This window comes from Astatotilapia calliptera, chromosome 17, assembly GCF_964374335.1.
Source record: "Astatotilapia calliptera chromosome 17, fAstCal68.1, whole genome shotgun sequence".
NCBI lineage: Eukaryota > Metazoa > Chordata > Actinopteri > Cichliformes > Cichlidae > Astatotilapia > Astatotilapia calliptera.
Window position 1 is genome coordinate 10,624,712 of NC_137438.1, and position 72,089 is coordinate 10,696,800.

At 42.1% G+C, this 72,089-nt stretch overlaps 4 long non-coding RNA genes across 5 annotated transcripts; 2 read left to right on the forward strand and 2 right to left on the reverse strand.

The window, feature by feature from the left end:
* The first annotated feature begins 18,705 nt into the window (after positions 1-18,705).
* LOC145421351 (uncharacterized) lies at positions 18,706-21,770 on the forward strand. Of its 2 annotated transcripts, XR_013902686.1 has the most exons (6): positions 18,706-18,747; positions 18,869-19,000; positions 19,443-19,478; positions 19,837-19,989; positions 20,354-20,444; positions 21,029-21,770. It is a non-coding gene; the product is annotated as an uncharacterized LOC145421351 (long non-coding RNA). The 2 variants fall into 2 exon arrangements; XR_013902685.1 differs by lacking the exon at positions 18,706-18,747 and having other exon boundaries at positions 18,754-19,000.
* A 769-nt stretch (positions 21,771-22,539) lies between these two features.
* Positions 22,540-25,325, forward strand: LOC145421352 (uncharacterized). The gene is made up of 2 exons (XR_013902687.1): positions 22,540-24,221; positions 24,386-25,325. It is a non-coding gene; the product is annotated as an uncharacterized LOC145421352 (long non-coding RNA).
* Positions 25,326-53,916: 28,591 nt separating this feature from the next.
* LOC145421397 (uncharacterized) lies at positions 53,917-54,756 on the reverse strand. Its single transcript, XR_013902746.1, has 2 exons — positions 54,616-54,756; positions 53,917-54,091 (listed from the first exon to the last, which is right to left on the reverse strand). It is a non-coding gene; the product is annotated as an uncharacterized LOC145421397 (long non-coding RNA).
* A 16,053-nt stretch (positions 54,757-70,809) lies between these two features.
* On the reverse strand, positions 70,810-71,649 carry LOC145421521 (uncharacterized). Its single transcript, XR_013902903.1, has 2 exons — positions 71,509-71,649; positions 70,810-70,984 (listed from the first exon to the last, which is right to left on the reverse strand). It is a non-coding gene; the product is annotated as an uncharacterized LOC145421521 (long non-coding RNA).
* Positions 71,650-72,089: the final 440 nt, after the last annotated feature.

Sequence of the window (72,089 nt, forward strand, 5' to 3'; positions counted from 1 at the left end):
TCTATCAGATTGTCAATTGTGGCCTGTGGAATGTTGGTCCACTCCACTTCAATGGCTGTGCGAGGTTGTTGGATATTCGTGGGAACTGGTACACGCTGTCGTATACGCCGGTCAAGCACATCCCGAACATGCTCAATGGGTGACATGTCCGGTGAGTATGCTGGCCATGCAAGAACTGGGACATTCTCAGCTGCCATCTGCCCTGAACAATGTGAACCATGATTCATCCGTGAAGCGCACACCTCTCCAACGTGCCAGACGCCGTCGAATGTGAGCATTTGCCCACACAAGTCTGTTACGGCGACGAGCTGGAGTCAGGTCAAGACCCCGATGAGGACGACGGGCATGCAGTTGAGCGTCCCTGAGACAGTTTGTGCAGAAATTGTTTGGTTGTGCAAACCAATTGTTCCAGCAGCTGTCTGGGTGGCTGGTCTCAGACGATCTTGGAGGTGAACCTGCTGGATGTGGAGGTCCTGGGCTGGTGTGGTTACACGAGGTCTGCGGTTGTGAGGCCGGTTGGATGTGCTGCCATATTCTCTGAAACGCCTGTGGAGACGGCTTATGGTTGAGAAATGAACATTCAATGCACGGGCGACAGATCTGGTTGACATTCCTGCTGTCAGCATGCCAATTGCACGCTCCCTCATTGCTTGTGGCATCTGTGGCATTTTGCTGTGAGACAAAACTGCACATTCCAGGGTGGCCTTTTGTTGTGGGCAGTCTGAGGTACACCTGTGCACTACTCATGATGTCAGATCAGCATCCTGATGTGGCACACCTGTGAGGTGGGATGGATTATCTCAATATAGCAGATGTGCCCACTACCACACATTTGGACTGATTTGTGACCACTGTTTGGGAGGGATGGTTATATTGTGTATCTGGAATGAATTTTAGGTCTCTACGTCCATCCCATGGGGAATGGGAGCAAAAACAAAAGTGTTGCGTTTATATTTTTGTTCAGTGTATGTGTGAATGACTAAATATTGTAATGCTCATGATGAGCAGGGGTTCTTAGTGGCTCTATTTGAGGTTGTTGCTGGAGAAGTTTGCATATTAGGATGGGATAATCCCTGCCTGTTTATTCAACAGGATGAGCATGAATGTTTGAGCCCATAGCAAACAAACAGCCAAGCCCTCCCCAAAGATTTCAGCTTAATGCTAATGATATACAGTAAGCAGTTACAATGATTTTGCAGGTTAATGAACTGGCTGTTTCTCAGATAACTGAGACTTTTGCTTTTCCACAATGGAGAGGCTGATGTGTAAAAATGAAAGATTGTCACGATACGCTTAGCCTTAGCTGTCGTTGCCTTTCTGCAGAGTCGATACTCATTTATGTTCCAGTGCTTCTCCTACTTTGATCCTTATGCTTCTTACAGAAGACTGTCAAGAATATAGGCCCTAAAACACATGGCTGACCGACTCAAATTCTAAATATCTTTTTATAAAACAGCTGAGCCTCCTGCAGGTCTTTGCTCACAAAGGAATAATGAATGATTTAGAGTGATGAAACAGAAGGTTGCTGCAGAGTTCAGACCCTTGTTTGAAAAAGCCCAAGTGTGCGCTGACAACATTACACATGGAAAACCTGTGGACAGACAAAGCAGGCTAGCAAGAACTTATTTCAGGAAGGGTGAGGAGACGGAAGATGGCTGCGGTCACTTTGAATTCTGTCAAGTATTGAACTAAATTGCTCAAAACACATTTGTAAACATGTGTGATAAATTCTGAAAGGTAAAAATGATAAATTACAAATAAGAGAAGACCATTTGAAAAGCTTATTTATACATTTGTCCTAATGTGTCAGAGAGATGCCCTTCTTCAAAACAGACATTTACCCAGCTTGTAGGTTTGAGTCCATCTCATTATATTTGCATGTGAGTTACACTTGCATAGCTAGTGAACAGGAAATGACTTTGATTGCTCATTTGTTAGCCAGCGCTCTCAATTTTTAATCTTATTGACCACCTTGAACAGCCACTCTAACCTGCAGTGGAGTAAATTAAACTTTTATCTACTTGATTATCGTAAATATGCCTTAGTGACTAAATATCTTTGAGGCTTTGTGGTGGAGTAAAAATGGTAGAACATTTGCTTTCGATTAAAAAGAGCTTAAAAGTTTTGTAACAAGTAAAAGTACTTGAACCAGCATATTTTCTTTTCAAATCAAATCACATCAAAATGTATTTCTATAGCACATAATAATACAACCAAGTTGACCAAAGTGCTTCACAGTCGGTCAGAGCAATAGCATAAGACAGAATAAAAAGAAACAGTTAAAAGGAGGGCAGGAAACAATATAAACAATATGGGTAAAAAAAAACATAACTTGCCACAAAATAACATACTAGTTTGAATTAAAAGCCAGACTAAAATAATAAGTTTTAAGACGCAATTTAAAAGACTGGATGGACTCGGAGGAACGAATATAAGGAGTCTGGGAACTGCAACAACAAAGGCCCAATCACCTCCGGACTTCAGACGAGACCTCGGTTTTGTCAGGAGCATTTGATTGGAAGATCTAAGTGCCTTATTAGGGATATACTAATGGAGGAGTTTGCATAGATAGCTGGGAGCCAAATTGTTTAAAATTTTAAAGGTAAGCAAGAGAATTTTGAAATTGATACAATATTCAACAGGGAGCCAATGTAGGTTGGCTAAAACTGGTGTGATGTGGGCATAATTTCTAGTACCAGTTAAGAGATGTGCAGCTGCGTTTTGAACTAACTGGAGCCGGTGAATAGAGGAAGATGGGAGGACCAAGGAGAGGGAATTAAAGTAGTCTAAAGTGATAAGAGCATGAATAAGCTTTTCAAAGGTCCTTCAAAGGGAGGTATGGCTTTGGTTTAGATATCTGACGTAGCTGGTAGAAATTGTTTTTTACCACAGAGGAGATCTGTTTCCCGAGTTTGAAAGAGCTGTCCAGGAAAACACCAAGGTTTCTAACAGCGAATGATAGATGGCTAGCAAGGGGCCCTCTTTTATACCAATAGGCAGTATAACAGTTAGGTTTATAGTAAACTGGGTAAACTGGGTTGTCTAAATCTCCAGAAGTCTTGTTGAGGAAAACTTATATCCTTCCCTCCTTTGTGTTACTGCTGACTTAATTTCTGCTTGTACAGTTCATTTTAACTAATAACTTGCCAATGTCAAATTTAAAATATCTATCCGTCCATTTAGATGATCAGTACAAGTACCTTTTTGGTAGAACTCGCAGTTTACGGTACTCCATCCATTTTTGGACCAATATTTTTTTCCATCACATAAAACAATAATAATTTTGTCTCTACAAATGATTTTGTATTTTCTATATTTTAGATGAACTCAAGGCAAAAATTGGATTTTTATAGAAAAACAATTCATGTTTGACCTCTGCTAGTCTTAATTGTCACTGTACAACCAACAATTTTTCTGCACTCAATTGTAGTGATATGCATGGTAATATGAAGTTGGTGACTCATAGAGGATCATTTCCCAATTCAACACTGTGTCTCATATGACAAAGTGGGATGGTTTTCTTTGGCAATTAGAAGAGAGCAGTGCTGCATTATATTTATTTTTGAGCCTCTACTTGGAAAATTGCCCAGTTCCCTTGTCACAGTAAATACTCATAATGTCATGCTTAAATGTTAACATTGGCTGTAACTGTTATTAATCATGAAAGAGGAAAATACTGGTTATAAATGGAACAAGATACAACAGATATGAAACTGCATTCTCTTATTTCTCTGCAACACTTCAACAGCTTATATTTACCTGTCAGTTTTCATTCTTGAAATTTCTTTTCTTAATTTATTAATATGTATAATGTGCCTCTGCATTATGTGTCTGGATATACTGTTATATATGTTTCCTAAAGCCTCTCTTGATTTCCTCAAATCAGGTGTGATGGTGTAAGGATCCTTTACTGGTGACATTGTTGGGGATTTATTCAAAATTGAATGCACACTGAACCAGTATGGCTACCACAGCATCCTGCAGCAACACGCAATCCCATCCAGTTTGCATTCAGTTGGACCATCATTTATTTTTCAACAGGACAATGACCCCAAACACACCTCCAAGCTGTGTAGGGGCTATTTGACCAATAAGGAGAGTAATGGGGCACTGTGCTAGATGACCTGGCCTCCACAGTCACCTGACCTAAACCCAGTTGAGATGTTTGGGAGGATCTGGACCGCAGAGTGAAGATGCTCACTCTGGGGTCAAGTGCTCAGCATCTCTGGATACTCCTTCAAGACTGTTTGAAAACATTTTCAGGTGACGACCTCATGATGCTATTTTGAAGAATCTAAAATATAAAACATGTTTTGAATTATTTCACATTTTTTGTTTACTACATAATTCCATAATTCCAGAAACTACAATGTCAATACTCATGAAAATAAAGAAAAAAAACATTAAATGAGAACATGTGCCAAACCTTTGACTGGTAGTGTATGTCTATATTTCTCTGCCTTTTTGCTGTTCCAGCAGTGGTAGGACCTAGAAGTTTGCAAAGCTCTAAGGTCTCAGTTTGTAGAAATTATTCAACTATGCAGCAAAGCAAGCTGATATAACTAAATGAATTTTACTTCCCAAAGGCATATGCTTTGACAGATTAAAAAAATGAATTTTAGGGGGACATATTGATTAAAATATTATTTACATCAACCTTCAAAAAGCACAAATTGGCTGGCCTAATGTAATATATTATTCTGCAAGGCCTGAGAATAATATAATGGACAGCTTTCGGTAGTTGGAAAAGATGAATCGAAAGCTGAAAGATATTTGACTTGCTAATGTAAGTGTTTATGTAATGGGATGGCAGAACAATTGGAAACCTTCTTAATGTCTATGACCTGAAGGATTAAATGGACTCTGTCTAAATCCAGGTGAGAACAGCTAGTTCAGACTCCCCATTGATGGCTACCACATGTAACATATTTGTGACCTTCAGCAAGACACTTTGAAGAAATGAATGGAAGAGATTAGGTTGTTAATTCAACATAAACAATTCTTGAAGGCTAGTTAACATACATGGCTCACCATGCATTTGGTACTCCCAGCCTGCAGGGTTCACGGTAGCTCTGTGGGACCTACATAAGGGGAATCAAGGAATTGATTCAAGGAATTCTACCTTCACACCCCTGCTGCGTTTGCTTTACATTGTCCAGTAAGAGAACCTGGCAGCTTCCAGTGTGTTTCTACTCAGACACATGCCTGAGGGGCTAACTGTTTGTAGAATATACTTGGCAAATGTAGTGTAAGTACTCTACAGTGAAACCAAGACCAGTTTAACAGGTCAGTTACCTTTCCTTTGATTGCTCATCTGTTACTTGGATAACAGATGGACTCTTCACCCTCCTGCCCTCTGGGAGGCGCCACAGGAGCCTCCGGACTAAGACCACCAGGTACCGGAACAGCTTCTTCCCCACAGCTGTCAGACTCCTGAACTCTGCCTCCTGACATCTGACCCACGTTAAACTCATGGACTGAACATACACACACCCACAATGGACAACTGTACCCTCAAACACAATAATAACATGGACTGAACCACAGTCCAAAGATATGAATGTTAGACCTAAATCAGTCGTGACTGGGGGATGCAAGTATATATATCCTCGAAGAGGTAAATTTGGTTGTAAAGTAGAGCACTTTGCAAAGCCAAGAAGACTGGAAAAGCACTGTAGAAGTGTCCTTTTTTACACATGGAACACAGACATTGGACTGTTAGGTGTTCAGTCTGTACCATGCCTCTTACCTAATGTCAGCTAGGATAGTTTCTTGTAATATCATGTTGGATAAGTACTTGAGAAAATGGATGGATCCTTCGCCAAGTCTGAACATTTAAAGTTAAACTGTTTTCCAAATACTTTCTCAAATCACACATATTGTTCTGTTGTCTTTCAGCAGATTGTAAGTATGTTTTAATTCAGCAGTCTTATCAGTAGCAGTTGGCAACTTGGCACTGGAGCATAAAGCACCACACTGGAATGAGTTATTGATTATTGCATCTGTGTAACTCCAGAATTATCATCCACTGGGTATGGAGTTTAAAAACTGTGATTTTGTGCTTTAAACTCATTTGAAATATTGCTACTAGAGGAAAAACATACAGCTGCAACATTGCCACCAGGTGTTCAAAGTTGCAAAGATATAGAGGACAGTGACGTTACATGGGCTGAAAGTAATACTTCAATTTGAGGATGTGCGATGACTTTGCACCTCAAACAGCAGACTGATTTGGTTGTGGCCTACACCTAATCCCCGGTACAGTCAATTAACTTTAATTCCTCACTCAGAGAGACAGCGACAGGGTTTTCTTGTGGTCGACTAACCTCAGTAATAACTCTTCATTAGTTCAGAGAGGGCTGAAAGGAAATGAAAGGATTGCTGTGTGTGAGATTCTCCCCCCGAGCTTAATAATGCTGTTCCTGATTCGTGTGATGAATGCCTCATGCATGTCTGTAAGAAACACTTGTCACTTACTTTAGGATTGCAGCTTTGTCACTGAGTTAGGAAATTGCACTCAGTGGATTTACTGTGCACTCTGTTTAAATGACTGCGGGGTGACGAGTAGGCAATATGCAAAATTGTAAATTCATTTTTCCAACAGTTGTTTTGTAATCACGTAAAGAAAAAAAGCACTGGGGAAAATAAATAAATAAATAATGCGCCCACTATATTTCCATTTTGATTAACCATATGGACCATTCAGAGTAGCAGCATGTTGATGTTCATGGATTTCTTTGTTTGGAAAAAAAAAAACAACAACTCAATTTGGCTTTGTTTTGCTGTCTATGACTTTTTTGAATCATATACAAAGAAAGGGGCTTATTTGACAGTTGTCAAATCAACCTGCGATGTTGCAGTCAATCTCATTCACCATTTTGCTTTTTGTTGTTTGCATTATAGTTACTAATATACAAGAATCAGGTTTAAATTAACACAATAAATGGTGTTTCAGCTAGTATTTAAATTTCTTTGATAATCTGCAACATTTATGACATAAAATGAAGAAATAGGAAATTAGGAAGAGGGAAAATTTTTTCACAGCACTGTAGGTATACAACACAAGCATGTCCGAGGTCACACCCACACATACCAAAGGTAAGAATGCACACAGATACAAAAGTGTGGCATACTTGGATGCATTAATTGGCAACATAACCATCAGATTTAAATATTGTATAAAGTATTTTATTTTTCTAAAGCAGCACAGGAGTTTAACATTATAACAGTGTCAGCCTGGGATTCCTGTTACTGTTGCTGATCTCATACATTGTTTCTGAAATCCCTACTCTGGTCATGAATGTGTGCATGCCGACTTCTGCCTTTGCATGAGAGCAAAGTATTGCTCTCACTTCCGTCAGCAGCCATGTAATTTCTTAATACCCTTAAGCAAGGCACTGAACCTGCCAGCTGCTTTTAAAGCAGGAGGATTCATTTGGACTTTGTATGTACGGTATCAAGTGAAACAGTGAGGATCTTAGTGAATGTGAGCTCATGTATTTGCGTTCATCTTTTTTTTGTGTGTATAAAAGGTTCAGGCATGCTTTCAAGTAGAGGCAGGTCAAAGCGAGCAACAGTGCAGCTGTATTTGTCTTTTCTTTGCCTCACAAACCTGATTATGTCCTGTAGCCTTTATACTTTTGGCTGCTCATGTGGAGAACTATAGAAGCAGGTATTACATAGCAATGCGTTTAATGCTGCAAATCACACTTAGCCTCTGAGGCAACTGGGAACCTACTCTTACCTGAAACCTTTCACACAGCAGAGTCTCCCTAATGTCCGTTTCAGTGCCTCCCCTGGAGACTGGGTCTAAAAATCAGTCACTCTGCAGGTTCAGAACAAAATGGAGCCAACTCACTGCTACATAATTATTTATAGATGGCCCTGCGATTCAGCTGCAGCAACAGCAGCAAAACCAGGTCAGTGCATTTGTATATATTCATGCATGCTTAGTGATGTTGTTGTTAATGAAGTCAGACAGGAGACATGCTCTCAAGTCATCATCAGTGCTGCTGTGTGATGCTCTGAGATAGAGCAGTGGCAAGTAAACACAGTTGAGGGGGCTTTAAAAAAATCCTCTCAACTTCCTGTTTGTTGATCAACTACTAGCTAACACATGTGGCTAGCACCTACTAACAATGCTTTCACTGTAAATTCTGACGTCATTAGCAATTTCCATGTCCAAATGCTCCTGCAGTTCCTAAACGCAAAGAAAGAGAGAGACATCATTGACTTAAAACCCCACAAAATATTTAGTCTTTTAACTGTACTAAAATGATCAATGTGGCAATTTATCCAAGTGTTAAACAGCTCAATCTCTTATTGTCTTTCGCATGGACCTGAGTCCATAGGCAATAAAAACATTTATAGAATTCCAGATCGGAAAAATCAAGCAAACGCTTTAGTCCCCTCAACTTGCATATTTTGTTTATTTGAGGGCCACTAGATGGCAATACCTGTAATTGCAAAAAGATTAGAAGGCCTATAGGAAAACGGTTTTCTGTCTTGACCTCTGTAAATACTTGTGTGCTGGGTTTTTGGGCACAAATTTTGGGTCATATCAAAAATGAAATTAAGTAAAATGTGTAAATCTCGGTTATACTATATTTCATAATGGATTATCTGGGGTAAGACATCACATGCTTACTGGCTAAGATTGCGACGGGGGAAACGTTCATCTTGAGACTTGTCACGGTAGCTACGTCCACCTTTTAAACTGTCCACAGGTGAGTTAGAGGTTAGCAATAAATTAGCAAGCTGATTGACGTATAAACAAGATAACCCATGCTCTAAATGAATATTTTGAAAAAAAAAAAAAAGAGAGATAATAGATTCATTTGGAGCGTTAATATGTCACTTGGGTTATATTTACTTCTTACCTCTTAGCTAGCTAGAGACTCGTGTTAGGTTAATATAACACATTTGCAGTGTTGGGGAGTAACGGAATATATGTACCGCCGTTACGTATTTAAAATACAAAATATGAGTAGCTGTACTCCATTACAGTTACCGTTTAAAAAGGTGGTATTTAGAATACATTTACTTTGCTGAAATAAAGGGATTACACGGTGGTATTTTCATATGTTTGGCTATGCCCTCTCTATTTTTGGTTTCCACGCCCCAAACAAAACACGCATTAAGAGGCTCTAATGCCTGTGTCTCAATCTGTCCATGTCACCCCTACTTGTGGCCCACATAATGACGTGAAAAAAATATTTTAAAAAATTATTCACAAAAATGATTTAATATGAAGGCAACAGGCAGAGTGTTACAGGCATCGCCCTAAAGAATGTAGCCTCATGGGCAGTATACTGTAGTCCGTGCTGCAGGGAGAACGGACTGCTATACCCGTTATGTGTCTGTGAGCGAGGGAGGGAGAAAAAGGAAAAGTACGAGTTGTCACCAAGCAGAAACGGGAGCTGGAAGCATGTAAATATAATAATAACCACTGCAGCCAAAAAGAGTGCCTGACGAGCCCAGTTGTAAGTAAGCTATTAAGACTCGGCTGTACACTTTTTTCGTGTTTTTCTCCGAAACAATAAGTTCCGTTGGAGCAGCCTTTCAACGCCTCTCTCATTCTCTCGCTAGCAAAGTTGACCCAAACAACAAAGTAAAGCTAGTTTTCGACTACGAGTCAGACACGGAACCTGACGTATTAGCCAGAGGTCCCTTTACTACGGTTCAGCGCCGCGGACCTGTTTTATATACGCGCGGAATAGTTCTCTATACGAGATCGCTGCAAAAAGTGCAGCCTTACCTAATGTCCACCCTACTGTTACTCATTTATATTAAGATTTTAACATCTAGTTGGTATTGGTATGGTGACTAACCTTCAGTAATAGTAATAAATCACACAGCAATAGTACATTCATGTAGTTGTAAAAAAGCATGATAATATAATAGGTAATCCAAAGTATTCAGAATACGTTACTGTCATTGAGTAACGTAACAGAATACGTTACAAAATACATTTTGGGGCGTGTATTCTGTCATTTGTAGTGGAATACATTTTAAAAGTAACCTTCCCAACACTGCACATTTGCAAAGAGAAGATGTATGATGAGGACAAATTGGCCTTATAAACCATATACATAGAAAATATGTGCAAAAGTGTGTAGACCTAACAGGGTTAGATCCATAGATTTTTGTACAAAGACACAAAGTTTACACCACTACAGTGGATTTTAAATCAAACAACTGAGATGTGACTGAAGTGCACACTTTGAGCTTTAATTCAAGCTATTAACTGTTTAAGGATTTTGGTAGTTTGTATACATAGTAAGTCGACAAACTAACCAAATTTAAATATATTTCATATTTCAATGATAGTGCTTTGTAGTCAGTCACTCCCTGAAGACTAGAATGCTTGAACATCATGATCCATCAAATGCTGTTTCCTTCTTCTAGATACTAGATACTCTACCAGGCTTTTACTGCAGCCTCCTTCTTAAGTTAAGAAGTTATATCTTGTTTGTTCAGTTTTCAGTTTAATCTTTAGAGCCTGAATTCCTGATCCCATGGCTTCTGCAGGTCTTGTAAGACAGCGGTCCCCAACCCCCGGGCCTTGGATCGGTACCGGTCCGTGAGTCGTTTGGTACCGGGCCACGAGAGTTGAGGCTCAGGTGTGAAATGTATAGTTTTCAGGGTTTTTATCGGTTTTCAGCGTTATTTTGTTATCGTTTTTATCGTTTACTCGGTTTTCCTTGGTGTTTTCATGTGTGTTATGAATAAATTTCTTTTTTTCGGTACCGGTATTAGTTTTATTTTGTTGTATTTATCTGCGACACCTTAAAGGCCGGTCCATGAAAATATTGTCAGGCATAAACCGGTCCGTGGCGCAAAAAAGGTTGGGGACCGCTGTTGTAAGACATTCCATGAGAAACTATATTGACATGATTTCATCTCGCCTATTTGCAACAAATTTCTTGAACTACATCCCAAAGGTGCTCTTCAGGATACAGAATGGGTTAAACTACTGAAGTCATCCCAATTCATTGGCATGCTGATGAATCCAGTTTAAGATACAGGGTGGGCCATTTATATGGATACACCGTAATAAAATGGGAATGGTTGGTGATATTAAAGTCCTGTTTGTGGCACATTAGTATTTGTGAGGGGGCAAACTCCTCAAGATGGGTGGTGACCATGGTGGCCATTTAGAAGTCGGCCATCTTGGATACAACTTTTGTTTTTCCAATAGGAAGAGGGCCATGTGACACATCAAACTCATTGGTAATGTCACAAGAAAAACAATGGTGTGCTTGGTTTCAACGTAACTTTATTCTTTCGTGAGTTATTTACAAGTTTCTGACCACTTATAAAATGTGTTCAATGTGCTGCCCATTGTGTTGGATTGTCAATGCAACCCTCTTCTCCCACTCTTCACACACTGATAGCAACACCACAAGAGAAATGCCAGCACGGGCATCCAGTATCCGTAGCTTCAGGTGCTGCACATCTCGTATCTTCACACCATAGACAATTCCCTTCAGATGACCCCAAAGATAAAAGTCTAAAGGGGTCAGATTGGGAGACCTTGGGGGCCATTCAACTGGCCCACGACGACCAATCCACTTTCCAGGAAACTGTTCATCTAGGAATGCTTGGACCTGGCACCCATAATGTGGTGGTGCACCATCTTGCTGAAAAACTCAGGGAACGTGCCAGCTTCAGTGCATAAAGAGGGGAACACATCATCATGTAGCAATTTCAAATATCCAGTGGCCTTGAGGTTTCCATTGATGAAGAATGGACCCACTATCTGTCACAAACTGAAAGCAGGGACTCAAGCGCAGAGCAGGTTGACGTCTCAGAACACGATTTATTTACACACCAGTGCAATACTATATACAGTGACGGGGAAAGTCCAGGGTTCCAGGGGATTTGGGGAAGGCTCTCTCTCTCTCTCGCTCACGTCCTCACATCCGACTCACACACGTCCGTACCGCGGGGAGGTCACAGGTCCGGGAAGATAAACTGGAACAGGGAAGGGAGAAATCACTCACAAATCACGAAGGTAGGGCGTAAAGGTATAAGACCAAAAGAAAGACTAACGTCAGTAGCTCAATCATCCAGCGATGAGAGGATCTGTGACCCAGCCTCAAATAGTAGATCGGTAATCAGCTGATCGCCAACAGCTGTGTGAGCATTGGGTGGGAGCCAGCTGTGAGCTCCGCCCAGGCAGAGAGGTAGGGGAGAGAGAGAAAAAGCAAAACACAAGTGTAGCCTTGTGAGGCCAGCTGGGCAGGCACAGGGACCATGACAGTACCCCCCCCCCCCCCCCCCCTCAACGGGAGCCTCCCGGCGACCCACCAGGCTTACCTGGATGCCTGCGATGGAAGTCCCGAAGCATATTCTTGTCCAGAATAGCCGCCCGAGGCACCCAGGAACGTTCCTCTAGCCCGTAGCCCTCCCAATCCACCAGGTACTGAAAACCCCTGCCCCGGCACCGGGAGTCCATGATGCGGGAGATGTCGTAGACCAGCTGACCACCCACAAGCCGGGGGGGCGGCGGGGCCCTGGCGGGAGGACACAGCGGGCTGGAGAGCACAGGCTTGACCTGGGACACATGGAAAACATTGTGAATCCGCATGGTACGTGGCAGTTTGAGGCGAACGGACACAGGGTTGACAATGGAGTCTATGGGAAAGGGGCCAATGAACTGAGGCGACAGCTTCTTAGACTCTGTCCGTAATGGCACAACACGGGTAGACAGCCATACCTGTTGACCGACGGAGTATTCAGGGGCCGGTGTCCGGTGGCGGTCAGCGAGGGCTTTGTTGCGCTCCTTAGTGCGAAGTAGAGCGGCCCGAGTAGCACGCCAGGCCCGGCGGCACCTGCGGAGGTGAGCCTGAACATAGGGGACAGAGTGCTCACCTTCGACAGCTGGGAGCAGGGGTGGTTGGTAGCCCAGGGATGCCTCAAAGGGTGACCTGCCCATGGCGGCGGAGGTGTGGCTGTTGTGGACGTATTCAATCCATGGCAGCTGTTCACTCCAGGTTGATTGATTGTGGGAGGCAACACACCGGAGGGCAGCTTCCAACTCCTGGTTAGCCCGTTCGAACTGTCCGTTGCTCTGCGGGTGGAAACCGGAAGAGAGGCTGACCTTGGCTCCTAGCGCGGTGCAAAATTCCTTCCATACTCGGGAAGTGAATTGTGGTCCTCTGTCCGAGACGATGTCCTCGGGGATCTCGTGGAGCCTGAACACATGTGAGGTGAGGAGCCGAGCCGTCTCCAGAGCAGTAGGGAGTTTAGGAAGGGCGACAAAGTGTGCGGCCTTAGAGAAACGGTCGATGATAGTTAGTATAGCGGTGTAACCTGCAGAGGGAGGCAGTCCAGTGATGAAGTCTAGAGCGATGTGTGACCATGGTCGGGCCAGCGTAGGGAGAGGCAGAAGACGGCCCGACGGCGGTTGGTTTGACCGCTTGTTCTGGGCGCAGGTCGGACATGCGGACACAAACTCCCTGACGTCCCTCGCCATGGTGGGCCACCAGAAGTAGCGTCGAAGGAAGGACAGGGTGTGGAGGACCCCGGGGTGACATGAGAAACGGGCAGTGTGAGCCCACTGGAGTACCTGGGAGCGGACCGCCGAGGGGACGAAGAGGCGGCCAGTCAGGCCGGTACCAGGATCCGGTTCAGTCTCTTGTGCCTCCTGAATGAGGGATTCAATCTCCCAGGAAACGGCTCCAACCACCCAGGCCGCCGGCAGAATGGGTTCGGGGTCCGACTCCTCCTCCGTGGTGGAAAACTGCCGGGACAGGGTGTCTGGCTTCATGTTGCGAGATCCTGGCCTGTAGGTGATGGTGAAATCAAAGCGAGCAAAGAACAATGCCCACCTGGCTTGCCGAGAACTGAGACGTCTGGCCGAACGGATGTACTCCAGGTTCTTGTGATCCGTCCAAACAATGAACGGGTGAGCAGCTCCCTCCAGCCAATGTCTCCATTCCTCCAGGGCGAGTTTTATGGCCAAGAGTTCCCGATCCCCGACGTTGTAATTGCTTTCTGCGGGTGAGAGACGGCGAGAGAAGAAAGCACATGGGTGAAGCTTACCATCCTCTTGTTGCGAGAGAACCGCCCCCACCCCGGAGTCAGAAGCGTCGACTTCCACCACGAACTGCCGTGTGAGGTCCGGTTGCCGGAGGATGGGTGCCGAGGAAAACCTCTCCTTGAGCTGGGCGAAGGCTCGCTGAGCGGCAGGATCCCACTGAAAAGGAACCTTCGGAGAGGTGAGTTTAGTGAGAGGGAGGGAGATCCTATTAAAATCGCGAATGAATCTCCTGTAGAAATTAGCGAATCCCAGAAAACGTTGCAGTTGGCGGCGATTAGGAGGAACAGGCCATTCAACCACCGCACGCACCTTTCCAGGGTCAGTCCGTAGATTTCCCCTCTCAACTATATAGCCCAGGAAAGCTGCTGCAGGCACGTGGAACTCACACTTCTCCCCCTTCACAAACAGCCGGTTCTCCAAGAGGCGTTGCAGGACCTGTCTCACATGCACCTGATGTTCCGCGAGCGTCTTAGAAAAGATGAGAATATCATCCAAGTACACAAAGACACAGCGATTAACAAAGTCACGAAGCACCTCGTTCACCATGGTTTGAAAAACCGCGGGAGCGTTGGTGAGGCCGAAGGGCATAACAAGGTACTCAAAGTGCCCCTGGTGAGTATTGAAGGCCGTCTTCCACTCATCCCCCTCCCTGATGCGAACCAGGTGGTAGGCGTTGCGCAGGTCCAGCTTAGTAAAAACAGTCATGCCCTGGAGCAGCTCAAAAGCAGAGGAAAGCAGCGGCAAAGGATACCTGTTCTTGACAGTGATCAGATTAAGGCCCCGATAATCGATACACGGGCGCAACGAACCATCCTTCTTGTCCACGAAGAAGAACCCAGCTACAACCGGGGAGGAGGAGGGACGGATCAAGCCCGCAGCAAGCGACTCAGAGATGTAACGTTCCATAGCGACCCACTCCGGCTGGGAGAGGCTGTACAGGCGGCTAGACGGCAACGGAGCCCCCGGAAGGAGATCGATAACGCAGTCATACGGGCGGTGGGGGGGAAGGGACCGCGCCCGATCCTTGCAGAACACGCCTCGCAAGTCATGATAGACCCGTGGGACCGCCGAAAGATCCGGGGGGTCGGACGGCGAACCAGAGGACAGAAGCGGAACGGGTGACGTGGCCGCCCGAAGGCAAGACATGTGACAATTCACACTCCAACCCAGGATGTCACCTTTCTCCCAATCAATGTGCGGGTTATGGAGCACCAGCCAGGGGTGACCGAGAACCAGCGGGGTGAGCGGAGCCGTGAATGCAAAAAAACAAATCCTCTCTGTGTGATTGCCTGAGAGAGACAGCGAAAGGAATTCCGAGACATGAGTGATATCGGGCAGGCGGTGACCAGAGAGTGCGTGCACGCGGAGAGGGCGCGACAAGGGCTCCAAGGCGATGTTCAGTTTGGCGGCGAGCGAGGTGTCAATAAAGTTCTGCTCAGCCCCAGAGTCAATGAGCACTGAAAGCGAGTGAAAAACAGATTGTACTCGAAGTTTGGCCGGTAAGAGAAGTCTGGGGAGAGGGTTTTTACTAGACAGATTGCCCACCAGCACCCTCTCAATCACTGGTGAGCGCGCCCTTTTGCCAGCGTCGGGCACGAGGAGACAGAGTGACCCTTACGGCTGCAATAGACGCACTCACTGGCAGCCAGACGGCGCTGGCGCTCTGCAGGCATCAGCCGCGAGCGTCCAAGCTGCGTGGGCTCCTCCTCATCACAGGCGTCGGAGTCGTGCGGCCCGCGGCCGGCAGGAGAGGCCCCGTGATACTCCAGTGATTCCTGTCCCGTCCGTGTGTGTGCGCTCCGGTGTGCGCGCACGTGGTCATCCAACCGGACGCACAGAGTCATAAGCGCGTCTAGGGAAGAAGGCAGTTCACGAAGCATCAGTTCTTTCTTTATTTCTTCGTTAACATTAGAAAGCAAAGTACTCGGCGGCGCGCACGGGTGCAGCGGCTCTTAGCTCTCCAGTTTGGCGCTCGTTTTTACTTTTAATGTGGATATTTTTGAATGTTTGCAATGCCGCCATCTCTTACAGTCACCAGAACCTAATTGACCTAGGTTTTAAATATAGTTTGTCTGTTTCTGGCGACTATCAGCGAACACACAACATCCTGGTGGAGATAGCGAGACCGCCAGGGTCACCGTGGATGGTCTGCCCGCCCAGCAAGCGTAGAAGGCGACGGAGGGAAAGAAAGCAGAAGAGGGGATGCCGGTCGGGCTCAGACGCTAGGCTACGCAAACATCCACACCGGCTAGCACTTCCGAGCCTTTTCCTATCGAACGCCAGATCCATCACCCACAAACTTGACGAATTGGAGCTACAGATAGCCAACACAAGCTTTGCACGTAACTGCAGCATTATTCTTATTACGAAGACGTGGCTTCACCCGCTGATTCCCGACACTGCAGTCGAGTTAGCAGGCCGCACGCTACACCGGCATGACAGAAACAGCAACTCAGGTAAAAGCAGAGGAGGGGGGCTATGTGTTTACGTGCATAACGAGTGGTGTTGTAACAGCAGGATCATTCACACACACTGTTCTCCTGATTTGGAGGTTCTGGCAGTCTCGTGCAGACCTTTTTACATCCCGAGGGAGTTTACAGTAGTTATTGTGATAGCTGTTTATATACCGCCGGATGCTAACGTTAGCACGGCTCTCAGCCTCTTGCTCAACACCATAAACAAACAACAGCTTGCCCACCCCGATGGGGTTTTTATTGTCGCCGGCGACTTTAACAAAGCGTGCCTAAAGACTGTGCTTCCTAAATTTGTCCAGTTTGTGGACTTTGCTACGAGAGGAGAACACACTTTGGACCATGCTTTCAGAGCAACACCCCTCCCCCACCTGGCTGGATCTGACCACCTCTGCATGTCCCTCACCCCCACCTACACCCCCCTGCTGAGAAAAACAAAGCCCCAGACAAAGACAATAAAAACCTGGCCTGAAGGAGCCCTTTCTCAACTGCAGGACTGCTTCTCAACAACTGTATGGGATTTATTCTCCAGCCACAACCTCCAGGAGTACACGGACATAGGGCTGCTCGATTATGGCAAAAATGATAATCACGATTATTTTCACTGAAATTGAGATCACGATTATTTGACGATATTTATTTAACCCTTTAAGACCTACTATAGAACCAAGTCCACCAGAGCTTATATTATTTTTTTTACATGCTGTAGTGCCATTTGTGGGAGCATTTCAAGTTGCTATACATCAATACAACTGTTATAGCCCATATTTTAATAATATGTATGCATTAAGTCCATAGTAATTACATAAATTGCAAAAAAGTGCAATAAACTACAAAAATGCAGACTTCTTCCTGTACCACTGCTTGAAGAAGGTGTCTTCCAGATACTGGCAGTAGGACTGGGAGTTGAGCTTGACTCCATCCTCAACCCGAAAAGGCCCCACAAGCTCATCTTTGATGATACCAGCCCAAACCAGTACTCCACCTCCACCTCGCTGGCGTCTGAGTCGGACTGGAGCTCTCTGCCCTTTACCAATCCAGCCACAGGCCCATCCATCTGGCCCATCAAGACTCACTCTCATTTCATCAGTCCATAAAACCTTAGAAAAACCAGTCTTGAGATATTTCTTGGCCCAGTCTTGACCTTTCAGCTTGTGTGTCTTGTTCAGTGGTGGTCGTCTTTCAGCCTTTCTTACCTTGGCCATGTCTCTGAGTATTGCACACCTTGTGCTTTTGGGCACTCCAGTGATGTTGCAGCTCTGAAATATGGCCAAACTGGTGGCAAGTGGCATCTTGGCAGCTGCACGCTTGACTTTTCTCAGTTCATGGGCAGCTATTTTGCGCCTTGGTTTTTCCACACGCTTCTTGCGACCCTGTTGACTATTTTGAATGAAACGCTTGATTGTTCGATGATCACTAGTGATGTGACGTTCTGTATCGAGGCTTCGAAGCTTGTGTCGAGTAATTGAGGGAGCGTATCGAGGCTTGCTTCATTTATGGGAGGAGCTGAAAATGATGACGTCTGAAGCCTCGCTGCCCGGCTGTACCACGTGACTGGTTCAGGAAGCGGTTCAAACTTTGCCGCGAGATATGACAGCGATATAAACCCCTCAGACTTCATTCAAAAATGTGGGTGTTTGATGGAGAGTTGCAGTTAGTGAGAGTTTGGAGACAGTTTGGAGGTTTATGAGAGTGAGGAGAGAAAGTCAGAAGAGAATGGAGCCAGCTAAGAAGAGGAGGATGTCCTCCCCTGTGTGGGAACATTTTGATCTTATTCCTCCCAACAAGGTATGTAAATTTCTACAGAAGATGTATTTTCATAATACTGATGGTGCAATACAATTTATGTTAAGCTGTTTTTACTTTTGTACAAGGTGAAGTGTTTGCTATGTGCCAGGGAGCTGGGATATAACAACAACACCTCATCCATGCTTGGGCACTACAGAGCTTTGCATGAGAATAAGGGGAACACCGATTATGGAGCAGGACCAGGTGAGCCATCAAACGCCATGATAATATAGCATGCCGTAATGTTACTAAATGATATTACAATATTATACAACTGTAATAAGTTACGTGTGTGATATTTATATTTGTGCTTTGTCTTTATTGTCTTTCCTCAGGAGAACAATCTCAAATAGATGAAGACCTGGTTAGCATGGTGATTGAGGACTCCCAGCCATTTAGCATTGCACTGAAAAAAAGGGACTGGCCATCTCTTGGATTTATGTAAGCATCTTGCATGTATTTAACACAATTGCCTCATGTTTTAAAGTTAAATGTAACTATATAGTGTAAAAACTACATGATATGCAGAAAGGGTGTATTAAATTGTTCATATCATGTTCAGGTGAAGTAAGTCAATAAGATAGCAACGTTAAATCTCGTGAAACCACGCGTGATTTCATCTCGCGGGCTTTGGATCGTGGTTTAAAAAAGGCATCCATCTCAGTCAAGTCGAGCAGCCAACTCTACGTTTTTGGTATGTCTTGATTTTTTGAATTAATATTTACCATATTTCAGACAAATGTAGTTAAACGTCTAGAGTGTCGCCATGTAACATGCTAAAAAAGAGCCGTTAGCTTATTTGCTGTTTTATCTGTTGTCAAAGAATTGGCGCTTTTTCATTTGAATTTGTCTTTGGCACAAGAGCCGTAATATCACATTAAACCTAATTACGAGGCACTCATAACATAATTTGGTTTTCTGTGTGAATAGATTTGCCAACTGACTCTTCAGTTACATTGTGTATTTACTGCACCATGGTGTTAGTGAGATTTTGGACATTGAACAGCTTTAGCTAATATCATCAGCGGCATTATGCTAGCTTACATCCCTACCCCTCCTGCCCTCACCTGCTGTCCTTTTGTTTTTGTTTTTTTTGCTGCACATTGAGAGACGACCTCTATTCTGCATTTCACCAGGAGTCAGCTGATGGATTGTGGGTTCAAGGTGTTATGGTAAGAAAGTATATTCTATTTTCGTTTCTGTAACTTAATTATAATGGGTTTTTTATAATTATTAGGTGCATGCATACTCACCCTATTAATACAACTGAGAGATCCAAAATCTGCCATAGGTTTAACTTATACCTGTATGTATTGCCAGAAAGGTGATTACTGGACTCGCATTAATGCACACTTGAACTGAAATGAGGTTGTAACTTGTGGGTTGTTGGGTTGCAAATCAGAAACAAACATCTTTGGATTTTTTTTAATCCCATAAGATCTGGAAACACAGTTTTTATTCAACAAAACATTACTGATTAACCAAGCACAGTGCCTGCTGTTATTTCAAAATAATTTTATGTCATTTCAGATAAAATGCAGCATTCCAGTGCATCCCAACCATGCCTTTGCAGTCAAGGTTTCTGACGGAGCTGAGTTTCTCTCTGACAGTCTGCTGAAAGTGTTTGCAAAGTGATCGGGGGAACAGGGCACAAAGCTAAAGGATGTAGCTGCCATTATGACAGTAAGAACTTTAAAATTCTTTAACTACAAAGTGTATATGTATTGCATTAGGTCAGTAAAATTTTTATGCTACATCCATTGAAACAGTCAACTATTACCTGTGAGTAATGATTCCACTAAAAGGATGCCATAATTTCCGTCATGCATTTACTGGCCCACTGAGAAAAATTTATCTTTTTTTAAAAATAAATGTTCTGGAAACTATATATCCATAAAGTTGATGTCAAACAGGAACTTTTGATATTGCTTTGTAGATGCTGGTGTTGCATGTTGACTGGTTTAAAAAGTCAAGAGTTTTTGTCTGGGATCATTTTCTTCTGTGCTACTGAAAAGTTCACAAATCTCTGTTTTCTTTGTTATAATAGTCAAGGATGACATTAATGCTCGGAGTCCCTCATCAAAGTGCTCCGCATCTGTGTGAAAGACAATTGCAACATCTTGGTGCAGGAGTTCATGGTGAGTGTTTTATGAGTAGATTGTGGATTTGCAACCTTTAAAAATGCATTTAGTTATCCACTTGATCCTCATTGGACTGGTTAGGACCAGTAGTCCTCTTTAATAATTTGAAGTTCACATGAGGCCTGGTAGTGAACTCGGCCGCCGGCCCTTGAGGCCCCACCCCCACCCCTGTATTAGGGGTCACATCAGTGTGAAAAAACTTTAAATTTGTCATTCTAATGAACAAAGGAAAATCCGACCAATATTTATATTAGCTTTTGTTTGAAAAAAATGACCAACAGCTAACCAAATTGTGGGGCTGAAAGTCTAAATTCTAACATCTTCTGAGTGACATAGCCTGGATTTCTGATGGGCCGGTGTCTTTCTAACAAAAACTAATGTAAAGCATTTGAAATTATGTTTTTCACCCTCTCTTAGAAACTCTGTTAGACCATGAATGGCAGCATGGCAGGCCACTCTTTGGCTATAGCTATTTACTATGTTGCTTGCATTGGTTTAAATTACTCTAACATTAGAACTGGTAGATTCAAAAGAGATGAGTTTAAAAAGGAATCTTAAAGAAATGTTTTGTGTTTAACCAGGACTTGACTGAGGCCACTGCACAGATTGAGAAAACCACAATGAACATCTGTCTCCAGAGATGCGCCAGGCAATGACTTTTCTGATGTTCTTCAAGATCTGGATAACGTGACCTTTGCAGTAGCCATGCTGTTTGGACCTTTTTTATTCCTTCAACATGAGTTACCCATCACAACTCTGCTACACTTTTGAGGTGATTCAATGGGTGGTAATGGAGTTGGATGCAACTCAGCTCTCAAGAAAAGCTCACAACTAAGACAAAACTGCTCCTGCAACGAAGCTCACTGTTATGCATGTGAGGTGACCAGCTCTAGGTGAGAGGACATTTAAATCTCACACTTGTTCTGCTGCATTTTTGAAGCTCAATTCCAGGAACGGATCGCAGGGTTCATTTTTATATACTCTGCAACTGCCATGAGGACGAGCCTTTTTGTTGTTGTTTGTTTTTCCTTTTGCTCTGTACAAGTTCTCTGTCTGTTTGGCAGCATTTTTAAATTTCTCTTTGTATTTTTTCTTTCTTTTACTAGTGAAGAGATGTAGCGTGAACAGTTATACAGTCTAAATATCCCATATGGGTCGTGTGAAATGGTATTTTCAGTTTCATTCAGTTGAAGTAAAGAACGTTGAATATTTCTAAGTGTGCTGTTTTGAACCAATATGTCACAGTATGATTAGTGCTGTAATTTTTGACAGTCACTGTATCAATGTTATTTTTGCGTCTCTTGAATAAAGTTTTTGACCTGCAAGTGCTAATTTCTTTAGTTATTGGGGTAAAATGGGTAGTGTTAATAGGAAGGTGTTTGCCAATTCAGTAACCTAATTTAATGTTAATGGAAACTAACATTACCTCAAATTGTTTAGTTATAATTGTTGTTTAACTGAATCTTGATGTCAGAGGCCTTAAATAGAATGTTTTGTATTGTTCTTTCCCAACATTTTTCAAAAGAAACAGTCTAATTTCTTTGCTGCGATTGATTCCAGAGAACACGGAAGAACTGACATTATTTAACTGTTGATTTATATAGATTCAGTAGAGGAGTAATGTCAGTTTAATTCTTTACCTACTGCAGTGAAATTAGACATGTTGTTTTGAAAGGTTACTGGTGGATGCCAGCAACCATCTTGGAAGAGAACAATACAATCTGTTATAAGGCCTCCATTTGAAAATTGTGTATTTGATACTAGAATATAATAGCAAAATGTAATTTGAAGATAACATGTAGTATTTAAGTGACCAAGTAGTATTGGGTAAAAGTTATTGAATCGTGTTGGGATAACGTGAGAAAATTGTGAAGGATTAAAATATTCCAAGAGCTCAAATTACTTTATCAAAACATGTTTAAGTCACATTTTATCAACACAAATTGCACAGGTTTATTGAACATGAATAAATTGTGTTAATTTAACTCAATGGTTTAAGTTGCTGCCAAAGCAAAACATCTGTGTGCAACAAATGTCCACCATTGAATTAAGTAAATCCAACAACATATTTTTTTCAGTGTGTGGAGGACAAAGGATTTAAAAGATTTGTTAAATCATTAAATCCTAGCTATGTTCTCCCCACTAAAAAGGTCATAAAAGCAGTGAAAATTTAGTTTTTACAGAATAAAATGTGGGCAATACTGAGGATGAAAGCCTCAGTCTGTAGCTGTCCATACCTCAACGTTACAAAAGCACAACCACTGTCCACACCCCAACCACACCTCACAGTAAATGATCATTTCCATTTTAAGCATTTCCAAATGATCATTTTCCATACTGCCAGTATAAATATACACAGTATACTGCCATCACTACAATATACATGTTTTACACACTCCTTTTGTTGTTGACATTTACAGGCTGTGTGCAAAAGGCCACACTCTTCAAATTCATGCCAACTAATATTTTTACGTCCAGTAGATGTCCTACTAGAGCAAATGAAGCTTCAAGACGCTTTGCGCTGGGGTGAACCAATTGGATGAAAAGCTTCAGTGCTTCATGAAGCTTCATCTGCCCATCACTAATGATCACGCTTCAGAAGCTTTGCAATTTTGAGACTGCTGCATCCCTCTGCAAGATATCTCACTATTTTTGACTTTTCTGAGCCTGTCAAGTCCTTCTTTTGACCCATTTTGCCAAAGGAAAGGACGTTGCCTAATAATTATGCACACCTGATATAGGGCGTTGATGTCATTAGACCACACCCCTTCTCATTACAGAGATACACATCACCTAATATGCTTAATTGGTAGTAGGCTTTCGAGCCTGTACAGCTTGGAGTAAGACAACATGCATGAAGAGGTTGATGTGGACAAAATAGTCATTTGCCTAATAATTCTGCACTCCCTGTATATATAATGTAAACCAACAGACAGGATTGGCATGAGGTGCATACTGAATCTACAAAACTGGAGAACATGGAACGTCAGCCTTGTGGAAGAGAGGTGAGGATCGGTGGAGGACGAGGACAAGGACAAAACTGGGTAAGAAGAGGCCAACCACATAGACACGTTCCTGACGAAATCAGGGCAACACTTGTGGATCATGTGATAAACCATGGCCTCACAATGGCCGAGGCTGGTCGAAGGGTGCAACCAAATGTTGGGAGAACTACTGTAAGTTCTATTATTCAGACATTTCGTCGGGAAAACAGGTGAGCATACTGTAATGTAGTTATTCAGCACAAACTAATTTGCTCTGCACTTCCATAGTCATACAGGAGACTTGCATTAGGACATGACCTTATAGATCTTTACATATAGACGTACTGTAACTGAAGCGCAGACTTGGCCCAGGTGTGGCATAGTGTGCTGTGGTACAATACAGTAATGCTGTAAAGAAAGGAGTTTTGAATGATGGTCCTGTAACAATTACTGTAAGCATGTTTGTGCTTATTTATGTTTGTGTTTTTTCATCTGCATCTCAAAAAGGACTGCCAGACAACCTAGAAGAGGTGGAAGAGGTCCACTGTTGACTCCGCAGCAAGAGGAAAGCACTTGTGCAATGGTGGCTGCAAACAACGCTTTGAGACTGAGAGAAATACAAAGAACTGTCGTAGAAGATGACACCATCTTCGGAAATATTCAGTCAATATCAATTTCCACCATAGACAGAGTCCTCAGACGGAATGAAATGTCCATGAAGCAATTGTACAAAGTACCATTTGAACGGAACAGTGATCGAGTGAAGGAGCTCCATCACCAGTATGTACAGGTAAAACATGTTTGCATATGTACCTCTGTTTACTGTAAAAGTTTAGGCCATGTACTGCACTTACATTTATGCATGTTACTGTAATCCTATTTACAATTTAAACTGTACAATCTGTTGTGCCAAATGGACCATTACAGACTTTTTTATTCTCATCCTTTGTATAGCGTATCCTGGAATTGGAAGCCAGGGAACCCCTGCACACGTTTGTATATCTTGACGAAGCGGGATTCAATCTCGCAAAAGGCAGACGGCGTGGACGAAATCACATTGGAGAAAGAGCCACCATTGATGTCCCAGGCCAACGAGGAGGAAATATTACAATGTGTGCAGCAATCTCAGAAAATGGCGTTCACACCCATATTCCTTGTATTGGTGCATACAGTACACAACACCTGCTGGCTTTTCTGGACGCTCTTTATAGGGACCTAATCCCACAAGATGAAAGGGATGATCCTGGTGACAATCGGACAATGTATGTAGTGGTTTGGGATAATGTTAGCTTCCATCACTCTGCTGTAGTCAGGCAGTGGTTTGCAGCACACAACAGGATGCTTATGGAGTTTCTTCCTCCTTACACTCCATTCCTAAATCCAATTGAGGAGTTTTTCTCTTCCTGGAGGTGGAAGGTATATGACAGGCATCCACATACCCAAATGACCCTGCTAGCAGCTATGGATGCAGCTTGTGATGACATCACAGCAGAGTCCTGCAGAGGGTGGATTCGACACTCCAGAAGATATTTTCCCTGATGCATCGATAGAGCTGACATTTGCTGATGTTGATGCAAATATTTGGGCAGACAGACGGGAGCGTCTAGATATCAATGATTGATATGCAGCAGTGTCTGTTTTTCAGTTTTTGTTTTTTTGTTTTTTGTTTCATAACTACTGCAGTGAGGTTTACTGTCTAAGTGAGTTTGTTTGCTGTAAAATGTTTAATTTACTGTATTTCCCCAGTTGCACAATGCTGTGAACAGTTTCAATTAAATATTATCAAGAGTGCATATGAAGTGTCTTGATTTTCCTTTACAATTTTTGGTTTGACATGTCATTGGGAAGCACCTACAAAGAAATCCGTCACAATGAGAACATGTTCAAACCATTTGATTTTGTGACCAAAAAGTGCTGCTGTAATGACTTGTAATTGTGACAGCCCTGACACTTTGATTGATATAAGTACTTGCTTTTGATGAATATATTATCTGTTTTGATTAAGGGACTTGCTTTTGAAGCATTGACTACTTATTTTGAGCAACTGACTTTTCTTTTTGATGAAGTGACTCACTTTTGCAAGTTATCCACCATGTTTTGCAGTTTGCACTAATTGTTTTGAGAAGAGCCTTAGTAATGGTGCAGAGATCAATTCTGTTGTGAGAAATGCACCAAAGCAACTGAGAAAAACTGTAAGACTGAGGTGAGCAAACTCTGGGTTTTCCACTGAAGAGAGCGCTAACTGAAGACTTGAGTATCGTAAAGAAGTAACTGACTCTGGGTTCAGCATACCCAGGATATTTCTAGTTGCCCTCTTACTTTGACAATTGACAATCATGTTAAGAGGTCACATGAAGCGAGTTCTGAACTCAATCAGTCAATCTAGGATTGTTTAATCACCTTATGAGCATTTTTGAATAAAATAAGCATTGCTGGTAGTACATGACTATCAAGAAACATGGACAGATCTACTGGAAGCAGAGTGGCATGTTTTATAAATGCAAGAAAATATAAATATTGGTAAAATACAGTTCATCAAGTTGTAATTATCAAATGCAAATACAGCACTGTGTATGATGTGAATTGAAATGAAGCGAGTTCTGACTTCACACCCGATCAGATCTGCACACTGTTAGACCTCTGCCTCACCACTACATATTACAAGTACAACGGAGGCTTTTACAGACAAAAACATGGCTGTGCCATGGGCTCCCCCGTGTCACCTATTGTAGCCAACCTTTACATGGAGGAAGTGGAAAGGAAGGCTCTTGGCTCTTTCAAAGGAAGAGTACCCAGCCACTGGTACAGATATGTGGACGACACCTGGGTCAAAATCAAGACATAAGAAGTGGAATCCTTCATTGCGCACATTAACGCTGTGGATAAAAACATCAAGTTCACCAGGGAAGACACAAAGGACAACTGTTTGCCTTTCCTGGACTGCGCTGTGCACATTGAAGAGAATCGCAAACTCAACATCGAAGTTTACCGGAAGCCCACACACACGGACCAGTACCTCCTCTTTGACTCCCATCACCCTTTGGAACACAAACTTGGAGTAATTAGGACCCTACACCACCGGGCAGAACATGTTCCCTCTAAGCCTGAAGGAAAAAAGAAGGAACACACACATGTAAAGGAAGCACTCAAAACGTGCGGCTATCCTAAATGGGCGTTCTTAAAGTCAGCAAAGAGGCACAGAAAAGAAGATCAGACACCAGCGAGGGAGGATAAGAAAGACAGACGCAACAACATTGTCATCCCCTATGTAGCCGGTGTATCAGAAAAACTCAGGAGAGTTTTCTCCAAGCATGACATCCCGGTGCATTTCAGACCCAGCAACACGCACAGACAAAAACTGGTTCACCCGAAAGACAAAACGCCAAAACACAAACTTAACAATGTGGTGTATGCTGTACAGTGCAGCGAGGAATGCTCAGACCTCTACATTGGAGAGACTAAACAGCCACTTCACAGGCGCATGGCACAACACAGAAGAGCCACCTGCACAGGACAAAACTCAGCAGTCCATCTGCATCTTAAGGATAAAGGACACTCCTTCGAGGATGCCAATGTTCACATTTTGGACAGAGAGGACAGATGGTTTGAAAGAGGAGTGAAAGAAGCCATCTATGTCCACTGTGAGCGACCATCTTTGAACAGAGGCGGGGGTTTACGACACCAACTCTCTGCCATCTATAATCCAGTTTTGAGATCCCTTCCCAGACGCCTTAATGCCCACTCACATCCTGGGCCATCTGACCTCAGGAATTCGCATGATAAGGTGGGGCCAGGTTTCACAATGAACACACCTGAAACTCTGGCTGATTGGGACCCACACCCAGTTTCACACCTTGGCTCAGGCGATTAGAGGATCATCAGGGGGTCCTTTTGTCCCTCTGTGGGGGGTTTCTCCCACTAAGTTTATATCTGGGACTCTCCACCATTTGACCTTAGAACTGAAGAAGCTTCTCGGATGAGAGGTAAAACGTCTTCAAGCAACTTAAAGAAGTCCAGACGCTTTTCTTTGCAAGCTCCTTTGACAACGATGTGAAATGTGCTTTATATGTAGGAAAACTGTAGGCTAGATAATTGAGTCACAGAAAAATCTAACTATAATTAAAATTGTGCATTCCGTTTAATTAATATTTTGCTTCAATGAATGCAGTATAGTTTTAGCTAGCTGTAGCCACAGGCGAAACACTATAAGCACAGGAAAGACAGACAGCACAAAAACTATTTTTATAGTTTTATTTTTATATCCCTAAGTTTTTCTCAGGTGATTATTTAAAAGCCTAGCTAACTTGTGCTTACAAAGCAAAAGCATTACTTGTTACAATGAAAAATTTATTTAATCATTTTAAATGTCAAAGTTTCAAAAAGCTATATACAATGTCAGTCCTACAAGCTACTTTAAGGTGATGTTGAAGCTTGTACTGTAGGATGATGCTGCTCTGGGAGTTACTGTAAGTATCCAAAATATGCTCACCAGCATCAGTGATGATCCATGCAGTACTAACAACATGGTGATTCAAAGCTGGAATATGGTACTCTATCACTGATGTTGAAAACTACACATAACATCACTGTTTCTATAAGTATAATAATCTTTTTTTCTATTTTTCTTAAAATGGCTTCAAACTAAAAATCTGACATACTATAGCCTCTGATGCACTGTTTGCATATTGTAATTTGAGTCTGCTTGTCTTTATCTATATTTAGTATGACTCATCTGTATGAATTTAGCTCATACGATTGTAAAGCAATGATGCATGCATTCCCTTATATTTTCTTCTGTGTATGAATAATTGATCTAATGTTTTTTAGAGACACTATCTGTCACATCTGCCCTGGTTTGCTGAAGTCTCCCCACAGCTAACACTGGCATTTTATCTTCTGACCTTTGATGGTGTTTTTTTTTATTTTCATTCTCTTCAAACTTAAAAAGAAAACTGCCCCAAGACTCTGTTACTGTCACCTAAATGCAAACTGTGTTATCATGTTGGCTGTGTTGTCACTCCTTATCTGCTTTTTCACTGCTGGTGATCAACAGAGTTGGGTTGAGCAAGTCTCTGCCAGGTCATATTGCCTGTATAGCTCAAATGGACTATTTGCAGAGTCACGAAAGACCTTGTCATGAGAGCATGCATCAACAGCTGCTTTAACTATATCAAGTAATTTAAAAAGCAAATTCATATGGGAAGGTGATTAACCAGTTTTTTATTTTAACAGTTTAAAAAAATCTAATTTAAATATCATATAAAATGTCAGACATTTGAGTTCATACAGTACTGATTATTATAATACAGAAAGCTTTACTGGATACTAATATTGGGCATACCAGAGCAATACATTGGGACTTCAGCAAGAAAGCTGGCTTTAAAAATCTATATTTGTGTGTGTTAAAAATGACAACTGCACAGAGATTTGGCTGCATTTAAAAGTAAAATGATCAGTGAAATATTTAGTTGTCTGTAAACACAGTGAAGGCAGCATTTAGCACAAAACACCACTGTACTTAATGCACTTTCAGAACACCGGTGTCATGTTTGATGACTCTGAGACTCTGTTAACAACATTTAGTATTCAGAGTATTCACAGTTTTGCAAGACTTTAGTTTGTGTCCAACATGGCTTAACAAAACTATGAGAATTAATACAAAACACAAAATGTCAGCAAAAAAAGATGATAAGAAGAAAAGACTCCCCTTGTTGGATTTAGACTGTATAATTTAAAAAAGCTTGTTTCTTATGGTGAGATCTTGTCAGGTGACACACCTCTAAAAAATGGAAATTATAGTCTGCCAGTGGGAGTAGAAATTATCTCTTCTGAATCCAGATTTCCCTTTGTCACGCTTCAGGAAAGATGACTGGCCAGATATCACATGAAGCTGCCTTTTGTAATTTTCCCTCTCTCCTTTTAAAAAAAAAAAAATAAATAAATAACCGAACATGTCACCTGCTGCAAGAGTAAATTAATTGGTTTTGAGTTTGAATCACAAGTAGTAATAGAATTCTGCCTTAAGCCTTTTGAAACAGTTCTTTTGTTTTTTTCAAGGTTGTACTTTATATTAAAGTCTGATGTAAAGAACCTGGAAAACCAGCCTATGTAGGTAACAACAAAGTTACCCACCTAGTTAGAAAATAGTTACAGATAGCTAAACTAAATATAATTAAATTAGTTCAACACTAATCTCCAAGAGCCCTTTTGGACTTTTAGCAGAAACACCTGTTCTTGTAAATTGGAGTTACACAGTAGAAATAAAACTTAAATGAAGTACTGGCCCACCTACACATTACACCTGTAGGAGCCACGACACCATAGAGCTCCCAGAATACATCTTTTGTGGTGATGTTAACGCCAGAGGAGGTTGGGAACTTGGCATCTATGGAGTCAGCACAGTGTTGGTGACTTACACACTATACCTGCTCTGTAACTTTGTGTGGTCTGTCACTTCATTGCTGAGTTTCTGTGGTTTCATTTCCACTTTCCAGTTACACCACTTAGTTCTACTTATTGTAGAATATTCAGGAGGGAAGACACTTAACCAATTGTTGCAACAATGGCACCTTTTACTCTTAAATTCACTGAGCGCTTTAACATGACCCATTCATTTACAAATGTTTGTAAAAGCAGACTGATTTTATACATCTCTGGCAAAGGGACTCAGAACACCTGAATTCAAAGATTAAGAGGTGTGTCTCGTTATTTTTTGCCCTTATAGCGTAGTTCCTGTAATTCTTGAAGGAATTTCCCTTTAAGACCTACCATAGAACCCAAGTCCGCCATGCTGTAGTGCCATTTTTGGGAGCATTTCAAGCTGATATACATCAATACAACCATTATAGCCCAAATTTTAATAATATGTCTGCATTAAGTGCATAGTAATTACATAAATTGCAAAAAAGTGCAATAAACTACCAAAAATTTGAAAATCGTTTTTGTTTTATTTTTAACATATATTTGTAGTTAGAGAAATTTAAGAGGCTTATCCCTCAAAACTGTAAATACAAAAAAGTTGCACAAACTAGTTTCCCACCAAAGGAAATTTATTTTGAGTGTCTTCATAGTTTTGTTTTTGAAATACACAAATTTTTATATACTGCAGGAAAAACGAAAATAAATATTATAGTGCAAATTTGCAAAAGAACAGCATATGCATCAAAATAAACAATTTCCAGCAGTGCAATTTGAGTCCTAAGCATCCCAGAAACGACACAGAAAGTCATAAAGTCCAACATAACTTTTAAGAACACAAGTATAGGCTCATAAGGCCCTGAAGGTAAAAACTACATTTCCGCAAAATGATGTCACTTCCGGTTTCAGGCAAGTCATGGCGGGCATGCGATAGTTCGCGCTGATGGACGTAGGAAGTGTTATAAACAGCTGATCGGATCGGCAAAGCGTGTTTCTGGAATATTATGTTTTTGTTGCTGCAAGTGCTTTTATGCAATATTTGCAAAGCTATATATGGAAGGAAACTGTGACCTAGGACAAGCTGATGGCATAAGATGTAAGTACAACTCCTCTGGTTTCATATGCAAAAAAATTATTGTGCTAGCTTACGTGGTTGCAGTGCTACCGGGATTTAAAAATAGTTACGCAAAACAGAGCGTGCCCGCTCCGACCGGCTTTAAAGGATTAAAAAATAAAATCATAAATAAAAAGACCACATCCACTGTCTGTGAGAAGAGCTGTAGTGACACAACTTTGCTGCTCTGTCTGTGTCACACAAAAGACAATAATGGTAGCATGTGGATCAGGGCTGGACTGGGACAAAAAATTGGCCCGGGCATTTTGACTAGAGACTGGCCCACCAAAAATGTGACGTCATTCAGGGGTAAGACCGCAAAGGATTCTGGGAACTTGTGGCAAGAGGTACTAGCACATGCAGGCTTTCAATTGAACTCAGTTACACAGCGATAAAAAGAAACACAAAAAATGGCAAGAAGCTGTTGTATTATTAACTGCAATAGCCGGTGTTGTGCCAAAAAGTGATTGTCTGCCAAAAAGTGATTTCCGGTATTTGCCAAAAACTGATTGCTCGTATTTAAATTGCTATAAGTAACTTGTTGGGCTATAATATGTGAAACATATGTCAAATGCATCCCTCATGGATGACATAAAGTCATCTCTCCATCTCTCTCTCCTGCTCTTTTATTTCTCTCTCTTGCTCCATCTCTCTCTGCTGCTCTTCTGTCTCCTCTGTCACAGACTTCTCCACTTTTGATGATAAATCAGCCTGGTGCAACATGTAAGGATTGACAAAATTTGTTAAGATTTTGAGGAGTTTGAGAAACTAACCTGAAGCATAAAATAAAATTTACTATCAGTAACTTCATAGCACCCGCCCAGCAGTATATAAACTCCGTCATGCTAGCTAGTACGCAGTACCAGTTATTCTAAGCGACTGTAAAAAGTCAGCACAACGAAAATAAACTACAACTAAACTTGATTTATATCTGACACAGATAGAAAGCAGGTCATAACTTCTTACCTGAAGTTCAGTTCCTCTGCCACTATGACCGGCGGCCGCCTCGGGTCTCTACTCCTCTTGCCTCCCCTTTCCCTTATCCACCTGCTGGCCTCCACCACTTGCTGATGTTGCTAAATCTGTGGAAGCTATGCCATAGCTACCGCCAAACAATTCAGTTATTTTTACACATTTGGCAGCGTCTGCCTGAAGGGCTTGTTTCTTTTTGGCCCTAATTTTTTCTGCACCTCCTTTCCTTTTTTTGTTCTCCATTTTTTTTTAGTTCGTCTATAAGATTGCTAAACAAGGGGGAGGGTGCATTCAACCTCCTCGGCTGTAATTGGTCCAGCCTAGAGTCGATCATGACCAATTGGCCAATCCAACACCTTTCATTATTTATACCCTTCCAAAAAAAAAAAAAAATGCCCGATGGCCAGTCCAGCTATGATGTGGATAGAGCTACATATTAAACACAACTCCCCTCCTCCTTGTGGGTCCACTTACACACTCACACTCTGTTGTCATAATGAAAACCAAGCACCACGACAAAGATATGATACGCATCCTCAATACTGTTTCCTTTGTACTGTAATTCTAATTGTGCAAATGCAAAGAGAAAGCACTGTATCTCATGGGAAGCCTGACAGCAGGCATTCACTCTCAGTGAGTACCAAAACTCCCTAAAACAACACGTTTTTTTACAAAGCCCAAACTATCTAAATGGTTTGACTGAACACCTTGTAACTGCAAATAAGTCTTCATAATTTTGATGAATCTACTATAACAATAAAGAAATACTGCTATGCTGCCTTTGTCACATTGGTGTCATTCTTCTTGCAGCAGCCCCTGCTGTGGGATCCAACGGATGTCTACAATACTATGTGATTAGCTTTGCTGCCTTCTGGGAAAACATGTCGACCCTTCTTTCTGGTTCAGTGCCTTTGTTTACATCTACCCACTAACATCTTGTAGCCAGCCCATCACACCTCTGCCAGGAAAAGTCAACAAAGGGAAAAACGCAAAGTCGCAGAGCGCTTCAGCACATTTGTATGCAGTGGCACATCCTGCTGCACATGCATACAGTGAGACTCACTATAAGTGGAGAGAGTGAGAAGCAGTGAAAGAAAAAAAAAACATACATGAAAAGCTGGTCTCCTTCCTCCTCTCCAGTCTGAGCATGTACAGAGATTTCTATTCCCTAAGCTCAATGCCTCCACTTTTGATCCTGTCAGCTCTGAGCGGCTCTCTCGGACGGGTCACAGGATGAGAGCTTTGGGCCTGCCTCCTCCACAGGGAAGAAACCTGGACCTCAAAGAGAGGTCAGAAAGAAAAGCTCAGACTCTAGGTCCTTGGGGAAAAGAGACAGACTGCTTATCGAGGGCTTATCAAGCCATGGAGAGCTATATGCACAGTCAGGCCTCCGAGATTTGGTATTAAAACTGAAGTACTATGACGGCGAGTGAAATGGATGGGAGGGTGAAGAATGGGAGGAAGAGGGAGTAATGGGTCAGTAAGGGAGGGTTAGGTCTCGGAGGGAGAGAATAAAAGGGATTAGTTTTAGATTAGATGAGCTTCATTGTCATCAAGGCAGAAACTTCTTTGTCTCTTTAATCAGCTTCTCCCCCTCTTTCTCAAAACAGAGAGGAAGAACAAGTGAGAATTGTTGGGATAAGATTTAATTCCATTCCAAGGCTATAAACACTTGAGGGGCAATTTAATTTTCATTAGGGGCCCTGATGCTCATCAACAAATCCAATATGTTTGTAGAGCTTCACGGGGACGCACTGGCTCACACTGGTACCTCAAAAAGCAGGAGGCTGAGGTTGAGTATACATATACCTACTATGTTCTACTATGTTTTATAAGACAAGCAACTATAGAAGTAGAAAAAAATGTGTTTAAAATAGATATGTTGATTTGGAAGAATTTTCAGTAAAATAATGCATCTTTTTAAATTCCAGCTGTTGATACCACAAAATGTATTTGTGTCCATGCTATAAATTGAAGAGAATAAACCATCATAAAGCAAAGCAGACTAACAACAGCTGTTTTCTCTATCCGCCCATCCATTTTCTTCTACTTATCCTGGGCCAGGTCGCAGGAGCAGTAGCCCGGCCACCTCCTCCAGCTTTTCCAGGGGTACACCAAGGCATACCCAGGCCAGCCAAAAGATATAATCTCTCCAGCGTGTCCTGGGCCTGCGCCGGGGCCTCCTTCCGGTGGGACATGCCCAGAACAACTCACTCAGGAGAAGCCCAGGAACCACCTCAACTGGGTCTTTTCAATGTGGAGGAGCAGCAGTTCTAATCAGAGCACCTCTTGGATGGCCAAACTTCTCACGCTAACGCTAAGGAAGAGGCCAGCCACCCTTTGGAGGAAGCCCATTTCCACCGCTTGTATCTGCGATCTTGTTCTTTCAGCCACTACCCACAGCTTGTGACTATAGGGTGAGGGTGGGGACATAGACCGACCGGTAAATTGAGAGCTTCTCTTCACCACAACAGACTGGTATAGCATCTGCATCACTGCAAGCGCATCCCCAATCTGTCTGTCTATCTCCTTCTCCCCTCTCCCCTCACTTGCATGAGCAAGACATGAGATACTTAAACTCCTCCAGTTGGAGCAGGAATTTCATCCCTTACCTGGAGTGGGCATTCCACTCCTTTCCAGCTGGCCTCAGATTTGAGGTGCTGCTTCTCATTCCCACCGCTTCACACTCAGCTGCGAAACGTTCCAGTGCAAACTAGAAGACATCACCCAATGAAGCCAACAGAACCACATCTTCTGCAAAAAGCAGAGTTGACATTCTGAGACCACCTAATTGCAAGCCTTCTGCCACTTGGCTACGGCTAGAAATTCTGTCTATAAAAATTGTGAACAGAATTGGTTACAAAGGGAAGTGCCGGTGGAATTTAACACCCAGCGGAAACAAGTCTGACTTACTGCTGGCTATGCCGGCCAATCTCCTCCACCTGTTGTATTAGGCTGATATGGTCTGTAACAATGGGCTATGCACCCATACTCCTGAAGAACCTCCCATTGGACACCCTGAGGGACATGGTCGAATGCCTTTACAAAACACATGTAGACTGGTTGGGCAAACTCCCATGCCCCCTCAAGTATCCACAAAAGGGTAAAAAGCTGAGTAAACCACATTGTTCTGACTAACCGACGGGCTCTTTTTTCCAGCACCCTGGCATAGACTTCCCAGGAAGGCTGAGGAGTGTGATCCCCCTATAGTTGAAGCACACCCAGTGGGGGAACCACAACAAAAGGTGTTTTTTTAACATCATATTGTCTCATTGTTGCATGTTTTACAGTTTATGCCTATTATGCTTCAAAATTACTTGTTTTTTTCTCTCTGACTAACATGACCCTGATGAAGGCAACAAGTCGAAACGTGTTGGTCAATTAATAAAGTTGTTCCTCTTTACCTTTAAGTGTTGCTGGAGTTCCTGCGTTGTTAGTTTCTCATCCTCTCCATGCACCTTGGAAGCAGGTGAAGTTGTGCCATAAATTTTTGTTATTATCTGACTAACATAGCCATGATAAGCTAGCTCTAGTTCTCAAAGCCTTGAATAAAAAGGGGGTAAAAAATATATATATAAAGATGGAGCAGGGTGTCAGAACCACAATTTTCGATGAATGGCACAGATTTTAACTAATGACCAATTTAAAAGATTGATGTTTTGTTAGTTTAAATGTAAAGATTCAGACCCTACACTGGTGCAGTGGGTTCTGGGTTTCTCCAGGCATATGGCAATGCCCAGCCGCATGCGGTGAGAGTATGCAGACAGTTCCTCCAGAATGAAGGAATTGATACCACTAACTGGCCCCCACATTCACCTGACCTGAATCCAGCAGAGCACCTCTGGGACATTATGTTTTGGTATATTCAACACCAGCAGGTTGGAACTCAGACTGTCCAGGAGCTCAGTGCTGCCCTGCTGCAGATCTGGGATCGTCAAATCGTCCGTTCAACAAGCAAAAACATGAAGAAAATCAAGCTTTGTAGCTGCTCCCATCCACTGGCATCTGTCTACACAGCTATGTCATTATTTTTGTGCCTCTATTCTGAGCGCACATGAAAAAGTTTTTGCAAGTGCAAATATTGAGGAGTGGCTTATTTTGAGCGAACAAAATTCAGTGCTGTGTGCAAGAAATATATTTCAGTGTTTGCTATTATTATTGCCATTTTCTGTTAGTATGATTAATTATTTTATTTTAAAATATATAATTTTTTAAGATCGTTGTTGGTTTTAATCTAGTTTAAACCAAACCACTCGACTGGATTTAGCTAGCGAGCTGATTGGTACGGTGGCCCTGAGAGGCCAAACGGACTGCAACTTCAGAAAACACATGCAAAAAAAAAATGCTGCAAAAAGAAAAATGCTGCAAAAAGAAAAACACTTGCAAAAAGAAAAATGCTGCAAAAAGAAAAACGCCTGCAAAAAGAAAAACACCTGCAAAAAGAAAAACTCTGCAAAAAGAAAAACACCTGGAAAAAGAAAAACACTTGCAAAAAGAAAAACGCTGCAAAAAGAAAAACACCTGCAAAAAGAAAAATGCTGCAAAAAGAAAAACGCTGCAAAAGCACACAAGACACAACAGAAATGTTTCTGGGTAGACAATAACCTGGACCAGTTGCACGAACCAAAACATGTATGTATGGCTGTATCCCAATTCAGGGTTTGCAGCCTTAAAGTACGCAGCCTTAACGGTCCTCAAGGGCCGCATACTCAAAGACTGCTGAGGCCGGAAGTGCGAGGCTTGTAGGCTTGTGAAATGGGACGGTCCAGCCTCCGTCGCACTGCCCAGGTTGCCTAGCAACCATGATACTAACAGCTGGAAACGTTTCATACAGCTTTGTTTGACAGAAATGAAGGAGAACATATTTTGTACATTTGTTTCTACATGAGCTTTGTGTGATTTGATAAGTATGTGAGGCTGAGACCACAGGACTGTAAAACATGATTGTTGGGCTTCATTTCTGTACTGAACAGTCATTTTAAGATTTAAAATGACTGTTCACACATTCACACACCAGTGTGTGAATGTGTGTGTGAATGGGTGGATGACTGGATATGTAAAGTGCTTTGGGGTCCTTAGGGACTAGTAAAGCGCTATATAAATACAGGCCATTTACCATTTACCATTTAAGATTAGCTAGTTAGCTAATGTTGTTCATGAGACTAAAGTCATCTCACTTTGGTAATGTAAATATAATATGGCCAATATTATAGTTATTATATTAATCATTATTAGTTATTACAGCAGTGAGTTTGAACTCTGTGTTGAATACTGAGCTTCAGTAAGGATTCAAGTTGCATTTATTTATATTTCCTATCACCTTAAATCTTCACTCAAAGACAAGTATCTTTGACAGTGTATCTATAGACGTATTATATATAAGAGACAAATATTGTTCTTTTAATATGTTGGCATTACTAAATTTGGCTCAATGCTTACATATATGTGTAAAAATAAAATGTACGAGCTGTGATAACCGTTTCTGATAGAATGAAGAGTAGACTGATATATTAAATATTCCTTTATTGGGCGAGAAAGTCCTACAATGTCATAAGTGCTTTAAGTCATACGGAATAGATATCAGAGCCTTAAACAGGCTGACTTCTGCTAAATGGGTCAAACTGGGCAGGAAGTATACAAACACATAACATCCTTATAGAATATGATGTAACACTATAGATCAACTTACATCAGAATATATAAAGCATATAAACAATTACAGCAATATGATGCAACAAACACAGCAGTACTACTAATCTAAAATACTCAAAGCTTCATAGAACTGAAACAAACATTTATTTTTAGGTCCATTCTGCTGCTGATACATACTTTAGGTTTCTGGACATTAAACTTGCTTCTGCCTTTCATAGTGTGTAACTTGAAGGCCCTGAGTACTTTCTCCCACACTGAAAACACTGGGATGATAAAATTATTTGAACATTACCTAATAAGACTGATTCAGGACAGACAATTAGTTATTCTAAACTTTCCTAGCAGTCCTTCACAAACAAGGAACAGACTGTCTATTCTCTCCATCTGTCAGCTGGTGCTGGATCTTCCTCCTCCTGTTCCTCACACACTGCTGAGTTTGTCCTGGTGGATCATCAGGGGTGCAAAGCCTCACATATGATGAGTAGCAGTGGGTCCTTCAGTCTGTCCTCACTCTGGACACTTGCAGTTGTCACACATGGAAATCAAATGTGTGATGAGCTGCTGGATTCAAACACATGCGTAACTTATAAACACATGTTCATACTTTTGTTACACAATCAGAGAGAAAGAAAGAGAGAGAGAGTACAGGACAGACAGACAGGTGACAGTCTCAGGTGTGTACACTGCTACAAAACAGCACAAGAGAAGGAGGATTTAGTGTTTGTCTTATTACGAGTGCTAAACAAGAAGAGTTCCCAGATGGTACAGTGGACACATGTGTGACTCCTGTGATTATAGCGTCTTCCTTCCATCTTAATAAGTGAACCGTCAGCTCGTTCAAACACACGTTAAAGTCTGTTTGGCTCGACACCACCGAACAGAGGCAGCAATATAACATAGCTAACATTAACAGTGCAGTGAATTCTGCTTGTGCCGTGATAGCACAAACTGAGCAGCATTCACTGACTTTCAGCTTATTGTGTTTGTGGATATATGACTGACTTTAACCCTTTAAGACCTACCATAGAACCAAGTCCGCCAGAGCTTATATTATACTTTTACATGCTGTAGTGCCGTTTCTGGGAGCATTTCAAGTTGATATACATCAATACAACCATTATAGCCCAAATTTTAATAATATGTATGCATTAAGTGCATAGTAATTACATAAATTGCAAAAAAGTGCAATAAACTACAAAAAATAATTTGTGTTTTTGTAACACAGGCTTATCTACTATTTTGTGCAACTTTTTTGGATTTACAGGGGGGTAAATCCAAAAAAGTTGCACAAAATAGTTTCCCACCACAGGAAATTTATTTTACGTTTCTTCATAGTTTTGTTTGTGAAATACACCAATTTTTATATACTGCAGGAAAAACGAAAATAAATATTATAATGCAAATTTGCAAAAAAAGCAGCATATGCATCAAATAAACAATTTCCAGCAATGCAATATGAGTCCTAAGCATCCCAGAAACGACACAGAAAGTCATAAAGTCCAACATAACTTTTAAAAACAGAAGTATAGGCTCATAAGGCCCTAATGGTAAAAAATGACATTTCCGCAAAATTACGTCACTTCCGGTTTCGGGCAGGTCATGGCGGACATGCGATAGTTCGCGCTGATGGACGTAGGAAGTGTTACAAACAGCTGATCAGATTGGCAAAGCGTGTTTCTGGAATATTATGTTTTTGTTGCTGCAAGCGCTTTTTATACAGTTTTTGCAAAGCTATATGTGGAAGGAAACTGTGACCTAGGACAAGCTGATGGCATAAGATATAAGTACAACTCCTCTGGTTTCATATGCAAAAAAACATATTGTGCTAGCACTGTGGTTGCAGTGCTACCGGGATTTTAAAAAAGCTACGCAAAACGGAGCGTGTCCGATCCGAGCGTCTTGAAAGGGTAAAGCTTTATCCACAAAATCATCAGATTCTCTGTGAGATTAAGGTTGACTATCGAACGGCGTAAAGGCTTAAGTAAAGTCGTTAAAACAAAGTAAACGCTGAAAGTACAAACATCGCTAATGTCACATAACTTTGCCAGCATGTGGCCAACAGTAATGTTTTAATGTTCTTCATTATTAAACATTTGCACATAAATAAGTGACATAATATTCAGTACATACTTTTGTAAGTTTACTCTTTGGCTGCCCCGCTTCCACTTCTTTGAAGTGTTTCCCAGACCCAGTGCACTTGTTAGCATGTTTTGGGTCGTGTCCAAATTCATGGGCTGCATCCTCCTGAGGCCGCATTTGTAGACCGATTACGTCACAGCGACGCGCCGAAGGCTGTCCAAATTCGTAGACTCCTCCGCATGCAGCTGACAAATGCGTCCTCCTTTTCCCCGAATTTGAAGGATGGGTTGGGTGTGTCCTTCGTGGCCTACCATATCCCAGAATTCATAGCGCGGCCCAGCCAAACTCCAGTTTCCAACAATGACGTCCGCTACTAAGTTTTAAAATTACTCATACTAATCTTTCTGGGTCGCAAAATAAACTTTTAACATATTTTCAGGCGAGAAAGTAGTTGTGTAAACATCAAATATCTGCTCGGTTTATCAAGATACCGCATATTTGCAAAAGTGCTTCGACGTTTTCGGAGACGTCTGCTACCCACCAGCTCGATAGCTAGCTGGGAGCTCGAGGGTTACTGATGCGGCCGAGAACGGCACAACTCCCGGCACATCATTTTCAGATCACCGCGGACTTTCGCTGCTAGGGTTAAACGTAATATATAAGTCACTTAGACAACCTAAAAATGTTATCGTTGGGCTTTTTTCAGTGTTTTGTTTGTTCGTGAGTAAATCGGTTTGGCTGAGATTAAAGTTATTAGATTAGATTAGATAAAATAAAATAAAACTTTATTAATCCCCCGGGTGGGTTCCTCCTTGGTTTTTACACAGCTGACTAAACGTCAAACAGAAAACTGATTAAACAGAAGTCTGAGACAGTCGAGAATTTACGCCAGTGTCCTGTTATATTTTAGATAGCAAGGAGCAGACGGCTGAGTTTATTAAACTCCACCGAGACAGCGGTGACGCTAATCTGAAGGCTAGACCGTCCAATTTCACGGCCGTTTACTTCCGGCCTACCCGACCTTCTGAGGACCCGGCCCACATAGATCGCGAAGGCCGGGTCCTCAGGAGGATGCAGCCCATGAATTTGGACACGACATTGGTTTGTGCAACTGGTCCATCGGGCTATTGTCTCCCCAGAAACATTTCCGTTGTGTCTTGTGTGCTTTTGCAGTGTTTTTCTTTTTGCGGGTGATTTTCTTTTTGCAGCATTTTTCTTTTTGCAAGTGTTTTCTGAAGTTGCAGTCCGTTTGGCCTCTCAGGGCCACCGTAGGATTGGAGACCGTAATAGCCAATCAAATGTTGAGAGCAAGAGTGACACTGAGAGCAGGTCCACCAATGTCTGTCAGCACACAGAGCAGAGATCTGAGGAAGAGCAAATGCCAACAACTGAGTGAGAGGGGCTGTTATTGTGTGTTTGTGTATCTAGATAATAGCAAACACTGAAATACATTCCTTGCATGCAGAGATGAATTTTGTTCGCTCAAATTAAACTTTTGTTTACTCAATAATTTTCTCCTCAACATTTGCACTTGCAAATTATTTTTTATGTGCGCTCAGAATAGAGGCAAAGTAAAGCTCCCTGCAGACGATTAATATAAAAGCATATGTATGAAGATGACCCTTTAAATTAGTCTGACAGCTTAAATTAGGCAGCTTACTGAAGGCTGTTGACAGCTGTCCTACTTTCTATCACAGTGATACCTATAGTAAGTAGAGAGGTGGTCTTTTTTGCATCCTACTAATTAAGAAAATTTCATTTCAAGAAGACAAAGTAAAAGCGGTTTTGTTGTATGCCTTAGTTTAGGTTGCACATATTCCTTTTTTTATTTGACATTACTGCACTAGTGATTATTTATTTCGTCTTTTGAATTTCATCAAATGTTAGTTTATCATGCCATGCAAATACAATGAAATATTAAAAACATTGCAAATGAGAAGACCTGTATTTTTCTGTTTTGAGTTTTTATTATTGTGCATTAATAAGACAAAGGTAGTTTTTACGTGACTAATTAATGGAATATTTAATAGAGTCCTTGGTTACTAAAATAATATATAAAAACCTAATATAAATAATATACTAAAAATAAATGGTGTCATGCAGGCTGGTAGTATATAAAGTAGCCTGTTTGTCGCCAACAACCATGCCACACATTTACCACGCTCATAAATCACCTTTGTTCCTCACTCTGATGTTTGGTTTGAACTTCAGCAGGTTGTCTTGATCATGTCTACCTGCCTTAATGTATTGACTTCCTTTCATGTGATTGGCTGATATGATATTGTGTTAATGAGCAGTGGAACAGATGCACCCAACAGTGGCCAGTGAGTGCAGAAGCAGTCTACACTGAGATCATGGAAGTGACATTTTTCCAAATATTTTATAAATCAGGTACCACCGCTATTTCTTGTCCTTCCCCCTATAGCAATAGATGTTAACTATATTTAAGTTTTCTTCACATAGTTACAATTACAGGTAAAGGTCTATGAATATTTTTTTCCGTCCATTTTAGCACAAATGGCAGTAAAAATCTTATCATAGTTACAAATATGTATATTACAGTCTTGGAGACACAAATATACATTTTTTATTGCACACTAAATCAACACAGACAGACATTGGATTCTTCATTTTGTTGACTGGTTCAATCTGCAAACTCCTCCTCCCAGCTCTCAGTGATCACTTGGCTAACAGGGTAATAACATGGACTAAATGGCCCACGACTCTATGTTGCACTTCATGATGAGACAGAGACTTACTCCTCTGTATAAGCACAGAAGGAAAGACAAAAAGTGCAGCTTGTTCTAAGAAGCGCACATGCACAGAAATCTCTCTGGTAGCCAGGACTAATGATGCCTGATTGGTTATAACAAAAAGAAGCAACCAGAGCTGGATTTGGGCCAATTATATCATCTTTCCAGCAGGAAAAACTGAAGTAGATATTGTGCTTGAAGAAACCAGCCAGAGAAAAAAATGCCTGAGAGATACACAGATGTGAACATCAAATTGCATCAATATCAAGGCTGGGAGAGTAGAGGTCTCAGAGTCCTGGGGGGATTCAAAGAGACTGTTTTAGTAGCAAAGGGAAAACAAACATTCTCCTTTGCGAAGAAGGCAGCGCACCAAAAGCTCAAAATAGGGACATCATTCCATACCCCCCTCCCCCTCCCCCCCAATTTGCACAAAAAATGAGAAAGAAATGGAGCTACAGCTCTCAGTGTTTCTCCAAACTGATTAAAGCTTAAATGTTTTGATGAGGAAGGAATTCAAAGTGGACCAAAGAATGTGAAAGCTGTCGCTCTCAGTTCCAGCATCTCATCCCAGTGTGTCTGTAACTGCAGGGTTTGTGGTTTCACAAAGCTTACTGTGCTTAATCCAACATGCTAACTGAGGCAGTCACACCAGAAAATCCTGTAACTACAAAACGCCTACGCTGCAGTCTTATTTCAGTCAAATCCTTTCTGTTTTCCACATGACAACTCTGTTTTGTGCATTTGTGTCTCCTTCATCCTTCAGGACATGTTTATTGTTTGTGTTTTATGCAGTTTGTGCAAAGCTTTTTGGCTCTTTAACAAACTCATCAAAGTGTCAAAGGCAACTGGACTGGGTCTTAATGGACTGTAACGGATTATAAGATCCAATAAAAAATATTTAACACATACTGAGTAACTTTATTTATGATACATTTTTGCACATCATGTGCAATAAGAAGTGTGTTTGCTTGTGTAAATGTTCATATCAGAATATGCCTTTGGTATTAGAAGGTGAAGCTTCCTCAGGTAGCCTTAGAGGCTAATCATATTCAAGATGCACTTATTCTTTATCAAGATGAGCCAAGTCAGCACTTATGCACAGCAAATGCTACTGATAGTCATTAAAGTTTGCTGCCTTCAGTGCTAATTATGACAAACAAATAGATTAAGTATTAAGTATACACAGACACACACACACACACATAATGAAAAACAGTTAAAATGACTACATCCAAAATAAAATAATTGCTGTTTTATGCAAGTCTTAGTCCACAAAAATTTGAAATTGGCGTGTATAAAAACCAAAAAATAAAGTTCTGTGTACAAGCCTGAGGTAACAATTAGCACAATTAAAATGCACAGATAATAGCACACTGGAGGTCCTCATGAGTCCACTCTGTTCTGAGGAACCAACAGAAGACCATCCAAACTGTAATCAGTCCAAGTGTCTCATTTGTTTGTGGCTGGGCTTCGGTCTTCTTCAATTTCTGTTCTTTCCACCTGCAGCTGTTTTAAGTGATCTCATTAAGTCATTGTATTTCATTCTTCCGCCAATGTGTGCCTTCGCTCTTTTATGTTTTTTTCTCTTTTATTTCTTTTGGATTTAATCTGTTATTCTCAGGTTTACTCAGGCTGGGTCTAGTGTCCTTGGGTCCTGCTTTATTCAGGTAAAGCTTTTTATTAATTAATAGATGTATGTTGGGATTGAGTCGGTTTCGGTTCATGATGGGTGTGTTATAATATTTTGGACCTATGAAGACCTCACACTGAAAAACTCCTAAACAAAACATTTACATAATTGTAAGCCGAGACTAAATAAGTGAAAATAGGTGTTGATATGCGTATGTGAAGGTTTTTGACTAAGCCTGCATGCAGCTACAAAAAAGGTAAACAAACAACACACCATACCCATTTCTCTTCCACAGGAAGTCAGGCCACAAGGTCAAAAGGTAATGGAGATGGAAATGGGTTCCTTCATAAGCTCCTGTTTATTGCAGGTTTCACTGAGTTGAAGTAATATTTTTGCAAAGCTTTGATCATGAAGTCAATTCCAAGCAGGAAAATAGACATAACTTTGTGTGTATTACAGATGAGGACAGAACACAAAAAACAAAAACTACCAGGGTCAGAATTATTAGCTCCCCTGATGCTAATAGCCAAAAGTGTATTGTTTTTGTTGGGTAACAGCCTGCACACTTGCTATGAAGTATTGTCAGCAAATATCACACTTATCTCCTTTGCAATCCCAGCCTGTTCTTGTTTGGTGAGTCTCTCGGGCTGCTCCAGATTTGACTTCCTTCTAGTAAAAACTTCACCACACATATTTTCAATTGGATTCAAGTCAGCGCTTTGTGCCCTCAGTGTGGGTATTCTTCTTTTTACAACTTGCCCCATTCACACATACATGTTTTCCATGGTTTTCCCGTGTAAGTGCTTTCTATCTCACATTCACACACACCTGGTGGGATGCATAAGGGGTTAGCATCTTGCCCAAGGATATTTGGCATGCAGACAGAGCACATGGGGATTGAGCTACCAACTTTTAGTAGGTGACCTCCTCTACCACCTGAGCTACAGCCACTCCTAGTTTTAATGGCAGATGTGATGTATATTTTAGATCCTTGTCATGTTGGGAGACAAAGCGATGACCCAGACCTAGTTTTCCTGCCTTCTTTCTTCGTGAAATCTTCCACCTTGACAAAATTCCCAGTTCTTTTTCTAACTTTGCTCGGTGTTTCACTATGGGAATCGCCTCGGCGTGACCAACTACGGAAGCTCCAATGACACCACGTCTGTCTATGACAGACCTGTTGAGCCGTGCTCAGGGCTCCGCCCCCTCAAACTAACACGGCCGACCAGCTCCTCCTAACTCATTCTCGCTTTCTTCCCGTGAGAAACTACTTTGAGCTCCCTCAGCGCATCTAGGCTAACTTGATTAGCTGCTTAGCAGTTCTCAGGCGTCCCGTGTAGGAGTTCGTCGCCAAATGCAGTTTTTCCGGTTCCAGTTTGGATTGTGCTGAGTAAGTCCTTCGAAAGAAGTGTACTTAGAGTTGCACTGTGGAACAGCAACCGCGTCAGGCGAGTTGTCCCATTGGTTCCTGGTTTTAGTTAGCGAGGTAGCCGATGTTGTGTGACTTGGGCTAACGTGTTACAGCGAGCTGTTCATTCAGTGTCCGGCTAGCATTAACTTGTTAGCAGGCCACGAACCACATTAGTGTCTCACTAGCATTAGCTTGTTGGTCGACCTAGGGTTCGGTTAGCATTAAGTTGATAACAATATTGGCTAGCGGAGTGCAGCTAACGTGTCACGGCGAGCTGACTCCCGCGGCGACTAGATCGGATTTAACACCCACTGCTTGTCCTAGCTACTTACGGGCTAACGTGTCGAGACGAGCCCTGGTGTAGCCTAGTCTCACCCCTTTCTGCTAACCATGTCTATGGCTCCTACTCCCGTCAAAAGGTCGGAGCCGAAGGCCAAAGAGGCTGCATCCCGCCCGTGCCCCGCATCATGCGGTGCCACCATCTCGGGCAGGGACCCTCATCCAATGTGGATCGTCTGTATGGGTGCCAAGCATGCTCAGGCTTCACTGGCGGACCCTCAGGGATGCCCACATTGTTCTTTGATGCCAGAGAAAGTCCTGAAAAGGAGGCTGAGAGTAGCAGTAACGAACAGTCGGGACCCCTGCCTGTCGGCTGCTACTGCTACGAGCGATATCCGTCATCCGCGAGCCTCCACAAGCTGGGCGGACATGATGGAGGAAGAGTCCCCGCTCATGCCACCATTGTTCAAGGACCTCCTCGATCAAAACGAGGATGCAGAGGGCGATGCCGACTCCGACCTCCTCGACCTGGAGGACATGGATGAGGAACTTTTCCTCCCCAGCAGTCCAGGCCACCGAGTGGGGCTGAAGTTGCACCCCCGGTGGACAGCAATTTGTACGAGGTCTGCAAACGGGCTGCTGCCAAGCTAGGCATCCCATGGCTAGCCGCCCAGGATGCCGAAGGTGCAGAACGCAATCTGTATGATGGCAAGAGGCTCCCACCAGCCTTGCCGCCATCGAAGCAGCTTCTGCCAGCAGTCCCGGCCTGCATGAAAGAAATGAGTCGCTATTGGTCAAGCCCTTTTAAAAGCAAGCTTCCGACCAAGGGCTGCTCTAAGCTTGAGATCCAGGGGATGGGTGAACTGGGGCTGACCGAACCCCCAGCAGTGGAGCCTTCAGTGGCGTATCACCTTCACCCTAACCGCAGGGCAATCTCAGCTTCTTCTAGCATTTCTTTGCCCAACAAGATAGATCACCTCACGGCATCTATTTATCAAAGGATGTACAAATATGCTGCACAGTCAGTATGCTCACTTAATGCAGTCACACTGCTATCAGGCAGAAATTCTGGAAGACATCTGCCGTCAGCTTGACGCGGGTTCCCTGAACCCAGCCCTCTGGGATGAAATCTGCGTGGTTAATGATCTCATTCTTCGCTCCTCCAGGGGAGCAGTCCAAGGGTGTGGCCCTTGGACTGCTGCTGTGAGCAGCTGTGAGAGGGAGACAGAGTGGGCTCAGAATGCAGAGAGGAGCAGGAGGCCAGCAGGGTGCCCACCAGGCCAAGGTACAGAACCGAAGACTTTGGGGCAAGCATTCCTTTGCAGCAGTTGCTGCAAAGAATCTAATATGCGCCGAGATGGTAGTGAATCACCTCACGGAGCTTGGATTCACAATCAACCTGGAAAAGAGCCACTTGGAACCCGCACAATTTACAGAGTATCTGGGGCTCAGAATAGACTCCATCTCTTATCGTCCTACACTCACTGTCTTTCCCGTTTTCAGCTGGGGAAAGTCGTGCGGTTCCGACTCTGTCTCCGCCTCTTCGGCCTCATGGCCTCGGTGATATCGGTGGTACATTTGGGGCTGCTTATGATGAGAGATTTTCAGCTGTGGGTCGCTTCTCTGCAGCTGTGCCCTCGCCGACATCTCAGTCGTGGTGTAAAAATAACGCAGCCGTGTATCGTGGCTTTCCGGCCTTGGAGGAGCCCGACACCTCTCGCTGTGGGGGTACCTCTCGGGGCAGTATCATCCAGGGTGACGCTGACCACAGATGCATCCCTGTCAGGTTGGGGTGCAACTATGATGGGCAGAGCAGTGAATGGCGTTTGGTCAGAGAGACTCGCTCTGAATCACATAAATGTGTTGGAGCTCCGCGCAGTGCTCCTAGCCTTATGGCATTTTCTGCCGTATCTCCGGGGACAACATATTTTAGTGAAAACAGACAACTCCACTGTACTTGCATATATCAACCGCCAGGGCGGCACCCGTTCCCGGCAGCTACACAGGTTAGCCAGGGAAATAATTGTGTGGAGCAGCACTCGGCTCCTCTCCCTTCGGGCAACTCACGTGCCAGGAATTCTGAACAGGGGGGTGGACCTCCTGTCCAGAGGAAATCCACTGTTCGGAGAATGGAGGCTTCACCCACAGGTGGTGGAGCAGATTTGGCAGAGATACGGCCGGGCTGCCATAGATCTCTTCGCCTACGGCACGGTGCCCTCTGTTTTTCTCCCTGTCAGACGCAGATGCGCCACTGGGCGTGGATGCTTGTTTTGTGCGAGGGAACCCCACAATCACAACCAAAGCAGACATGACGCCAGACCACCAACCTCTGACTCTCTCCCCCACTGATGTAGGAATGGTGCTGAGCAGGATCAATGTTCACAAGGCTGCAGGTCCTGATGGCATCCCCGGGCGTGTTCTCAGAGCATGTTCTGAAGAGCTTGCAGGAGTGCTGACAGACATATTCAACCTGTCCTTGGCCCACGCCGTGGTACCGGCCTGCTTCAAATCTACCTCCATCGTCCCGATACCCAAAAACTCCAACCTATCTAGCCTCAATGACTACCGCCCAGTAGCACTCACCCCCATCATCATAAAGTGCTTAGAGCAGCTGGTCCTAGCACACTTCAAATCCTGTCTTCCCCTCACCCTGGACCCCCACCAATTCACATACCGCCAGAACAGGAGCACAGAGGATGCAGTCTCCATCGCACTGCACTCTGTCCTCTCACACCTGGACAACAACAACACCTACGCCAGAATGCTGTTTATAGACTTCAGTTCAGCATTCAATACAATACACCCCTCACAACTCATCAGGAAACTGATAGACCTGGGCATCAGTTCCCTCATGTGCAAATGGTTACTGGATTTCCTGACCAACCGGCCCCAATATGTCCGGCTGGATAACCGCTGCTCATCTACAATCACAAGGCTGTGTGATGAGCCCTTTCCTCTACTCCCTCTTCACCCACGACTGCAGACCTGCCGATGGTTCTAACACCATCATTAAGTTTGCAGATGACTCCACGGTGATTAGCCTCATCAGTGACAACGATGAGGCCACCTACAGGGAGGAGGTGGATCATCTGGCTGAGTGGTGCGACACAAACAACCTGCTGCTTAACACTGAGAAGACCAAGGAGCTCATCGTGGACTACCGGAGGAATGCTGACCCACATCCACCCATCTACATTGAGGGGACAACTGTGGAGCGTGTGAGCAGCTTCAAGTTCCTGGGAGTCCACATCTCCGAGGACCTCATCTGGATGACCAACTGCTCCAAGCTGGTCAAGAAGGCTCACCAGCGCTTCTTCTTCTTGAGGACTCTGAGGAAGAACCACCTGTCCTCAGACATCCTGGTGAACTTCTATCGCTGCACCATCGAGAGTATCCTGACCAACTGTATAAGGTTGGCGAGGTGGCGACCGTGGCTAATGTGGCGACCGTGGCTCAGGGGGTTGGGAATCGTATCTGTAACCGGAAGGTCGCCGGTTCGATCCCCTGGCTCTCTGTCCTGGTCGTTGTGTCCTTGGGCAAGACACTTTACCCTATTTGCCTACTGGTGTTGGCCAGAGGGGCCGATGGCGTGAAATGGCAGCCTCGCTTCTGTCAGTCTGCCCCAGGGCAGCTGTGGCTACAACCGTAGCTTGCCTCCACCAGTGTATGAATGCGAGAGTGAATGAATAGTGGCATTGTAAAGCGCTTTGGGTGCCTTGAAAAGCGCTATATAAATCCAATCCATTATTATTATTATTATTATAACAGTCTGGTACGGGAACTGCTCTGCCTCGAACCGGAAGGCATTGCAGAAGGTTGTGAAAACTGCCCAACGCATCGCCGGAGCACCACTTCCTGCCATAAAGGACATCTACAGGAAGTGTGTCTGAAAAGGGCTGGGAAAATCATCAAAGAACCCAGTCACCCATCACATGGACTCCTCACCCTCCTGCCCTCTGGGAGGCGCTACAGGAGCCTCCGGACTAAGATCACCAGGTACCGGAACAGCTTCTTCCCCACAGCTGTCAGACTCCTGAACCTCCTGACATCTGACCCACGTTAACATATGGACTGGACATACACACACCCACAACCACCTACACACACAATGGACAACTGTACCCTCATACACACAATAATAACATGGACTGAACCACCACTCACAACCACTAGCACTTTATATAGTCTGTGTAGAAATTATCCACATATGTCACTTATCTTAACTGCACTACTGTATAATTCTGTGTAAATAATCATTGTGTACAATACAATAATTTTTAATTCTACAACTGTTTAGAACCTGCATAGTTCACATTTCTGTATAGCTGTATATCTCATATTTCTGTATAGTTTTTTTTTATTTCATATTCTGTATAGTTTTTCATATTTATCCTGTTCATAGCCTGTACATAGCTTGTACTCACTACAGCCTGTACATACTTATAGTTATAGCATATTCATAACATACTTCATAGCGTGTACATTATAAGATACCATAATAGACCCATTTCTGTAATATACTCACATATCTATATTATTGCTAATATATATTTGTAATATATCTATATCATGGCTAAAGCACTTCTGGATGGATGCAAACTGCATTTTGTTGTCTTGTACCTGTGACATGTGCAATGACAATAAAGTTGAATTCTATTCTATTTAAATACCTTGATGATACTTCTTACTGCAGTTCTTGACACTTAGAAATGCTCTTATAACTTTGTACATCCATCTTCTGCTTTGTGAGCATCAACGATTCTTTATCTTAAGTCTGAAATGATTTGTTTTGTTTTTTCCATGGTCCTTATCAAGTGACAGCTCAAACTTTTGCTTAGGTTTTTATATTATGTCTAAATTGAAAGATAGCCCTCAGCTGTAAATAGATTTTATTAGCTTTGGGCATTGCAAAGTTAAAGCACATCATTGCGCAGCACCAGTTTGTTCGGTTATTTGTGGGCTAATAATTTTGACACTGGTCATTTTTGTTTTATTCTGAAATGTTTTTTCTGTTATTGTGTATAAGAGAATAATTGATCCTCTCTAAAGAAAACTCCTTTGTTTAGAAATACTGTGTTTTAAATTCCTTGTTCAGTTGAAAAAGCACCTAGGAAAATTTTGAGAAAAACTTTAAATTTCAAATGAGAGACTAATCGTTTTGTCCTCATCTGTTTACCTCAGCTTCTGTGAGTATGGGTGTAGCTCTCCGGCTGCTGCTCTATGAAAACACAGATGGAAAAGTTAATCATGCTGGTGGTGATGTTTGAAAGAAAACTGTGATTTTGATCAATCAGGGACAACTTGCCTTGAGTATCTTGCCCAAGAATATTTGACAAGTGAAGGAGCAGAGGTTCAACACACTGACCTCGGATTAAAATTCAACCTGCTCTATCACCTGAGCAACAACTGCCCCTGTGTGGTGACTGTTAAAACTAAATCCTTCACCACGTCTAGATTTGATGTTGCTATTTGTCTCACTTCACAAATTAGCAGCAGGACAAACGTATCTCTGTAGGTCTGTTGTTAACTGGTTTGAAGTTACAGACATGGACAAAATGCATCTACAGCTTAACAGCAGGGACAATTATGAACACACCGCAGCTAGAATGACTTTAATTAAGAAATATAAATGTTATCTAAGTTTAACATAAGAAGGCAGTGGATGCCAAATGTGACTAACACTCATAAGATTCATTTATTTATTTTTAATTAAAAAAATACAGCACTCAGGTTTTGTATGTTGATCCACACAAAGGAATTTTGTTAAACAGCATCTGACTGGGACAATGAACAGACAAAACAGTGTTTGCCAGCGCTAGTGTTTAAGCAAATGATTTAAATGAGTAATTACAATATAACAATTTAGTAAAATACAGGCAGTCACCTGCACTTAATTTAATAGCAACTGTGTCAAATCTAATTGGGGCTAATTGATACCTGCTGCAAATACAATCAGCAGGACCACAATGGAGATCTAATTGTCAGATGTCAGAAATCATCATGTATATATAGAAAAGAAAATCAACATAGTACAAAGAGACCCCATGCTTGAAACCTTGTTTTGTTTGTTTCCCCCCGCTTCTGCCCTTGCTAAAATTTGAGTTCAGCCTTGTGGCCATGGAGCTGGCTTTCCATTGAAAACCACTGTTAAGGTAGATTTCTACAGATACATGTAGAAATAATCTTTCAGACAGCAAAGCTATGCATTGGATCCCCCCCCCCCCCAAAAAAAAAAAAAACAAAAACAAAAAAACATAGCAGTAAGCTAACGTTCACCTTTGTCTGCAAATATCCTCCTTGCAGTGTAGGGAGATATGGCTGGAGTGATGATATAAATTATTTACACAGAGTAAACCATCAAAACACTTTGCTAATGACTGAGGAAACAGGTGCAGAATGGCGAAGGTCATTTTTTGATGTGATTACATTTTAAAATTTATACTCCCAACATCAAAAAGCCTCAATCAGCACTCCATCTGGCAGCGATGCAGCAAATCAACCAATCACAATTAGCATACGAGTCATTAGGTTCATGAAAGTGTGTGTCATCTTGTTCCCCTTGTTACTGCTAATATGAAAACCCCCTTTTGGAAGATGCTAACTTTTGCTGAAGGTATGACTGAGAAGGATGCTAATAAGGACAAGATGACTTGCCTTCTTTAGGGTTGTTGTAAAAGCATCAGGGCCCTGCACTCACTCTGTCTCCCAACACCTCGGCTCTTCCTTCGTGAGAGACGGCAGATCTAATGGGAGCCAATGGTTAATGCATGAGAGACCGTACTTTAGACTAATGGCTCCTGCAAAGTGCAAAATGAGGGCACATGAGGAGAAAGAGCAGTAACAGGCAGAAAAAGGGGGAAAAAAACTTAGCCAGTAAAAGTTCTTTTTAAAAACAGACCACTGACACACAAGACTTTAGAAATGATCTAGCCATGTTCTCTGAATTACATTTGTATTTTCACATTGGGGGCCAGGTTCTGTCATAGTCCACAAACCCAAATTTCATATGATCAGTTGAATAAAACAAAGTGGTTTGAAAATCCTTGTTTTTAGTTGGAAACGAAAAACAGAAAGGACAAAAAGCAAACTGGGATCATCTTATTATTTTAAACAGAAATCACCTGAGAAAAAATTATCTATAATGTTGGAATTTGAGACCTGCTTTCTTCCTTGGTTTTCTCCTGACCAATATGACAAATAACGTTTGCTATGGGCATGTGACAGTTGGGTGAAATGTGGGTAAGCATTATCTAGATTTGATTTGCATCTTGGTGGTTGTTTGGTGTCTATTTAGGAGGAGTTTTAACTTTTTATAAGATCTTTTGAGTTTGTGATATGTCTCCTGGTGCAGCTTTGCTCCAGATTTTATTTATTTTTCATAATTTGAGAAGTTTTCTAAATTCTAGCTTTGTGGGATGGGTGTTGAAATATACAGTGCTTAAACGGTGCTTAGACTTCCACCCAATATCATATTTATGTAACAGCTCCTCTAACTTAACAATACTGATAATTATTGGTGGTAGGTTTCTTTAATGCTTAATCCACCATTTTGCACAAGCTCCTTAACGGAAATAGTTTTAATGCTAAAATAAAATAATTGTTATTAATACGAGTTTTTCAAATTTGCTGTTTTACAAAAAAGCTACATAAAAATAAATCAGAGTATGTTATCATTTTTGGATTAAAACAACAAATTACAGTCATGCACTTGCATTCTTCTACAGAAAACATAGTTTTATTGGTTGTGTGTTATGCTTGATAATTTTGTATTGGCAGTGTGTCGGCTCAAATCTGGGTCTAAAATGTGTGAATTCAGTTTAGCCTAATAAACAACAACATATGATTTATTTTTAGTTTTAAAGAAGTTTTTGACAAATTTCTGTAACACCTGCTTAGTATAGTAGGGTTAAACTTATAGACTAGATTCGAGAGGAGTAAAATAAATTTGAGAGAATTGAGTGTTGAACAGCCGGCAGATTTATTACAATGTTACAGTGGTGCAATAATCCAATGTAAACAGCATAGAAAATTAACAGAAGATCAACAGAGAAGAGCGCTCTTTTGAAAATAACAACAAAATAAAATAAAATAAGTAGTCTCTTTAGACCTGACTCCTGATGAGCAGGATATTGGAAGTTCAATAGTTTCCCAGAGAAACAATCCGTATGAAGTAAGCAGTTTTTGCTCTTGCTTATCTGAAATCCTGCGATTCGAAGTAATTCAGACTGTAGCTCTACTCCTGCATCCAGAACAGCTGGCCACACTGCTTTTGGATTCGCCAAGAGTTTTCACAGGGTCTGGCTCGCCATCCATATCCAGAACCACTTCAGATCCAGGATCACAAAAAACCAGTCTGCACATACAGTACAGAGCAATAAACAGAATAGTTCTTAACAGTTTTTCTAAATAAAATGAGATCTCATAAAGTTTTCAAAATCAAGTACACTGTTGTTTTAACATTGTTCTGTCTCTATGAATTCCATTTGTATTGCTTTACAGCATTACAATCAATTGTATTCAAATACCCCTTTTTAAGGCATATGTAATCACATCATGAAATGTTTGTAACGTAACTAGTTTTAAATAACTTATTTACATGTATTAACCTATAACTGAAATGACAAAGTGCAGAAAAGGCACTGGACAACATTTATGGCTAAAAGAGAAGTGCATCCTGCATTAGTTTTGCACATTTGTGAAGATGCCCAATCAAATAGACAATAAAATAAAATACGACATTCCATTTCACACACGATTCAAGTACTCCGACTGGTTTTAGCTTTTTTTAGACAATACGGAATTCGCACTGTTGCAGTGTTTACCACATGTAAAATTAGCATAAGTTTTCCTGCTAACTTATCATCTCTAGTAACTCACCGGAATTCCCAAGAAACAAATACACGCTCTGCCTGGTTTTGGTCGAGAGTAAAACACATAAAGGCCTCTGAAAAGTACATAACTTTAAGTTAGAGACTGTTGAAAATACTTTATAACACTTATTTTATACCAAAAGACTCACTGTGTAGCTTGTTATTTGCTCTCGGTGTCTTGCTCCATTTTGCCTAGCTTAATGCAGCAACGTGCTTTTGTTGCATTCACTGAACTACGGAAAATCAAAGTGTGTTCAAGGGGTGTCGGAAATAATAATACCAGGTAAAAACAAGAAAATACTAGTAACCATGTCTATAGGGGTTACACCCTCCCCCTTTGAATAAACATGAGTCCCTTCATGTACTTAAAATGTATCTAAACATCATAGATTTGAGTGTTTTCATAGCTACTAAACGACTCAAGAGCTTGGTTAAAGTTATCCAGAAATCGTTGTGCAAAGGATATTGTTGTGGCCATTTTTGTTGAATGTTTATAAAATGCAATTTGTATTCATTTTTGTTTTTCTTTTTTTTTCTTTAAAGGTGTAAGAATATTCTGACCTGGTTTTGTTATGTAAATTTGTAATTAATTTTATTGGAGAAGCTTTTGGAAAGTGATTGGTTTATTAGCTTATGGACCCTCCCATTAATCAAGAGATTAAGAGCACCCCGGATGGGTGTGGTAAAGGTTTTTTTTGTTTTTTGTTTGCCAAATGTCAGATGGGAAGACGGGAGGGTTAGAAAATGATTTTTTGACCACTTTTGAAGTTGTTAAAGCAAATTAAATTAGCTTTCGTTTAATTTTAAGTTTAAAGAAGTTATTTGGTTGATTTTTGTTTATAATTTTGCACGAAATAAACCACATATGATTTTTAAACAATGGAGTCAGAAGTGCGTTCTAAAACAAACCTCCCGTTGCCACCCACGGCCTTTTCTTGGACTTTTTTGGTGTTTGGAAAGTAAAAGGCCGCGACATTTAAGTCAAAAAATCATTTTGTCTCGCTTGGATGTCAACTTGGAAGATGGAAAAGCTTGCAAGATTGGACTTGGAAGACTGGATCTTCGCAGAATGGACTGAAAAAGAAATGACGCAAAGTTCGTGAGTAAATGCGAAACTTTGTTTGGATCAACCGAGATGCTGAGCTGCAACATGAAACATTTGTATTAAACAATTATCTTTTGGACCCTGTGAAACGAATTTTCTGGTTAAAATGGAGGAACAAGAAAGAGAGCTTTTTAATTTAATTAAAAAACGCAGAGCGAAGCTTGGCGTTCTGACAAGAAAACGAAATGACATTAATGCTCTCATTGATGCTGGAGAATCAAAAGCCTCCATAGATGAACACATGAGAACATTTAATGATTATTTGGGAGAGTTTATGGACTTACAGACTTCAGTTCAAAAATTGCTGAACGATGATGAAAAGGAAACGGATCACAGCGATTGGTATGAACCTAAGCTGATCAGTTTTAAAGACTTTCTGCATGAAATTGACACTTGGATAAATGCAGACCCTGATCCACAAAAGGATGAATTTGCAGCCTCTAATGTTGAATCAAAGGTAGCATCTCATGACAGTGACATTGCGCCGCATGATAGTGTCTCACAAGTAGCGCAAGAAGCGAGCGACATGATTTCTGAACGAGTTGCTAAACCTGTCAGCAAGGGCTCTAGTAAAGCGCCCAGTAATGTTACTGCAGCCTTAAGTTTAAGGAGTAAAAGCTCGCGTGCGGCTTCAATGGCGCTGATGGAAGCTGAAGTGGAAAGAGCCGCTTTGAAAGCGGAGGTGGACGCACTGCAAGAAAAACATGCGCTCGAACTGGAAGAAGTTCAATTAAAAGCAAGAAAAGAAGCATTGGCTCTAAGAACTAAGTTGGTAAAGGCTGATGCAAAAAGGCAAATTCTCACCTCTGCTCAGGATCGGCAGAGCCTTGCATCCAGGGCTGAGGTTGAATCAGAAGGCGGGATTACAGCGCCTTCTGGAACATCTACTGAGTTCATACCTGCTGCTACAGCTCAAAAGGCTCCAAGAACAAAGAAAGCCCCTTTAGTTCATTCTCCTTTGCCAATGCCCCTAGAGACACATGCACCTGCTAAGGTCAAACCAGAAGGGGAAAGCCCAAGGCCAATCTCTTCACAGGTTGATGTTCACAGCAGTGCCCTAATAGAGATTATGACAAAGCAAAATGAAATTACTCAGATGCTTGTAAACCAACAGAGGTTGTCACTGCTTCCAGCTATAGACATTCCTGTTTTTGGTGGTGATCCTTTGCGTTTTAGATCCTTTCTTAAGGCTTTTGAGCAAGGAATAGAAACTAAAACTGATAACATGCAGGATAGGCTTTATTATTTAGAACAGTTTACTACAGGACAGCCCAGAATTTTAGTGAGAAGTTGCATGCACATGAGTCCACAGACAGCTTATGTTGAGGCAAAAAGACAGCTTGAGTGGAACTTTGGTAACAGAGCAAAGATAACATCTGCATTTATAGACAAGGCTCTTAACTGGTCAGTTTTAAAGTCTGATGATGCTTCAGCATTACGTGCTTACACATTCTTTCTAAGAAGCTGCTTCAACACAATGGATGAAGCTGGGTTTCTTGATGAGCTGGAAAATTCAACCAATATGAGGATTCTTGTTTCAAAGTTGCCTTTTAGACTTCGTGATAAATGGCGACTAATAATCGTTGGTATAACAGAAAAGTGCGATCGCAGAGCAGGGTTTAAAGATCTTCTTGATTTTCTTGAAAAGCAAACAAGAGCTGCATTAGATCCTGTTTTTGGAGAAAGTCAAAACACAAAAGAAAAGATGGCTTCAAAACCATCAAAGACACTGCTTAAAACTAAAAGCAGTAGCTTTGCTACTTCTGTAGCTGTAGTTTCAGAACAGATCAATGACAAACACAAACCGGAACGGATTCAGATAAGCCATGAAGTTAAAGGGTTAAATCAAACTCGATGCTTGTTTTGTGACCAAACTCATTTTTTGGACGTATGTGACTCATTCAAACTAAAAGCCAACAAAGAAAAGGTGACATTCCTTAAAAGTAAAGGTTTATGCTTTGGTTGCTTAAAGAGAGGCCACATGAGTAAAGCTTGTCCACATCGTTTGACGTGCCACACCTGTAACAAAAATCACCCTACTGTTCTTCACATAGACTCAAATGAACGGCAGTGGCAAGCAGCTAAAGCTGAATGTAAAGAATCATCAGTCTCAAATGCTCTTGTTTCTTTGAACTTTGGTAGCCATACTGGGGCCGGGTCTAATGAATGTGCCTTGTCAGTTGTTCCAGTAAAAGTGAAATTGGAAAATGGGACGAAGGTTGTGGAGACGTACGCCTTTCTTGATCCCGGCAGCTCTGCAACTTTTTGCACTGAGGCGTTGATGATGCAGTTAAATGCATCTGGAAAAAAAGTGGAAATCATGTTAAAGACTATGGGTCAGGAAAGGCCAGTAAGTAGCTATAAACTTTTTGGTATGGAAGTAGCTGCTTTGAAACAGAATGAGTATTTGAGGTTGCCTGATGTGTACACTCAAAAGTTTATTCCTGTCACTAAAGAAAATATCCCTAAAGAAGAAAACTTAAGAAAATGGCCTTACTTAAAGGAGGTTAAGTTGACACCGATAAATGCTGGCATTGGGCTGCTTATTGGTGTAAATTCTCCCAAAGCGCTGGAACCTTGGAGAATCATTAACAGTGAGGGTAATGGACCCTATGCTGTGCTAACTCGTCTCGGTTGGGTTGTCAATGGGCCACTCAATCAGGGTAGTGAAAAGGATGAGCATGATGCTAGTTTTGTTCAGGTAAACCGCATTTCTATAAGTAGTTTAGAGGAAATGCTGGTTACGCAGTATAATCAAGATTTTGTGGAGAACCAGTGTAATGAGCGTGCAGAAATGTCTGTAGAAGATAAACAGTTCATGAACATAATGTCAGAGTCAGCTGTACTTAAGGATGGCCATTATTACTTGAAATTACCCTTTCGTAAACCTGAAGTAAGAATGCCAAACAACAAGCAGGTGGCTCAGCAGAGGGCGCAATATCTGCTAAAACGGTTTCAGAAGGATCAGTTATTCTTTGAAGAATACAAAGAATTCATGCACAATGTTAGTATGGAGGGACATTCAGAAATCATACCACAAGAACAGTTGAAGAATGAGGAAGGAAAGGTGTGGTATATACCTCATCATGGGGTCTACCACCCCCGCAAGAAAACACTGCGTGTTGTGTATGATTGTGCTTCAACATTTTCTGGAACATCACTGAACAAAGAGCTATTACAAGGCCCAGATCTGACTAGCACTTTATTAGGTGTGCTGATTCGCTTTCGGCAGGGTCCAATAGCACTTATGACAGACATTAAAGGGATGTTTCATCAGGTCAGAGTAGCTGAGGAACATGTAAACTTTTTACGTTTTCTCTGGTGGCCCGATGGTGACATCACAAAACAGCTGGTGGAACATAGAATGCTAGTCCACATTTTTGGTGCAGTATCCTCCCCCAGCTGTGCCACCTATGCACTACTAAAGACTGCTGATGACAACCAACATCTGTACCCAGAGGAGGTTATACATACAATCAGGCATAGTTTTTATGTAGATGACTGTCTTAAATCTGCTCAGTCTGTTGAGCAGGCCATCTCACTTTATCAGCAGCTTACTGAAGTGTGTGCCAAGGGGGGATTTAAGCTCAATAAGTGGGTATGTAGTGATCGCTCTGTCCTCTGTCAGATCCCGGAGGAAAATAGAGCCACAGGTGTAAAGATGCTGGACCTTAGTCGGGATCAGCTACCCACAGAAAGAGCTCTCGGTGTGCAATGGGATATTGAACGTGATGTTTTCACATTCAGTATTGTGAACAAGAACAAACCACTTACAAGACGTGGTATTCTGTCCAATGTCAGCTCCATTTACGACCCTTTGGGTTTCTTAGCTCCAGTCATTCTGCCTGCAAAACAAATTCTGCAACATCTATGTAAACTGAGGTTTGGCTGGGATGAGACAATACCAGCAGAAATGGCACAAACTTGGCAAAAATGGGTTGAGGATTTAGTTCTTCTTAACAAGTTTAGTATTAGTAGATGTGTCACACCCAAAGGATTTGGGGAGATAAAAAATGCACAGCTGCATCACTTTTGTGATGCCAGTGAAACTGGGTATGGTGCTGTATCATATCTTAGGCTATCTAATAGCAAGCAGGAAGTGTGTGTTTCCTTTACTATTGGTAAAGCAAGGGTGGCGCCGTTAAAACAAGTCACCATCCCACGTCTTGAGCTGGCTGCTGCAGTTTTAGCTGTGCGCTTGGACAAAATGCTATCAGTTGAACTCAATCTTAATCTGAGTGAGTCAGTCTTTTGGTCTGACAGCACAACTGTGCTACAGTACATTGCAAACACAACCACACGGTTCAAAACGTATGTAGCTAATAGAGTTTCCAAAATTCATGCTTTGACAAAAGTTGAGCAGTGGAGATACATCAGTTCAAAGCTGAATCCAGCTGATGCAGCCTCTCGAGGAATGACAGTTGGCTGTTTCCTGAAATCGTCCACCTGGATCAGTGGTCCAGAATTTCTCAGTAAACCTGTTGTTCACTGGCCTGTAGGCATGAATTGTGTATCTGTCCATTTGGAAGCTGACCCAGAAATAAAAGGGGAGGGCCTGATATGTGCAGCTGTGCTGAAAGAAGATGTGTGTCCCACTACTAAGCTGCTGTTGTACTTCTCCAGCTGGGCAAAATTAAAAAGGTGTGTGGCATGGATCCTGAAAGTAAAAGAAAGACTTAAACTGCAAACAAGGAAAAGACAGAAGTTGCTGGGCACGCACTGTGGAAGTCAAATATGTGTTAAGCAAGATGATAAATGGAACACTCTGCTCAAAACTGAGGATTTGTCCAAGGCTGAGGAAGCTATAGTGAGCTTTGTGCAGAGAAAACATTTTGCTGATGAAATGACTGCCCTAAACTCTGGCACTGTAAGGAAGTCAAGTCATCTGTATAAGCTTGATCCTGTAGTTGCTAATGGTGTCTTGAGAGTGGGTGGAAGACTGAGCAAAGCGGATTTACCTGAGGAAACAAAACATCCTGCAATTTTGCCAAAAGAAAGCCATGTTTCAAAGCTTATTCTTCAGCATATTCACAAAAAGATTGGTCACAGAGGAAGAAATCACATGCTTTCAACCCTTCGCCGTCAATACTGGATCCCTCATGCTAATTCAGCAGCTAGAAAAATAATCAAAGATTGCATAGTGTGTCAAAAACAACGGCAAAAGCCAGGTGAGCAGAAAATGTCTGATCTTCCTATTGACAGAATCTCAGCTGATCTTCCACCATTTACTTATGTTGGTGTTGATTATTTTGGACCAATAGAAGTAAAGAGAGGCAGGAGTCTTGTTAAGAGGTATGGAGTTCTCTTCACATGCCTAACCTGTCGTGCAGTCCACCTTGAGGTGGCACATTCTCTTGATACAGGCTCCTGCATTAATGCCATCAGGAGATTCATCTGCCGCAGAGGACAGGTCAAAGAAATCCGGTCAGACAATGGAACCAACTTTGTCAGCTCAAATCGTGAGTTAAAACAAGCTATGTTAGAGCTAAACCAAAGTAAAATCCAAAAAGGTTTAGCACAGGATGGCATAAAGTGGACCTTTAACCCGCCCTATGGGGCCCATCATGGTGGAGTATGGGAGCGCTTGGTGCAAGAAATAAAGAGAATATTATGCTCTATCACAAACCAGCAAGTACTAGATGATGAAACCTTGCATACAGTTTTTTGTGAAGTGGAGGCTATACTGAATGACCGCCCAATCACACCTTCATCTGATGATCCTAATGATGTAGAAGCTCTTACTCCAAATCACTTGCTCCAGTTAAAAGGCAAACCTGTGCTGCCACCAGGTTTATTTAAAATAGAGGATCTGTATCTGCGAAGACGATGGAAACAAGCCCAGTATATTGCGGATCTATTCTGGAAAAGGTGGGTGAAAGAATACCTTCCTATGTTGCAGGAACGACAGAAATGGAACAAGATTCATAGGAACTTTTGCATTGGTGATGTTGTGCTTGTTGTTGATGGAGCTGCACCAAGAAATTCTTGGCCCATTGGCCGCATCACTGAAACCATGGCCGATGCACACGGAGTAGTTCGCCGTGTTAGAGTTAAGACACGAACAAATGAGCTGGAGAGGCCAATCAACAAAATATGTCTCCTGGTGGAGGCCATCTAGAGGAAACAATGAATGTTTGCCTCCAACTGAGCCAAGTTCTGGAACCTCTGGCTCTACATTTACACTGACACTCACTTTGCTCTACACTCCATTATGCAACATACACCTTTTTTGAATACACACAAAGCAAACACATGAACATCAGAGACTTGAAATCATAGAACATTGACCTTTCCTTTTGTTTGTTTTTTAAGAAGACCTATACGGATGGACTACTGAAGAAAATTATTGGTATTGCATTTTATGATGGCCACTTAGACAGATATAATTCATGTTACACAGGAATTAGGGGCCGGAATGTTGTGGCCATTTTTGTTGAATGTTTATAAAATGCAATTTGTATTCATTTTTGTTTTTCTTTTTTTTTCTTTAAAGGTGTAAGAATATTCTGACCTGGTTTTGTTATGTAAATTTGTAATTAATTTTATTGGAGAAGCTTTTGGAAAGTGATTGGTTTATTAGCTTATGGACCCTCCCATTAATCAAGAGATTAAGAGCACCCCGGATGGGTGTGGTAAAGGTTTTTTTTGTTTTTTGTTTGCCAAATGTCAGATGGGAAGACGGGAGGGTTAGAAAATGATTTTTTGACCACTTTTGAAGTTGTTAAAGCAAATTAAATTAGCTTTCGTTTAATTTTAAGTTTAAAGAAGTTATTTGGTTGATTTTTGTTTATAATTTTGCACGAAATAAACCACATATGATTTTTAAACAATGGAGTCAGAAGTGCGTTCTAAAACAAACCTCCCGTTGCCACCCACGGCCTTTTCTTGGACTTTTTTGGTGTTTGGAAAGTAAAAGGCCGCGACAGATATAAGGGGTTGACCCAACTGGGGGTAATGAAACCGTCCTGGGGGTCGCTTTAATCTCTCAGATTTTCTCACTTGAGGTGTTTCAGGAGTTACAGTGGGGCAAAAAAGTATTTAGTCAGCCACCGATTGTGCATGTTCCCCCACCTAAAATGATGACAGAGGTCAGTAATTTGCACCAGAGGTACACTTCAACTGTGAGAGACAGAATGTGAAAAAAAAATCCATGAATCCACATGGTAGGATTTGTAAAGAATTTATTCGTAAATCAGGGTGGAAAATAAGTATTTGGTCAATAACAAAAATACAACTCAATACTTTGTAACATAACCTTTGTTGGCAATAACAGAGGTCAAACGTTTACTATAGGTCTTTACCAGGTTTGCACACACAGTAGCTGGTATTTTGGCCCATTCCTCCATGCAGATCTTCTCGAGAGCAGTGATGTTTTGGGGCTGTCGCCGAGCAACACAGACTTTCAACTCCCGCCACAGATTTTCTATGGGGTTGAGGTCTGGAGACTGGCTAGGCCACTCCAGGACTTTCAAATGCTTCTTACGGAGCCACTCCTTTGTTGCCCGGGCGGTGTGTTTTGGATCATTGTCATGTTGGAAGACCCAGCCTCGTTTCATCTTCAAAGTTCTCACTGATGGAAGGAGGTTTTGGCTCAAAATCTCACGATACATGGCCCCATTCATTCTGTCCTTAACACGGATCAGTCGTCCTGTCCCCTTGGCAGAAAAACAGCCCCATAGCATGATGTTTCCACCCCCATGCTTCACAGTAGGTATGGTGTTCTTGGGATGCAACTCAGTATTCTTCTTCCTCCAAACACGACGAGTTGAGTTTATACCAAAAAGTTCTACTTTGGTTTCATCTGACCACATGACATTCTCCCAATCCTCTGCTGTATCATCCATGTGCTCTCTGGCAAACTTCAGACGGGCCTGGACATGCACTGGCTTCAGCAGCGGAACACGTCTGGCACTGCGGGATTTGATTCCCTGCCATTGTAGTGTGTTACTGATGGTGACCTTTGTTACTTTGGTCCCAGCTCTCTGCAGGTCATTCACCAGGTCCCCCCGTGTGGTTCTGGGATCTTTGCTCACCGTTCTCATGATCATTTTGACCCCACGGGATGAGATCTTGCGTGGAGCCCCAGATCGTGGGAGATTACCAGTGGTCTTGTATGTCTTCCATTTTCTGATGATTGCTCCCACAGTTGATTTTTTCACACCAAGCTGCTTGCCTATTGTAGATTCACTCTTCCCAGTCTGGTGCAGGTCTACAATACTTTTCCTGGTGTCCTTCGAAAGCTCTTTGGTCTTGGCCATGGCGGAGTTTGGAGTCTGACTGTTTGAGGCTGTGGACAGGTGTCTTTTATACAGATGATGAGTTCAAACAGGTGCCATTCATACAGGTAACGAGTGGGGGACAGAAAAGCTTCTTACAGAAGACGTTACAGGTCTGTGAGAGCCAGAGATTTTCCTTGTTTGAGGTGACCAAATACTTATTTTCCACCCTGATTTACGAATAAATTCTTTACAAATCCTACCATGTGAATTCATGGATTTTTTTTTCACATTCTGTCTCTCACAGTTGAAGTGTACCTCTGGTGCAAATTACTGACCTCTGTCATCATTTTAAGTGGGGGAACTTGCACAATCGGTGGCTGACTAAATACTTTTTTGCTCCACTGTATTTCAGGTGTTTGTTCAGCATGTTGGTCAGTGATATTTTCACTATGCTCTGTGTTTTCTATCTCAACATCTGGTTCTCCTGGAACTTGGACATTATGATTCTCTCCCATGATGTTAGAGTGAGATTCCTCATTCAGCAGTTCAGGTTCAGTTTGATTTCCCTGTCCATGGTCATTCTTGTCCGAGATTGTCTCTATTGGTTGAAGCAAAGAGTTGTCACTTTCGAGCGTACATGGATCATTTTGAATTTCGGAGCTTGTTGTCTCATTTTGCACATTGGAATGGTTTTGAGTTTGGTCACAAATCCTGATAAACGTCTCGGTTTGGATTGAGGGATGACCTGAAATGCATTCATACTCCTCCTCAGACTCTGACATTTCTGTATCTTTAGGTTCAGAAGGGCTCTTCCGAGTCTTAGGTCGACGTGGAGGTTTGGGCTTTGTCTCAACCTCATCCTCAATGTCTGAGAGATCACCACATGCAAGTAAAAGGTCTCGATGAAGAGTCCTGCTCGGACCACCACCCTTCTCCGGTTGGACCACATACACAGGAACATTTTCCAGTTTCTTAACAACACGGTACACCATATGTTCCCATTTATCCCCAAGTTTGTGTTTACTGCGCAAACGAACGTTCTTGACTAAGACTCTGTCCCCAGCTTGAAGTGTGGACTCTCTGACTTTTTTATCAAACCTGTTCTTGTTTCGCTCAGCAACTCTCTTGGAGTTTTCGAGTGCAATCTGGTAACTTTCCTCAAGCCTAGCTTTCAGATTGCGCACATACTGGGAATGGGATGTTGGTGAGTCCCCTGTAACTGGCAACCCAAAGGCAAGGTCGACTGGTAGCTTGGGTTTTCGACCAAACATTAGCTCGTAAGGGCTAAACCCGGTAACCTCACTCTTTGAACAGTTGTAGGCGTGGGTAAGAGGCTTGACAAAATCACGCCAATGAATCTTTTGCTCATCCTTCAGAGTGCCCAGCATACCAAGCAGGGTGCGATTGAATCGCTCAACGGGGTTACCTCTCGGGTGATAAGGACTGGTCCTTACTTTTTTAATGCCTGTGGTTGAGCACAATTCCCTAATAACATGTGACTCAAAATCCCTCCCCTGGTCACTATGGAGGCGTTCGGGGAACCCATAGTGAACTAAAAAGTTTTCCCAAAGGTTTTTGGCCACAGTGGTTGCCTTTTGGTCTCGGGTGGGCAAGGCCACTGCATATTTCGTGAAATGATCTGTGATGACCAACACGTCTTTGGTACTCTTACTGTCGGGTTCAATAGAAAGAAAGTCCATACACACCAATTCCTGTTAACCAGTGGTGCTGCTTTTTCAGGCAAGGACTTCCTTCTAACACAACGACCACAGTTCTTTATTTTAGTCTCAATATCAGCACCCATCTTAGGCCAATAAAATCTTGCCCTCACTAGATCATGAGTCCTCTCCCACCCCATATGACCCATATCATCATGGAGCAGCTTGAGAACAGTAGACCTAAGAGAGACAGGGAGTACAAGCTGGTAAGTTGTAACTGAGTCACACTGTCGTTTCCTATACAGAAGGCCATTTCTCATTTCAAAACGTTTCCATTCTCTGAGCATCAGTTTTATGTCAAATGTTTCAGACCTGTTTTCGCATGGAACATCAGCACCAGATTCTAGTAACTGAATGACGTGGTTTATGCTTGGGTCAGATCTTTGGTGTTCTTTAAGCTCATGCTCAGAAAACAAGGGAGCAGCTACTTGACCAGATGTTTCAGCATCACTGTATGCATCAGGAATGGCATCAGCACTCATAGCCAAGGACTCAACCAGAATGACACAAGGTGAGTTCTCACTGTTCTCATTGAGAAGATGCTTATTACATATAGCTGCTACAGTGTCAGGGCATACACTGTTAGAGCTTGGAAGGGATCCGAGAAGGCGTGAGGTGAGTTGTTGAATCCTGTTTTCCTCTTCCAATGTCACACTATCTGCAGCCAGAATTTGATGAGGCCTCCGTGATAGGCCGTCGGCATCCTGGTTAGCCTTCCCAGCTCTGTATTTGATTTGGAAGTTGAAGGTAGACAACGCTGCTAACCAGCGATAACTCGCTGCGTCAAGTTTTGCCGTGGTCAGAATATATGTAAGCGGGTTGTTATCCGTTACAACGATGAACTCGTTACCGTAAAGGTAATCATGGAATTTTTCGACAATGGACCATTTCAGAGCTAGAAATTCTAGCTTATGAGCTGGATATCTGGTCTTGCTTGGTGTCAATCCCCTACTAGCATAGGCAATGACGCGCATTTTACCATCCTGCTCCTGATAAAGAGCGGCACCCAGGCCCGTGGTACTAGCGTCAGTGTGCAGAGCATATTGGAGCTTTGGATCTGCAAACCCCAATACAGGGGATGATGTTAACTTCTCCTTAATGCATTCAAAGGCTGACTGACAAACAGGTGTCCATCTGTCTGCAAAGGGTTCTCGAGGATTGAGATATTTGGAAGTGCCTGATTGCTTCTGGCCTTTTCTGAGAGGTGGATAGCCACATGTGAGATCGTTTAAGGGCCGGACTATCTTTGAATAGTCCTTAACAAATCGACGATAATAGCCTGTGAACCCTAAAAATGACTTCAGCTGTTTCAAGTTTTGTGGCACTGGCCAGGTCTTGATAGCAGCAACCTTTTCAGGATCAGTCTACACACCATTTTTGGAGACAATATGGCCCAAATATTTAACTGATGTCTGGAAAAAGCGACATTTTTTCGGGGACAACTTTAAGCCATATTCACGAAGACGGTCCAAAACATGCTTTAGCCTCTGTTCATGTTGCTCGAGGGAGTCTGAGAAAACAATCAAATCGTCTAGGAAGACGAGTACCTCCTTGAGATTAATGTCTCCCATACACCTCTCCATTAACCTCTGAAAGGTGCTGGGAGCATTTGTGATGCCTTGGGGCATTCGATTGAACTCATAAAACCCCAGTGGGCATACGAAGGCTGTTTTGGCTTTATCCTCCTCCTCCATCTCTATCTGGTAATAGCCTGACTTCAAGTCCATGACAGAAAACCAGTTTGAACCAGATAGGGCGGAGAAGGTCTCTTCGAGGTTTGGCAACGCGTAAGCATCTTTTACCGTTTGCACATTAAGCTTGCGGTAATCCACACAGAGGCGTACCTCACCATTCTTTTTCTTGACTACAACGATGGGGAATGAGAAGGGAGATTCTGACTGTCTTATTACCCCAGCATCGAGAAGCATTTTAAGGTGTTTCCTGACTGCTTCGTAGTCATTTGGATGAATGGGCCGCGATCTCTGTTTTATAGGCGTTTCGTCTTTAAGCTTGATCTTATGCTTAACTTTAGTGGCATGGCCAAAGTCGAGATCGTGGCATGCAAAAACGTCACGGTAGGCACTAAGACTCTGCGTGACCCGACTTTCCCATTCCTTGGGCAGAGGTGAATCGCCAAAATCAAAGGTCAACTGGTCACTGGGTAATGAACATGAGTCTGCCGACAGGCTGCAACAGCCTGCAGAGTTTGCACTCGACGTGGTTTGAGTTTCAAGGACTTGGTCTGCAATGTGTAGTTCAGCAAGAACGCAGTTGCCAGGAAGGATGATGTCATGATCGGTTTCGTTTCTGATCCAAATAGGATGCTTGTAAGGACTTTGACGTGGCACTGTGATAAGGCAGCAATCGACAAAGATTCCTCCCGGAAGGGCTGAGGAAGTTGGATGCTCTACAACTGCCCATCTGTCAGTGGGTGGTGAATTTAGGTGGGCGTAACTCTCTAGGCAAACCCTTTCATGAGCTGGTATTACGTAAGGTGTGTTGCCCCTCAGTGTCATTAGTCCAAGCTTTCCTGTGCTTTTTGTTTCATGTCTATGTTCAAGGATTTTTAAAATCTGACTATAGCCATAGACAGCTGATGAAATAGGAGTATCCCTACAGTGTTCCTCATATAAAACATCAAGGGCATTTGTACCAATTAAAACTGGTAAGTCTGTGCTGGAACGTAAATCAGGGACAATGAGAGCTAATGTAGAAATTTGGGGCTCAGACTCAACAAACTCCTTTGGAAAGCCAATTGGAACTTCTACATACCCTAGATAAGGTACAACTTGTCCATTTGCACCCTCAACATCTAAGTCACTGATTGGCTGGATGGGAAGATCAGACAAATGTCTCTGGTAAAATGAGTGTGAAATAGTCGTTACTTGCGAACCAGAGTCTAACAAAGAATTGCAACTCACTCCAGCTATGTTGACATTAGCTGTGCACTTCTTGCCAATTAAGCCCTTTGGAAAGCTGGAATGACGCATACTTGCTTGTGCACAACACTTTTTTGTTGGGCGGTTTTGAGTGGGACTTTTGTCGCTTCTAGTTCCAGTTTGTCCCTCAACTGAAACAGGAACTAGTTTAAATCAGAGTCACATTGGTCTTCCCAAGCTTTTTGTTTCACCCTTAGCTCTTTCCGCTTGGCCTCAACAGTACTGGGATTCGGCTCATTGTTACAAGAGGGAGCTATATGGCCATCCTCGCCACAGTTAAAGCAGAACCATGGGCGAGGCTTTTTGTTTTTGCCAAAGCCTTCATTTTTCAACGGAGAGTTCTGTGTTTGTGCCTCCTTTAGCTGCTGTTTCTTTACAGCTTTTGGGAACTTTGCCTGAGGTTTCTTTGCAACCATGGTTTCCATTGAAGCTTTTAAGGAACTTAACTGTTCTTGCAGCTGAGCAATTTGCTTTTGCAGTTTCTTGGCAGATGCTTGAGCGGAGCTGTCAGCAGCAGCAGCAGCAGCTTGAAACTCAGTGTTTGGGTAAACATTTAAAGGATTGGACTGCACCTTTACTTTTGAAATTCCCAAGTGCTGCCTCATGCGAGTTGACTTGGCTGCCTGCTTATCTTCCTCTGTTCGCAAGAGTAAAAGCAGCTCAGAAAAGGAGGGTGGGCTGGATTTCTTTTGCTCTAGATGGAGGCTAGCGATTAGGTTATCATCCCAGCATCCCCTACAGAACTGCTTCAAAAGCTGCTGATCGAAATCACTAACTGGGACTCCTCCCCCTTTTACAACTTTGTCAAGGGTAGTCTGCAGCCTGTGCACATAGGCTGAAGGTTTTTCGCCAGCATTTTGGTTTGTACTCAAGAATTTTGCGAACAGCTCATCAACGTCATCTACAGTTCCATATGCAGAATCAAGCAAGCTCAAAAAGTCTTTGAGGCTGGACAAGGGACCCAATTGTTTAACAATGTTTGCAGCTGGCGGTAAGAGGCTGTCAATGATCTTCCGTACTACTTGTCTTTCAGGAACAGAAGAATCTGCAAGATAAAACTCAACATGACTTCGCCAAGTGTCATAGTCAACCTCCGTATTAGGGCATGGAGTTTTTCCAGAAAAGGACCTGAATTTTACAGAGCTTGGATAGGATTGGGACATATCAGTACTTTTGACAATGTGCTCCACAATGACCCTCTGGACTTCAGGTGTGGTCAAGTGTTCAGGGTTCAAAATAGGAGCTGGTCTGTCAGTAAGGGAAGGATTGATGGTGTCAGTGGTCAGAGTGGGTGGGATAGTTTCACTGCTTGGTCGTCTCAAAACAGAACCAGGTATTAAAGGGACTGGGTCATCTACTGAAATGACCTTAGAGGGGGCTGTACCCTCCCTTTCCCCAGCAGAGGCCTGAAGTTTGTTAAGTTCACTAAGTAGCATTTTCTCATAATCTACCCCACTCACCTTAGCAATACCCTTTAAATTAGAAAGGTAAGACTCTGTAGTACTAGCCGTTAGCTTAGCACTGTAAATTGGGGATAAGAGTTGGATGCTGTGAACTACATTTGGGTCAGATGTTGTTCTGTGACAGGGTAGTTCACCCTGAATCGACTCAATGGCTGTGCCATACTCAAACTCAACTATAACTGTATCTTTAAAGTCAGGGTCAGAACTAGCAATTTTCACTGTTCGTGCAATAGAACCATAGTGTTGCAAAAACTTAACAACTTCTTCATCAGTCTCTGTACCAGAAAACCCACTGATTAGTACAGCATTTGGTACCTTGATACGTTCACGTTCAATGACATCCATGTTACTTCAGTGGAAAAATGTGCAAAAATTGTCATAAAACTGCCAACTGTGTGCCAATGATTGGATTAAAGGCATTAAATAGCCAAACTCCTCCTGGCTGGCTCGCCACTTTTATGTAACACCTGCTTAGTATAGTAGGGTTAAACTTATAGACTAGATTCGAGAGGAGTAAAATAAATTTGAGAGAATTGAGTGTTGAACAGCCGGCAGATTTATTACAATGTTACAGTGGTGCAATAATCCAATGTAAACAGCATAGAAAATTAACAGAAGATCAACAGAGAAGAGCGCTCTTTTGAAAATAACAACAAAATAAAATAAAATAAGTAGTCTCTTTAGACCTGACTCCTGATGAGCAGGATATTGGAAGTTCAATAGTTTCCCAGAGAAACAATCCGTATGAAGTAAGCAGTTTTTGCTCTTGCTTATCTGAAATCCTGCGATTCGAAGTAATTCAGACTGTAGCTCTACTCCTGCATCCAGAACAGCTGGCCACACTGCTTTTGGATTCGCCAAGAGTTTTCACAGGGTCTGGCTCGCCATCCATATCCAGAACCACTTCAGATCCAGGATCACAAAAAACCAGTCTGCACATACAGTACAGAGCAATAAACAGAATAGTTCTTAACAGTTTTTCTAAATAAAATGAGATCTCATAAAGTTTTCAAAATCAAGTACACTGTTGTTTTAACATTGTTCTGTCTCTATGAATTCCATTTGTATTGCTTTACAGCATTACAATCAATTGTATTCAAATACCCCTTTTTAAGGCATATGTAATCACATCATGAAATGTTTGTAACGTAACTAGTTTTAAATAACTTATTTACATGTATTAACCTATAACTGAAATGACAAAGTGCAGAAAAGGCACTGGACAACATTTATGGCTAAAAGAGAAGTGCATCCTGCATTAGTTTTGCACATTTGTGAAGATGCCCAATCAAATAGACAATAAAATAAAATACGACATTCCATTTCACACACGATTCAAGTACTCCGACTGGTTTTAGCTTTTTTTAGACAATACGGAATTCGCACTGTTGCAGTGTTTACCACATGTAAAATTAGCATAAGTTTTCCTGCTAACTTATCATCTCTAGTAACTCACCGGAATTCCCAAGAAACAAATACACGCTCTGCCTGGTTTTGGTCGAGAGTAAAACACATAAAGGCCTCTGAAAAGTACATAACTTTAAGTTAGAGACTGTTGAAAATACTTTATAACACTTATTTTATACCAAAAGACTCACTGTGTAGCTTGTTATTTGCTCTCGGTGTCTTGCTCCATTTTGCCTAGCTTAATGCAGCAACGTGCTTTTGTTGCATTCACTGAACTACGGAAAATCAAAGTGTGTTCAAGGGGTGTCGGAAATAATAATACCAGGTAAAAACAAGAAAATACTAGTAACCATGTCTATAGGGGTTACATTTCTAAAATATTTGTTTTCTTGTTTTCATGATAGATGTTCAAACAAACTGGTTAAGCACTGTACCAGTACTGTCTATACAAGTGATAATTAATAATGAAAAATGCATATCACATAACAAATGGCTAGGGGTGCAATGATACTCGTATCGATATTGAACCGTTCGATACAGTGCTTTCGGTTCGGTACGCATATGTATCGAACAATACAAAATTTTTAATTTGTTTTATCAACTTTCCTTCTGATGGTGCTGTCTGTTGTA